This window comes from Euphorbia lathyris, chromosome 9, assembly GCF_963576675.1.
Source record: "Euphorbia lathyris chromosome 9, ddEupLath1.1, whole genome shotgun sequence".
In the NCBI taxonomy this organism is placed as follows: Eukaryota; Viridiplantae; Streptophyta; class Magnoliopsida; order Malpighiales; family Euphorbiaceae; genus Euphorbia; species Euphorbia lathyris.
This window is the reverse complement of record NC_088918.1, coordinates 37,365,198-37,437,286: the sequence shown is the minus strand read 5'-3', so window position 1 is coordinate 37,437,286 and position 72,089 is coordinate 37,365,198. Positions and strand designations below refer to the sequence as shown.

The window sequence follows — 72,089 nt, the reverse complement described above, 5'->3', positions numbered from 1 at the left end:
CCTAATTGGTGTGCATGTTCTTTTAGTATGTTTAGTACTTTGACATATAGAGCAATGTCTAATTTTTCCCTTTCTATCTCTCCATGATATTAGACGTTTTCCACTGCCTTTAGTCTTGACTTGAAATGAATCCAGATAACGATTTTCTTGCGAAGTTCCAGCTATGAAACCATCTCTAGAAGACCCCCCAATAGAAATATGTAATTCCTTAACTTGCTCCAATAGCCCATCAAGTGATTTTTTTACAAACTCAGTCCCTTCAATTGAAATAGCAGCCTCATCAATTAAGGTGGAAGCAATTTTAAACATATTATTGTGTCTTATTATTAATGAACTATCTCCACCATCTTGACCTTGACATGTTTCCTTATGAACTCTTGAAAACCTTGTTCATCTTCTCAAAATATAATCTTTTGGCAACTCCATAATCTGTTTCACTCGTAAATAAGCCAAAATATGTCTGCAAGGCATGCCTTCAAACTCAAACATTCTACAACTGCATGTCACTATGTTTGACACTTTATTGTGTGTGAACATTCTCGTTCTAAGGTTGTTAGCATATAATATTTTCGCCGTGTAAACACCACAAGCATCATCCTCCGAAAGAACATCAACAAAATAGCCATTCCCATCATGAAGTTGAACTTGAAAATACTGAAAATACTTCTTTGTATACAAGTGAGCCATTTGGATCTCCATTGGCATCCCCAGCTTTAAAACAGGTGTCTCATTCAAATCTTTATGGTCTTGAATCAATTCTTGATGCCTTTGATGAGCAAGTGCCCTATTAAAATGGGTGACAAAATCCATCAAGTTGTTTTCTTTACTGCAGTAACGCTTAAAGAATGCATGTTCAGATTCAACCCTTTGGCTGCTCGACATCCCTGCTAAAAAATACTTATTGACATATGGAGGAATCCACTTTTCACGCAACTCGTACATTTTTCTCAACCATTCATTATCTGTTTGTCCACTTCGTTCCAATTCTTTAAACCATCTCCCATCAAATTCTTCTTCGCACTCTGAATCCCATATGCAAGTCTTAAAAAACTCATAATAGTTTTTCATAAATGCTACATTAGTTTTCTCGGGAAATTTCTTTAGAATATGCCATATACAATACCTATGAAATGTACTTGGAAAAACTTGAGCAATTGCCTTTGCCATTGCTTGATCTTGGTCGGTAATAATAACACGTGAGGGTCCATTAGGCACTGCCGCAAGCCAAGTGTTCAGCAACCATACAAACGAATCAAAAGTTCATCACTCAAAAATTCACATCCGAAACCTATGGTCTGCCCATAGTGGTTCACGCCTACAAAAGGAGCAAAAATCATCTTGTAGCGATTGGTGTTGTAAATACAACCACATCACCAAAATTTGAATATGCTTTTTTTGCAATTGAATCGATCCAGAAACATCTAACAAGCCTTTGCTCTTCATCAGTGTCGAATTCAAAAAAGAAATCAGGATCCTTCTCTTGTTCAGTTTTGAAGTGCTCATACAAAATGTCTACATCATGTCCCTTAACTTTTTCCCTATCATCTCGAACAGCATTCCACAAATCTCTTTCAATGCAACCGACATTTTCATGCCCACCAGCTTGTGTTTCAAATAATGCAAATTGTTGGTACAATGGAATGTCCACCTTTTTTAGATCTTGTATAAGATTTTTTTTTTTGCTATTGACAATTTACAATGTGATGGTAATATGTGAACTCTGCTTGGTGTCGTAGGCGGATGATTGTGTTCTTCTATGAACGTCTTGACAACATAACAACTTCCATCATAGCTTACTGTCAATTTTGCATTACACCCTGTTCGTATATTCTTGCGGTCTCTTTCTTCAATTTCATTGTTGTTTCTCCATGTTTCACCAGTCTCCCCTTGTTTGAAACATACATATTTTTTCCAAGTTATTATTCCTTTCTTCTTTGTACCCTGGCTTTTCCTGACACTAAACCCAACCTCACGTGCATAGTCATTGTAGAACTTGTACACCGCATCTAATGAATTGAATTTTTGATCCACTTTTGGTTTCATATCATCTTCAACATCACAAATATATATCTTTTCAGTATTTTCTGGAATGAACATCAATTTATCTGGTATGATTTCCATGTCCTTGAAGCGGATTAGAGTCTCTCGAACCAATAACTAGTTTTAAAATCAACTTTTAGCATTAATAATTTAATTGAACAACGATAAGATATTAAGCAAACAAACAAAATAAATTGATTAAAAATCATCACTGTACTAATTTTCATAAACTAACTAAAGCCAAAATGTCAATTCTTCTTCTGATATAATTGCGGCTAACTGCATCAATTTCTTTGAGCTTGGAAAGCAAAAATGTTTTGTCCTTTTCATGGTAAATTTGAACTATCTATGTGACTGAAAAATCAGTAGAATTAACATACTACTATATACTTAAAAGTATGAATTTATGATCTTCTCTTTTTCAGATCTGTCTTCTCTCTCTCAGACCTGTTGTCATGGTGAAGAATTTTTATGAAGATGGAGAATTTTGAGATCTATATTTTAGATCTCTCTCTTAGATCTAAAAGATAGAGATCTCTCTCTTTTAGATCTATCTTCTCTTTTTCAGATCTGTCTTCTCTCTCTCAGATCTGTTGTCATGGTGAAAATTTTTTATGAAGATTGAGAGTTTTGAGATCTATCTCTTCTCTTTTAGATCTTTCTCTCTCTTTTAGATCTATCTTCTCTTTTTCAGATTTGTCTTCTCTCTCTCAGATCTGTTGTCATGGTGAAGAATTTTTATGAAGATGGAGAATTTTGAGATCTATCTTCTCTCTCTCAGATCTATTTCTCTCTTTTAGATCTTTTTTCTCTCTTTTAGATCTATCTTCTCTCTCTCAGATCTATTTCTCTCTTTTAGATCTTCTTCTCTCTTTTAGATCTTTTTCTCTCTTTTAGATCTATCTCCTCTCTCTCTCTCTTTCTCTCTCTTTCTCTCTCGGCTAGGGTTCATGGTAAAGCGTGTTAGGGATAGATCTAGGGAGAGGGGGGCTGTGGCCGGCGAGGGGGGGTCAGATCTGGAGGGGATTTGCGGCAAGGAAGGGGGCGGCGGCCTGGTGGTTTGGGGCGAGAAGGGTGAGGCAGGTTTTGTTGGCGGCGAGCGTGCGCCTGGTGTAGATCGGGGCGGGGCGCTTGGCGGGGTGGAGGCAGGGGAATCCAGGGTCGTCGGTAGGGATCTCGTGGGCATGGATGGTGCGTCGGCAGGGTTCTCACGGGCGCCGCCCGTGCGGCTGGGGACGGATCTTTACGATCCACATGCGACAGATTCGGCAAGGTTGTCGCGGCTGGGTGCGGATCAATGGGAGATACGAGCGGCTGGGTTTTCTGATGCCGGGGGTAAGGCTCCCCCAATCTTGGGGGAGAAGTGGGGCGGGGGGTGCCTGGCGTAAGGCTATGCGCCGATAGTGCTGGGCACTGCCCAGGCGCTGCCGGCTCCTCGGTCGGGCAGTGGGCTGGGGCTGTCGGCGCAGTGCCTTGCGTGGGATCCTCTCCTCCGGGCAGTGAGGGGCAGGCAGGGGCTACGATGGGGAGGCAGGCTGCCTTAGGTCTGGATGTTTCTAATAATTCGGGAAGGGTGGGTGTTGTAGGAGTAGCTCATGGGAAGACGGTCTCCCCCAGACCTAGGGTTCAGATGAGCGAGATTGGTAAAAACTCTTAGAAGGACACGGTCATGGGGGTGGCTGAGGATGAGCCAGTTTTAGAGGAAGTTTTAATGGTGGGAGATTCTGATGATATGTTCTCGGATTCTGATGAGGAAGATAATGGCCAGGAGGATCCTCTCTGTCCGGTCATTAGACTTTCCGCTGCAGAGAAGCGTGAGCTTAGAGAGAAGTGGAAGGTGTCTTTGATTGTTACTGTCCTGGGTAAGCGAATTAGTTTTAACTATTTTTCCCAAAGAATACAAGCGCAGTGGGCAAGGAAAGGTAAAGTCAGTATTACTGACCTGGAAAATGACTACTATGTCATTAAATTTACCAGGGTTGAGGATTATAATTCGGTTATCAAGGGAGGCCCATATATCATTTCCAATCATGTTTTGGCCTTAAGGCCTTGGGTTCCTAATTTTAATCCTCACGACTGTTCAGTTAACAGGATCTTGACTTGGGTAAGATTCCCGGGCCTTCCCATTGAGTACTACAGTGAAAACTTTCTGAGTAAAATAGGAGGTTTGGTTGGTAATGTCCACCATGTGGACAAAACTACAATTGGGGCCATTAGGGGTAAGTTTGCTAGAGTATGTATAGATGTTGATCTGGCTAAACCTTTACTTTCAAAGTTCTGTGTTCAGGATAAAGTGTTCTTTATTGAGTATGAAGGTTTACATAACATCTGTTATGATTGTGGCATGTATGGTCATTCTCAGGAGGGTTGCCCTAAAAGGGAGAGGGTTGTTATAGAGAGGGTTGAGAGTAGTGTGCGGATTACTGGAGGGAACCAGGGGTATGAAGGGAACTTTGGTCCCTGGATGGTGGCAAAGAGGCCCGCTAGACGTAGGAATCAACCTGCAGTGGTTCACAATCGTCCTCCTGATATCAACACAAATTCTAAGTCCCTTTCTCCTAAAGCTACCGTTATTCCAAATGTCAAGGAGAAGCCTGTCCTCAAAGCTAGAAAGGAGGCTGGGGTTTCTTCAGTAGCCTTGTCTGGGTCCAGATTTGGGGCCCTGATGATTGAGGAAGTTCAAGAGTCGGACCAAGATAAGAATCATATGGATCAGAGTATTCCAGGATTGGAGTCTGTAGATCCAGTCGAGAAGGTGGTTGAATCTGTGAACCCGCTTTTTGTCTCTAAGGATGAAGCCCATGGGGGGACCCTGACCCTTGCAGCTAGAAGGATGAAGAAATCAAATGAGGTTAGTATTCCTGTTCCTGGTATTGATCCTGGGATTGGGAAATCTATGGGAGTTAACAAAACTAATATGAAAAAGCTTAAAGGAAAACAAAAAAGTGGCCTTAACACTTTGGCGTTTCCAGATAAGAGGGGGCCTGGGGGTACCTCGGTAAGGCTCTCAGGAGCCCCTAGTAAATACCTGGCTTAGGGTAGGGGTGTGGTCAGTTGTCCTCCTTTCTATGGATTTGTTATTTTGGAATGTTAGGGGTGCGGCTAGCAAGGCTACCCGTATCCATATTAATGATCTTATTAAGCAGTTTAATCCATCTTGTTTTGCTCTTTTGGAAACTAAGATTAGTGGTGAGAAAGCAGATGAGGTGGTTAAGAAGTTTAAGAACTGGCACTGTGTTAGATCGGAGGCAATTGGCCGGGCTGGGGGGATTTGGCTTTTTTGGAGGCCAGATCGGATTCATTTTGATATTCTTAGCATGGATAAGCAGTTCATTCATTGTAAAGTGAGTATTTCCGGCAATACTCCCTTTTTTATTACCCTTGTGTATGCTGACCCTATCTTGTCTAATCGAAAACGGCTCTGGGAGGTTCTCTATTCTATGAGTGTCAGCATTTCGGAGCCCTGGTTTGTGGCGGGTGACTTTAATGATATCGCCTTTATGAGTGATCAGAGAGGGGGATCCAATCATTATGTTAATCGCTGTCTGCATCACAAGAATAGTATGGATTTATGTGGGCTTTTCGATCTGGGGGCTTCTGGTCATAAATTCACTTGGAAGCGTAATAATACTTTTGTTCGATTGGACAAAGTCTACGCTAATGTTTTAGCTCTAACTTCCTTCCCCGAGTGCTCTGTGTTGAACCTCCCGTTCCGTCATTCGGATCATTGTCCTATTTTGTTTAGACTTTTGAGAGGTAAGCATCCTAGGGGTAAGAGACCGTTCCGGTATCAGTTGGCTTAGGAGTCCCATCCTAAGTTTAAAGAGTTCGTTCATGAGAGTTGGAGACCTCATTCGTATGTACTGCAAGCTGCTGAAGGGTTCAGGAATAAGGTGCAGGGGTGGAATAGGAATGTGTTTGGGCATATTATCAGAAGGAAGAACAAGTTATTAAAGAGGATGGAGGGCATTCAACGCAGGTTGGAGGGGAGGTTTGATCATAGCCTTGAGGGCCTCCTCAGAACCCTTCAGAAGGAGCTGGAGGCTGTGCTTAGGCAGGAGGAGTTCCTTTGGTTCCAGAAGTCTCGAAAGTCCTGGATTAGAGATGGGGATCGTAATACCAAATACTTCCATCTCTCTACCCTGATCAGAAGGTAGAGAAATAGAATTGAGGCCATTAAGGATTCTAATGGTGATTGGGTTTATGAAGATGAGGTTATTCGGAACTTAGCCCTGGATTTCTACAGAGAGTTGTTCAAAGAGGAACCTGTTTTTTTGGAGAGGGCTCACTCTATTGCTACATTTCCTTTAATCAGTGAGGATTGTAGTCAGGAGGCCTTTCAACCTATTTCCCGAAAAGAGATTGACTAAGCTATCTTCAGCATTGGGGCTTCTAAAGCTCCTGGGATTGATGGTCTTCCGACGGGCTTTTACCATAAGCATTGGGATGTCGTGAAGGAAGGCATCTATAATTTTGTCTTGGGGGTGTTCAGTGGTTCGAAGGATATTGAGCTGGTTAATAGAACCCTCCTGGTTCTGATTCCTAAGATTGATAAGCCTTCTTCCTTTTTGCATATGAGACCTATCAGTCTTTGTAATGTTCTTTACAAAACTGTTACAAAGATTGTGGCTAATAGAATCCGTGGCATTCTTCCTGCGATCATTTGTCAGAATCAGGGTAGCTTTGTGCCTGGTAGACAAATGATGGATAATGTGGTGATCGCCCAAGAGATGGTCCACACGATGAAGATTAGGAAGGGGAGGAAAGGCATTATGGCTCTGAAGCTAGATTTAGAGAAGGCATATGATCGAATTAATTGGGATTTCTTAATGGAGAGCCTTGAGAGAGCTAGAATCCCGGACAGCTGGAGAAGTTTAATTAAGGTATGTATTTCTTCTCATGTGTTTCAAGTTATGGTCAATGGGGATATGTCGGAGGAATTTTCCCCGGGCAGAGGAATCCGTCAGGGGGATCCTATGAGCCCTTTCCTTTTTGTTATTGCTATGGAGAGGCTCTCTCACCTGATTCAGGATGCGATTGATAATGGGAGTTTCCACCCTGTGGCGATCAACAGCTTTTGTCCCCAGGTGACTCACTTATTCTTTGCAGATGATGTCCTTATCTTTCTTGAGGGTAATGAGGAGCAGTTGAGAGTCATTATGGATATTCTGGATTGTTTTTGTTCGGCCTCTGGGCAGAAGCTTAATATCCAGAAATCTAGGATGATGTGCTCTAAGAATATGAATCAGAGAGTCTGTAAGAGATTAAGTGATCTCTCAGGTATTCCTCTTACTGATTCTCTTGGGAAGTATCTGGGCGTTCCCCTCCACAGTGAGCGTGTGTCTAAAGGCTCCTTCAAAGAGACTTTGGATAAAGCTAATTCGAAGTGTGCCACTTGGAAAGCCAAGACTCTGTCTCTCGCTGGCCGCCTCATGTTAATTCAATCTGTTAATTGTGCTGCCCCCAATCACATCATGCAGGCTTGTAAGCTTCCGGATCCTGTGCTTAATGATCTTGACAAGATTAACCGTAGGTTCCTGTGGGGGGAAGCTGCGGAGGGCAGGCAGATCCATCTTGTGCCTTGGAGTGAGGTTTGCCAGCCTAAAGATTCCGGGGGTCTGGGTATTAGGAAAGCAAAGGACAATAATAAAGTTTTATTAATGAAACTCCTTTGGCGTATGTGGCAAAACCCCTCCTCTCTTTGGGTTCGCCTCCTTTGTGGTAAGTATCGGAAAGACAAAATCTTCGGGGGCCCGAAAGAGAGAGTTGCTAATTGTTCCTTCCTCTGGAAAGGACTTAGTGCTGTGTTTGATGAGTTCTGCTCGGGAGTTGGCCTGGAGGTGGGGAATGGTAAGTCCATTAGTTTCTGGTTTGATAACTGGATTGGGGATAAACCGTTAATTGAGGTGTGTTCTTCCCCCCCGCCTAGTGATATACGCAACTGGAGGATTGCCGATGTGGTTGACTCGGAAGGGGACTGGATCTGGTCAAAGTTTGATACTTTCTTTAGCCTTGAGACTCTCCTTAGAATGCGGGGAGTGAAGGTGAGTAATCAAGAGGAAGACTTGGATAGGCACTGCTGGGCGCTGACTAACAATGGAGTTTATTCTTGCAAATCGGCCTTTGAAGCTTTCTCTCTCTTTAGATCTGATCCTCCCTCGGATGTGTGGAAGTCGATTTGGACCCTTAAAGTTCCTTTCCGTATTAGGAGTTTCCTGTGGCTGGGCGTTAAGGACAGGCTTCTTACTAATTCGGATAGGCACAGAAGGCACTTGGCTGATTCTGGAGCTTGCAGTAGATGCAGAGGCCATGTTGAGACTTTGTGTCATGCTCTTAGAGATTGCTCTAATAGTAAAGAGGTTTGGAGGAAAATTCTCCCACGCCATATTTTCTCTTCCTTCATGGCACATTCTGAGGTCGATTGGTTCTCTGATGGTGTTAGAGGAAAGTTGCTTCCATACATGGAGCATGGTGACATTTTCTTTCCTATTATTTGTCACCAAGTTTGGAAATGGAGAAACGAGGAGATTTTTGGAGATAAAACTGTTTTTATGACAAACTTAGCTGATTTTTTCTCGAAAAAACTTTTCTCTATTATCGATAATTTCAAAGGAGAGTCCCTTGCCAGAGCCTCTCAGTGTTGTGATGTCCATCTCGTGGGATGGAGCAGGCCAAGAGAGGGGGTTGTGAAGCTGAATACTGATGGTTCCTGCCTCAGTAACAGTAAGATTGCGGCTGGAGGTGTGCTTAGAGATGCAGAGGGCGCCTGGCTTTCTGGGTTCTCCCAGAATTTAGGGTTGGGTTCTTCCTTTTCTGCGAAGCTCTGGGCTATTCTTACTGGAATCAATCTTGCTAAAAGGCTCGGTTTTAAGAGGCTCTCTGTGGAGTCTGATAATTTGGAAGCAATCAAAATGATTTCTGAGAATCATTCTATGGGTCTTAACAGTCGCAACCTCATCAAAGCTATTAAAAGGCTTTGCTCCTCCTTTGAGTTCGTAGAGTTCAGACACATTTTTAGAGAGCAGAATCGTGTTGCTGATCGCTTGGCGGCGGCGGGCCATGAAGGGACGTTAGGCGTTACTACCCTTCCTGTTTTCCCTAGTTTCATCTCTCCTCTTCTCTTAGAAGATAGGATTGGGGTTAGCTTCCCTAGGCTAATTCCTGGGTAGTTTGTTGTTGTTCGTTTTTCTTTTCCTTTTCTACCAAAAAAAAAGTATGAATCTATGAGTTTTAATATAAAATAATATCAGTTGCAATTCAAAGTTTTACCATAAATAATAATTAATTATAAATTGATAAACACACTTTAGAGATTTGGCATTAATATAAGGAGAAAGTTCAAATAAAACCCCTGTAGTTTCACTAATTTTCAGATAAAGGATTGTGGTTTACTTTTTGTCAAAACGATGACTGAGGTTTCACACTTTTAATAATGCTATTAAAACTATCTTTAACGACCTGAAAATGAAAATTTTCAAGAATTAAAGTTGTTCAATGTCATATTTTCTATGGAACTACATTTTCGATTTTAGAAAATCATCTTTTTTGGAACTTTCTCTCTCTAAACATTAACTTTCTCTCTCTTTACCAAACATCATCTAAATAATCTCGAAATGAAAAAGTTGAAGAATTAAAGTTGCTTAGAATATTAGTAGTTCTTAAAATATGTCATTTTTGAAGTTGTTAAGGTGATTTTAATAGTATCAATCGAAAAAGTCCTTATTTTACTAAAGTTGAAAACCTCAGTCTTCGTTTTGATAAAAAGTAAATCACAGTCTTTTATCTGAAAATTAGTGAAACCACTTGGATTTTATTTGAACTTTACCCTTAATATAATCATCAATCTTCGATAAATTGACAAACAACTAAGATTGCGAGTATTTTACCTTTTCTCCAGCGACAATCAATTGTAGGCGGCAGCAACCTTTAGTATGCAATATCCAGATAATTACAGAGAAAAGCATTAATGAAGATAATTAATTAATTAAAAAAAGAAAATTTACTTATTTATTTAAGTAAATGCGGCGGCGGCGAAATTGTAGAAGGTGACGCTTTACCTTTTGCTTTTCTCCGGTGACAATCAGCGTAGACGGTGGCGGCAGCAACGTTCAAATATCGAGATAATTGCATACAAAAAGACGTTAATGAGGATAATTACTGATTTAAAAAATAAAATAACTTTATTTAATTAAGTAAATTCTCTATCCTAGGATTATAACAAGATATGATCTGATGGCAATTCACCAAATAGAGTTTGGTCACCTACTTACTAGGTGAAAATTACAGCTCATGCATGCCACCATTAATCTACGCCAATAACAGAATTCATATGGCTAATATCCATTTTAGCTCAACATAAATAGACAACTTCATAATTGCTTCTGAATAATAAATTAACTTTAACACATTGGAATATATGTATATAAAAGCATAACTCCCTCAACATTTCAACATGTTGATACGCAAGTAATCATAATGTGGCAAGCCATAAATATTTTACTATTTTTTCCATCACTCTTCTCTTAAAATTTATTCAATCTATCTATTTATTGCATTTAATTTAATTTAATGTTCACAACTTATATATATATATATATTTTTGAAGATCCTATATATATTTCTTACTAGTTCTATAAAATGTTTTAATGATTATACTGGTTTTTTTATAGCAAAAATGATTATATTTATTCTAAATGTCAAGTTACATGAATATGTAAGTCTTATTTTGAACCAATGACAATCTTGGGTGGGTAGGGATCCTCTAGAGTTGAAAAGCCTCTAGAGTTGGTGGAGTTGTAATCTCAACCATTAATTACAATATTAATGGATGAGATTTAATTGATAAATTCTAATATTTAATTAGTCATTTATTGATCAATCAAATCTCATCCATTCATTTTGTAATTAATGGTCGAGATGCTTATAACTCCACCAACTCTAGAGGATTTCAACTCTAGAGAGATTTCAATAACCACAACTATCGATGCAGATATTGTGCTTGTTAATACATGGTAAATGATTGATTCGACTTAAAATCTTGAAGAAGTAGAATGTACTTTTTAGGAACATGATGATTTGGGTTATGTTCGTTCAACCTGAAACAGAGAAGTAATTTCTTTGCAAATTCCAGACGCACAGAATTCATTAACAGTAACGACAACTTTGAACAAAATGTCTAGAGTCTTGGATGCTTTGTCCAGGAAATATGATGTTACTCTGTTGCAAGTAACTCAAAAAATCGAAGCATTGGTGGAAACTAAGAAAGACCGAGCCGATTCAAGTATGACCATTTCTCCAGCAAAAGGAAAGGAAGATGTGGCTTTGTTAGAAGAAGCAAGAGGTCAGTTTGGAGAAAAATATCAAATCCCGCCACTAAGAGAGGATAATAGCCAAAAGGTCACCAATGTTGCAAGCCAAAACACAAATGGTAATAGGCCTAAACAGTCTTTCATACCAACTGTCTATTTGCAAGCTCACACCAATATGCAGGCTACTCCTCATAATTACATTCATAAGGAAGAGTTGATTCATGACTCGGGAGGCACGACTAAGTTTAGAAGAGGCGGAAGCAGTCCTTGTGGCGGTTCTTTTATTCCACCAATGAGTATTCATCAAACCAGATTGGGAATCCAATAATGAATATAGAATCGGTGAGAGATATTGTGCAGGAGTTATATGGTCCTAGAATTTGGTAGGTGGGTAGGCCAGAGTTTCATAAGCCTTATCCAGAAAATATCGACCGAGAGAATCCTTACCCAAGAGGTTATCGAATTCCTGATTTTAGCCTTTTTCTGTTGAAGAAAGGAAATCCACTATGGAGCATGTGGCAAGATTTACAATTTAATGCGGGGAACTAGCTAACCTTTTTAACTTTGATTTTTTTTCAAGTTACTGTTGTTTCCTAATTTGCTTATGGGCTTGGCTTTTACTTGGTTCTCATCTTTACCTTGTAATTCAGTCTTTACCTGGTAGGACATAGAAAGACAATTTCATACTCAGTTCTACCTGCTGAGCTAGAAGTTTGTGTAGCTGAGTTATCTCGGATGTTACAAAGGAATGGAGAAATGGTAGATATTTACATTGCACATTTTAAGCGTTTGATGAGCCGATTTAGAATCTTCCTCCCAGAGCAAGAGTTTGTCAAGATGGCTATGTGGGGTCTGGATATTGAACTCTGAAAGAAGTTCCATGGAATGGAATTTAGAGATTTCTATGAGCTGGCAGCTAAGGTATTTGAGTATGAAGATTTTTTAAGGGAATACAATTACAGGAAGAAAACATCAATAGGATCATATTTTCAGGATGTTAATAATCATGAAATTGCTGTTGCAGAACTATCAAGTAAATAAGCAAAATTGTGCCCCCATCTCATTTTAAGCATATCAAAGATGTTGATATAAAGAAGAACACAGTACAATATACCTTCGACGTGGTGAAGGAAAAATTCATGACTTTTCCACAAAATTACAGAATGCCTACTAGAGAAGAGTTGAAGGATAAGACATATTCCAAATACCATGATACTTGGACTCATTCTACAGGGTCTTATTGGGGTTTTAAAAACATTGTTCAAGATCAAATTGAGAAGGGAATCTTGAAATTTGTGGAAAAGAAAGAGGTTATGCTTGTAGACAAAGATCTATTCCCACATATGGCTTCTGTTAACATGACTTCTTTTGATCTTAGACATGTATTGGACAATCAGAGGAGTAACACAAACAAAAATCAAAGGATGATCCGAAAGGAACCAAAGATTTCTCTACGATAAAACCAAAGATAGGAGCCAAAAAGAACGAATCAGTGTCCATGAGAGGTTGCAATTCCTAAACAGTATCAATAGCACCAACAAAAAGAGAAAAAACCACAACCTAAGTTTACTAGAAATCAACCTAGGTTTGTGGTTCCTTCTTCGACAAGACCAAGAAATGAGTGGAATGTGGTAAAACACAAGAAGTTCCCTGCTCAGTTAATTGGACACAAAAACGAAGGTTGCAAAAGAAGAGATTGGCAGAGATATATAAAGCTGATGAGAAAGCGAAAGTTTGGAAAGGCAAGACCAAAGTTCATCACCCAGCTGCTTCAGGGCCGAAGGAGATTAAGATTGGAGATATTGCAATTCCCATTAATACAATATCTCTAACCTTACATGCAGATTTCTAGGGAAAAAGCAATGAAATAAATCATTCTTCACAAGACCTGAAAGTAGAAGAAGTGACTGTGGAGTTTGAAAATTGGGAGATCCCTAGTAGGGCTGTAATCGAGCCGAGTCGAGCCGAGCTTTGACCTGCTTAAGATTGTCTCGTTATAAAATTAATGAGCTCGATCCCGAGCCGAGCTTGCTATAAAATTAACGAACGTGAGCCCGAGTAGAGCTTTTTGGCTTGCTCAACAAGCTCGAGCCGAGCTTCAAGCTTATTTTGAGCCCAAAATCCTCTTTGGACTTGGTTCATTAAGAAAATTATCTAACCATGAATTGTTTATGAGTAAATCGTTAATTATATTTGTGAAGTTTGCTCGCAAATAACTCTTTAATTGTGTATATAAACAAGCTCACAAGCAAAGTTCGTGAATAACTAAACAAGATGCTTACAAATAGTTCGTCTATTACTCATTTATTATGTTTGTAAACGAACTCATTTAATAGCAAATGAAATAATATTAAGTATAGATATTTGTGAACTAACACAAAACTATATAGTTTTCTACAAAACTAAAATTTGTTCATAAATGTTCTAATCGAGCCTGCTCACGAGCTTTCACGCCGAGCTTTGGCCTGCTCAAGCTTGGCTCGTTTATGAACCGAGCCAGTAAATCGTGCTCACGATCGACTCGTTTACAAATCAAACCGAGCCGAGTCGAGCTTTTATCGAGCCGACCACCGAGCTGCTCATGAGCGGCTTGTCTCATTTACAACCCTATCCCCAAGGATGAACCCAAAGTTAACAATGGGATTACCATTCAGGGACCATCAGAAGAGGGTCCTAAAAGAGTTATTTATCTGCATAAATGACTCAACGCATTAAACCTTTGTATATTAAGGCCCACCTCAATAGAAGACCTACTTCCCGGGTATTAATAAACAATGGTTCTACTGTGAATATTATGCCATGGAAAATGGTTAAAGCATTGGGAAAGAATAAAAAAGATCATATTGATACCTAAGTTATGGTGTCTGCTCTCAATGGAGAAATCACCAAGTCTTTAGGGATTTTGCCTTTGGAGGTAAAAGTGGGAACCAACTCTGATCTATCTGCCTTTTTTGTAGTTGACTCCTTGGTATATTATCAAGTTTTGCTAGGCAGGGATTGGATACACTCAAATTGGTGTGTGTCATTGTCTATACATCAGTTTCTTCTGTTTTGGAAAGAAGATGAAGTAGAGGTGGTTTGGGCAGACGAGAAACCCTTTGTAACAACTTTGGATGTTGTGGATGCTAGACTCTATAGAGGAAATTTTGGGCCAATCAAATTCATTGGGCAAGAAAAATTTGGTTCACCTGAATAATGTTCGGTGATGCCCAAAGCGGAGAAGAAAACTCTTAACAAAGAAATATTCTTAGTTGTGCCAAGTTCTAGTAGGCAACTAAGCAAGGCTCTAATAATTGAAGAGATCGATGATGATTAAGTCATCTAAAGATACCTTCTACGTTCCCATCTATTGAGTAATGGGTTGCTCTAGGACTGGGTACCCTAATTTCAACAGGGACGAAAGCTTCAACTCCATACATTAAGAAAAAAGGTATTTCTCCTATAGCTGCTCTTGGGGTTGTTCTGTATGCCTATAAGATATGTTAAAGTTGGTCAAACCAAGAGCCTTTGGCTTTTCCTAATCTTTTTTCAAACCATGGACAATCGTTCGGTTTGTGACTTCAGTCATCTTGTTAGTTTGTGGATGAGCAACTGAAGTAAATCGAAGCTTGATATGTAGGTTCTCACAATACTATCGAAATGCATTATAATCAAACGGTTTACCATTGTCAGTGATAATCGTATGTGGAATCCCAAATCTGCATAAGATCATTTTGTTAACAAAAGAGATGATCTGGGACGAAGTGATAGTTGGAACTGCTTCGGCCTCTACCCATTTGGAGAAATGATCAACAACTGTAATCAGAAATTGTTTCTGACCCTTGGCCATTGGAAAAGCTCCCATAATATCAATTCCCCATGTTACAAATGGCCAAGCTGGTTGGATTACTCTTGTAGCTGCTGCCCATTATTAAACAACAGGGGAAAAATGCTGGCAAACTAAACATTTTTGTACAAACTCAGCTGCCTCTTTAGCCATTTTCGGCCAGTAGAAACCTTGTAGTTGCGCCTTTTTGGCCAACGCATCTCTGCCCTTATGAGCTCCACATAGACCCTCATGAATCTCCTGCAGAATGAACTTTCCTTCTTCAAATCCCACACATTTCAGCCATAGTCTATCAAATGATCTTCTGTATAAGAGGCTTCAATTACCGAATATCTTCATGCCTTTCTTAAAGATTTTATTTGCTCATTTTTATATTCGAGAAGAACACATGTGGTAAGATAAGAAAAAATAGGAAAACCATTATTTCTTCATCTCAATTACTAAGATTTCTTCATGATTAATATTGGCTGTGGGAATTCTTTCAATGCGATAGGAGCACAGACGAGACCCATTCAGGGCTTGAAGCTAGCTTCGCTAGATGATTAGCCTCATTATTTCCTTCCCCATGGATTCGTTGAATTTCCAGGCTTCGGCCTTCAGATTTCCCTTCTTGCAACAATGATTTAACCATGGTCAAATAATGTTTCATTGTGTCAGTACGAGCTTCATAATTTTCAGTGAGTTGACATACCGCAAGCTTGGAATCACTTTTGAAAATAGCCCTGCCTGGCTTTAATATATTGAGAATCCGAAGTCCCTACAACAAAGCTTCATATTCGGAAACATTGTTAGATACAATAAAGTCTAATGCAGCTGCATATCGAAGCTTTATCCCGTGAGGTCCTTGCACAAAAATCCCAATACATGCACCATCTTTATTCGAGTTGACATCAACAAAGATTTCCCAAACTTCTGAAAGCTTCGGGAGAAGGCTTCCTTCCTTTGGAATTTCTATTAAGAAATTAGGCAGCGCATGCACTTTAAAGGCTTTTCGAGGCTCAAATCATATGTCAAATTCTGTTAGCTTTAAGGCCTACTCATCAATTCTTCTTGATGTTTCGGACCTTTGCAAGATCTTCTGAAAAGGAAAATCAGTTCTTACTATAAGGGAATGACTTTGAAAATAATGTTTTAACTTTTGCACGGTGATGACCACTCCAAAAGCAAGTGTTTCGAGCTTTGAATATCTAATCTCTGCATCTTGTAAGACTCTATTGACATAATACACATGAAATTTCTCCATGCTTTCCTCCTGAATTAATACCATACCAATTGAATCCTCTGCAACACTTATATATAGATACAATGTTTCACTAGGCAAAGGCCTGCTAAGTAGTGGAGGTGAAGCAAGAAAGCTTTTTAATTGTTTAAAGGACGTTTGTCATTCTTCTGTCCAGTCAAAGTTCTTAACTCCCTTAAGGCTCTTGTAGAAGGGCATGCAACACTTGGCCGAACAAGAAATGAAATGCCCTAAAGCATTAATCTTTCCATTCAGCTTTTGAACATCATTAAACTTCTTCAGAGGCTCCATGTTGATAATAGCTTGTATTTGATCAAGATTTGCTTTAATACCCCTGATAACATTAGGATATTATCATGAGGACCAAAAGAGATAATTACCTTAAGATATGCCACGTAGCAAAGGAAGCCGTCTGGCGGATCACCCTAGATCAGCTCTAAGAGATCCGCTGGCGGATCTCTTAGGCGAATCTCTCCATTTACCTAGATAACGGCTGGCCGCCGTCTCGACCATAAATGATTATTAAATGAATCATTAATAGTCTCAAACCGCCAAATTAAGAGTAACTTGTAACCGCCATTAAATGAGCATTAATGGAGGCTTCCTAGTTACCTAGGGGTTACGAATTCCTCAACTATATATAGCCTACCTTTCTAGGCTATCAAGGTACACTTACTTTTACATTCACTAAGCTTTGTCAATACGATTTACTCTCTATATATTCTACTGACTTTGGCATCGGAGTGTCCCCGGCCGATCCCAACGGCGCCTCACAGGGACGGGATCCGATCAAGAAGTTTCTCCAGTGTTATCAATTGGTGCGGTGAACGTGGAATCCTTGACCAAATAAAGGATTTTTCGTTCACATTGAAACATCATGAATGATGAAATACAAAATCCCTCCTCAGGGATCGAATCGCCAATAATTACACCATCTAGTGTTGGATGCACAAGCACAATCGCCCCTACGATGAATATTGATGGTAATATGCCCACAGCATCCTTCCTTGATATGTGTGCTCAGGATATCGAGGCGTGATATGGGCTTGAAATTGGAAACCGCCTTCGGGCGTTCATGACTATTCCTCCTCATAGTAGTACGGTACCTACATCAGTTGTCTCATCTCTACCTCCGTTAAACTTCGGTCTGGGACCTGGGGCTCGTAGCTCTTCATTCCTTCAAGCTCACAACGTTGACTCTACGGTAACTACCACAGCGCCGGGTGGAGAGCGACCAGTTATCAGGGAGTTGTTTCCTGGTGAAGGAAGCCACGGGAACAATACGGTCCCTCCTGGCGGATCAGAAGTTCCAAGGTTTAATCATGATGGGCCGAATGTACCCAGGCGCCCGCGGACGAATTCGTCCCATGGCGGATTTAAAGAGCCCATTCGTAAAAAGCGTAAAAAGAACAAGGATAAGCAGGCAAGATCTCCTTCGCCAAGGCGAACAAAATCTCCACGCCGTGGCAGATCTGCTCCATCTACTGGTCGTAGAAGGAGCAAGAGACCGGAAAAAACGTCTCATATAGGTGGACCACCACCCCATCCATCTTCGGGAACTATTGGACACACTCTGCCAGAAGGCCAGCAAGGAGGAAACGGTCCAATTCCTCCAAATAGAGGAAGTGGAGGGGGAGGCGACGGAGGAAGAAGGGGAGGCGGACGAGGCAGACATTCGCCATCGGATTCATCGTCAGAATCAAGTTCTTCTTCCTCTCCAAGCAGATCGCCACGAAGAGATCATCCCAGGGCGGATCCGGAGAATTTTGATGATAGAGTAAGGGCCCTAGTGCTCCAAATGAATGAGGAAAATGCTAGGCATAATCCATTCGCTAATAGAGATTCGCCTTTTGCGGCCTGGATCGAAGCAGAGGAAACTGAAAGGGCGTTTAAAATCCCTAATCTTGCAATTTACACAGGCAAAGACAATCCGGAGGCTCATGTTCGAAAATATAGAATCTTGGCCAGACTCAATCGAGCCACCGAACCTGTACTTTGCAAGATGTTTGTCACCACTTTGGGAGGTCCAGCCAATTTATGGTTCCAATCTCTACCTCCAGGCTCTATAAATAGCTTCGATCAATTAAGCAGGGAATTTTGTGCAAAATTTGCTGGCTGCATCCCTGCAGTGGTGAAATCTGGAAAGCTTTTTGAGCTAAAACAGAAGGCGAATGAACCACTTCGAGATTATGTGGACACTTTCAACCAGTTGTGTATACAAATCGTTGATGTAGATATCTCCGTAGCTGTGGAGTGCTTTGTAAGAAACACTACTTGTAAAAGTTTGCAAGAAGACCTCATTCGTAAAAAGCCCACCAGCATGGCAGAGTTGATGGAGCGCTGTAAAGACTTTATAGAGGTTGATGATATTCACCGAGGTACACCATCATCGCCAAAGAAGGATAGAGGCGAGTCCCGCCCTCGGGATCGGGATAGAGACAAACGTCAAGATTCTTCTTCTCGAAACAAACGAAGGGATTCTAGGAACAAATCAACGTTTGTCACCTCCTTCACACCTCTCAATGCTTCTAAAAGTGAAGTTCTTATGTGGATCGAGAACAGCCAGCACAAACGGAGCATTTCATATCCCGAGCCAAAAGGGGGGGAGTACACCAACAAAGGAAAGAATCCTAAAAATTATTGCAAGTATCACAGGAAGAATGGTCATGATACGGATGCTTGCTGGGAATTGGCTCGAGAAATTGAGCGGCTCATTGAGAGAGGAAAATTGGATCGGTTCATCCAAACAGAAGGAAAGAAAGATGACAAATCCAAAGAGGACCCAAAGAAGAAAGGAAAGGGTACCATCAACGTCATAGCAGGTGGGCCTGGCTATCAGCCAACGTTGAAAAAGGCGAAGACAACCACCCTTGATAGGACATCACTAAACCGCCCTTTCTCAGATGCAGGTCCTGAAATTCCACCCCATGCGGACGCATTGGTCGTCACTATGATGGTTGAGGGTTGGGAGATGAAGAGGGTAATGATCGATACAGGAAGTTCATGTAATGTCATTACCCGAGGAGCATTCGCCAAACTCAAGATTGATCCTGTCCAGGTAGAACCAACTGTGGTGGACATTTTGGGAGTGACGGGTCATACCATCCAGACGAAAGGCCAAGTTACTTTGAATTGCGAGCTTACTGATGATGATCAAGTTTGGAGAGGAGATTTGGAGTTTTCGGTCTTGGACGGACAATTAGCCTACAATATTATCCTCGGGCGTCCTTTCATCTCCGAAGCTGCAGCTCTTATCTCTATTCACCATTTAACGCTTTACATCCCCACGGTCAAGGGGGGCGTGATGGTTAGAGGTTGTCAAAAAGTAGCCCAAGAGACATATTCGGCTTCCTTAATGATTCGCCCTCAATCTAAGGAGGAAGATGAAGAAGAGCGTGTACAATGGCCTTAGGCGAAACCGAAATGTACCTGATGGCAGAAGAAAAGCAGGTACGGATAGCTAAAGGACTACAGGGCAATATCAGAGATGCAATCTCCAAGGTACTCTGTGAGGCCGAAGATGTCTTCGCATGGAAGGATGAAATTCTACCTGGAATCAGTCCGGACGTAATCACCCATAAACTCAACATTGATAAAGATGCAGTTCCTGTGGCCCAGAAGCGGAGGAATCATGGTCCAGAAAGACAAAAAGTGATAGAGGAGGAAATTGCCAAGCTCCAGAAGGCGGATGCCATTGAGGAAGTACTTTACACTCAGTGGTTGGCGAACGTCATGCTAGTCAAGAAAGCTGGCGGATCCTACCGCATGTGCATTGACTTCACAGATCTTAATAAAGCTTGCTCCAAGGATAACTATCCTTTGCCATGCATAGACCTCATTCGTGACACATCAAGCTACTTATTGTTTTAAAGTTATGCCCTTCGGGCTCAAGAACGCAGGTGCTACCTATCAGAGGATGATGAACAAGATATTCTCGAACAGTAAGAATGATAATTATTCTGTCTATGTAGATGATATGATCATTAAAAGCGCAACTGCGGAAAAGCATGCAGAGGATGTAAAGGAAGTACTGGACATACTTCGCCATCACAACATCAAGTTAAATCCAGAGAAATGTACTTTCGGGGCAACATATGGCAAATTTCTAGGATTCATGATTAGCGAAAGAGGAATTAGCCCAAATCCTGACAAAGTCAAAGCAGTCCTAGAAATGCAACCTCCTCGGAATATCAGAGAAGTACAACACCTCAATGGGCATATCATAGCCTTGGGCAGGTTTATCTCTTGCTCAGCTCGTAGATGTCAGCCTTTTTTCGAAGTTATCAAAGGACAAAAGGCGTTTGAGTGGAATGAAGATTGCCAAAATGCATTCGAAGGAATCAAGCGGTTCCTTACAGAGCCACCCATGATGAGTCGACCTATGAGGGGGGAGGATCTATACATGTATGTGTCAGTTACGGATAAAGCCGTATGCACAGTCATGGTGCGAGAAGAAGATGGCCAACAATTCCCCATTTATTACGTGAGCAAAGTTTTGAAAGATGCTGAAACCAGATATTCGAAGTTGGACAAAATGGCACTGGCTGTCGTGACCACGGCAATCCGCCTTAGGCCATACTTTCAGGCGCATACCGTGATAGTTCGAACCCATATACCGATGAGAAAGGTATTGCAGAAGCCGAACACTTCGGGAAGGTTGATGGAATGGGCGATTCGCTTGGGTGAATTTGATGTAAGATACGAGAGCAGGTCATCTTTAAAAAGTCAGGTCCTGGCGGACTTCGTGAATGAATTCACTGACGAGGGGATATCTCATCCCAAGCCTCCGTTAGAAGAATGGTCAATGTATACAGATGGAGCTTCCTCCGTAGATGGAGCTGGTGTGGGAGTTGTGATCAAAGGTCCCCACTACATAAGACTGCGATACGCAGCAAAGTTAAATTTCCATGCTACTAATAATGCTGCTGAGTACGAAGCTCTGATATTGGGCTTACGTCTACTTCAAGAAATCACCCCGGAGCAGATCGTGATCTACAGCGATTCTAAACTAATGGTCAACCAAGTAATCAAGAATTACGAGGTGAAGGACGAGGTTCTGGCCAAGTATGTAGCAGAAGTCAAAAAGATTCTGGATAACCTTGAAGCTAAAGAAACTAAGTGGGAATTGGTTCACATACCAAGGGAATCCAATACAGAGGCTGATCAATTGGCCAAAATGGCTTCTAGTGAAGTAAACTAGGCGGATCCAGATTGTCCCTTCGAAGTAAAAATGGCTCCAGCATTTGCTGCTGAAGAAGTGTCCGTACTCACAACAATGGAGGATGATTGGAGGACAGTCATTCGCCAGTACCTACTGAATGGAACATTACCTGAAGACAAGGAAGAGGCGAGGAAGATTGTCAGGAGATCGGCTTACTTCTCCTTGATCAATAATGGTCTTTATAGAAGGTCTTTTAGTCATCCTTGGATGAAATGCATTCTACCAGAAGAAGGGCAACAGATCCTCAAAGAGCTACATGAGGGGTCTTGCGGGTCACATGAGGCATCCACCGCGATCTTGAAGAAATCAAGGATAGCAGGTTTCTACTGGCCCACAGCCGAGTTAGATGCCCAGAGTTTGGTAGAATCTTGTCACAGTTGCCAGATTCACGCAAATGAGTCACACACTACCAAGCACATTCAAAGGCCAATCATTGAAGGCCGTCCGTTCGCCCTTTGGGGAATAGACATCGTTGGACCATTTCCTCCAACTCGCCGGCAAAAGAAGTATGTAATAGTAGCGGTGGACCATTTCACCAAATGGGTAGAAGCCGAGGCTGTTTCCTCCATTACAGTAGAGCAGATAGTAGAGTTTGTCAAAGACAACATCGTGGGAAGATATGGCATTCCACACACCATCATCACTGACAACGGGACACAGTTTAACTGTGGCAAATTCAAGGCTTCTTGTGAGGGATTGGGCATCATGAACAGATTCGCCTCCGTTTATTATCCTCAGTCCAATAGAATGACCGAAGTGACCAATCGGACGATTGTAAAGGGGATAAAAAAGAGGTTGAAAGAACATGACAAAAGATGGGCGGATCAACTTACAAGTGTTTTATGGGCTTATCGCACAACCCCAAGAACCGCTACGGGAGAAACGCCGTTCGCCCTTTCTCATGGAGTGGAGGCCGTAATCCCCGTGGAAATATGAGTCTCCAGTGATCGAGTGGCCTTTTATTGTGAAGAAGACAACGATAAACGACTGAGGGAACGTCTGGATCAGGTCGAGGATCGCAGGGATCAATCCTATGTACGCATGGCAGCATATAAACAGCGGATTGTATCCTATCATGATAAAAATGCCAAGATTGTGGATCTAAAGATGGGAGATCTTGTGCTTCGCAAGGCTGATAAAGTCCAATCTCGAGAAGGCAAAGGCAAGTTGGGGATCAATTGGATAGGTCCATACCAGATAGTGGAGAAGGTGGGACCAGCCACATTCAAAATACAAGATACGGAGGGCAACACGCTGCCACGCACGTGGAATCTCCAAAATCTCCGCAAATACTTTGTTAGAAAATAAAGTATGGTCTTGAGTACTCTTTTTCCTTTAACAAGCTTTTTCCCATGGGGTTTTTCTTGTTAAAGGTTTTGATGAGGCTCATCTATAAAGACCTGTCCGCTGTAATAAGGTGTTCATCCCATTAATAAATATCGTTGGTTTTATTATTCATGTTCTTTTTATAGTTTACTGCTGCAATATCAATATTCCAGTCTTAAAAAGAAGGGGAGGCACCCAATGCTCTCCACATTCACAATATATCGCTATCCTAAAGCACATAAGAGGATCAATCTTATGGGCGGATCCGTCTCCGGGCGGATCCCAATCTCCAATAAGAGTTAAAACGATCATTGGACGCAAGGTCTTTACACTCTCTTATCCTTTTCAAAAAGGAATTCACAAGTCCTACGGGCGGGTCATTTCACCTCAAAGATAGGTAGCAAATTGAACCCCTGGGCAGCTTTACTTCCTCTAAAGAAGGAATAGAACAGCTTCAAACCTTCACAAAGGTTCATACAATGAAGTATGGCTGGCCACCTACTTCAAACGAAAATCCTAAACATACTCACATTGAAAACACTGTCCTGCGCAAGTGTAAAAGTAAAATAATGTTTATACATAGCAATGTTTGGAATTATACTTGAAAGGTTTTTACAAAAATTGCTAACTAAATGATAATAGGAGCATCTTCTTTTGTGCTTCCTTCGCCCCCGACGCTCGCTTGAGGGTCCTTCTTCTTCGCAGTCATGGATCCGCCTTCAAGAGATACTTCCTTATCCCCTTTTTGTTCAGAATCAGCTTTGGACGGCATCTCCTGGAGGTCATCCACCACAACTGTGGTAGAAGGTTTGACATTCGGCAAGGTTCCCTTCATCCATTTTCGCACATAGTTGCGAAGGTACTCCTTGGCATCGGGCATCTTCTTGAACCTTGCCACATCTTCCGGTTCGGGGACAGCGAACTCAGGATCTGTGAAATCAATTTCAGGATGGGCTAAAGAGAAGTACGCCATAAGCATCTCTCCATAAAAGAATGCCTGTTCGCCCGCCGTGTATTCCGCTTCCCCGAGAGCATCTTCATGGCTTTTAGCATCAGAAGCTATCTTTGCCTTCAGATTTTGTATCTCCCCGTCTCGGAGAACTAAAGCAGCTGTGGCGGAAGCTAGGTTCGCATTGGCAGTGGCAATAGTGGAATTGGCATTCGCTATCTCTTTCTCTAACTTTTCAATAGTCGCCCTATCCGCCACATTCTGAAGGACTCCATTCTCCAAAGTGCGCAAGCGGGCATACAGCTGAGGAAAACAAAAGGATTTAGTCCAAGAACGAAACAAATCATCATATTCTTTTAATACTCACCGAAAGAAGCTCCGACTTTCCCTTATGGACGTGGATCGATCCGGGGATTTGGTCGTAATCCTTTTGTACTTCTCCCACCTGTCCTAAAGCTTCGTCCAGGTCATTCAAGAGAGATTCACTCTCAAAAGTTCCTTGAACCCCAAACTTGGCGGACCAATATCCACCGATATCAGGCTTCGCCATCTGCGCAAACAGGAAAAACCATACGCCGCTTTAAAATCAGATGAGCATGAAACAAAATCAAGAGACGAATTACCTGAACCACTTTCTCAGTAGGTTTGGCGGATTTAATCGCGTCCGCCATTATCTTGGTACTCCCAATAGTATTGGGCCGCCTCTTCTTCAGCGGCGGATCGACAGCCATCTCCATAGGGCGTTTGCCCGTATCAGGTTGAGGGTTAGCCGCCTGACTCTTCTTGCGGGCTTCCTCTTCTTGAAACATCCTGCGCGTCTCTGCAAGAGCACGATTTGCCTTAGATACACCCCTGCCAAAGAAGATATCAGAATAATTAAAGCTCTTGAAATATGCAAGGTGCCTTGATCAAACTGAGTAATTTTTGAATAAATGAATTGATCCTCCACTTGGCGGATCAGAGGAATGTCACTCATCATGAAGGCTAAGGCATCCGCATACGTCCATGCATCCGCCTTAATCCGCTTCATGAGATCCGCCACCTCTTCATCACTGTGTGTTAGGATTCGCATGTCACCCGCCATATGTAGCGGACGAGAGTTCCAGACGGAAGGAAAACCTAACGGTTCATCCTCCTTTATCTTCACGTAGAAGAAACTCTCATCCCAGCTATGAACGTTGGACATTTTGTCGTAAAAGGGCGAATAGACACCGAATTTGGCGAATGTAAGATAAGACTCCGACTTCCTCTTGGAGGGTTTGTGAAAAGCTCTAAAGATTCGGCCATTATACGCTACGCCTAAATTTGACGCAAGATAACAATCTAAAGCCATGTCAAGCCAGCCGTTAGGGTGTAGCTGGCTGACGGTGATGTCAAAATACGAGAGGATATCCGCCAACATCTGGGGAAGAGGAAGGCGATACCCTCTCTCAATATGACTACAAAATACAGTAAAGAAGCCCATCGGCGGATTGGAGGGGCGTTGATGAGAAGCTGGGAGTTGGGTTTCATAGTTTTTGATCCACGGAAAGCGATCCGATAGACTCGCCAAATCCGCGGCACTCATACGAGACGAAGTAGACTCCGCTCAAGGATTCTTTTTTCTAACAGGAACAGAAGAAGAAGCCATTAAACCCAGAAACCGGTTACGGGCACCGGCCGGAGTAAAACCGGAAAAGAAAGAAGGATTTCCGGTGGAACGAGTCTGGTAAGGGTTACGCGCCGAGTTATTGAACTCAGTTGAACCAGAATTAATCTCGCCAACGGAAGATTGGGAGTTTTTCGACGAGGATGTGGTCCAACTAAAATCTACTTCAATCTTAGGAGAAGACGTCGAATTAAAGAGTTCGGAAGTTGACCCAGAGGATGAAGATGAACTTCTAAACATTCAGAGTAAAATAAAAAGCACTTACATGGAAATGCAGAAGCCTGAGTAGGATCTTTGAAGTTTCTGAGGAAAGGCTTCGAAAACGGGAGGAGATGGAAAATGAGAAAAAAAGAGAAACTCCGAAAGATGAAGATGGTTTTTGAACGTTTCTAGGGCAGTGTGCTATTACACGTGTCGGCCATCAAAGGACGTTGAACAGAGTGCACATTAAATGCGGAAGCATAAGACGGCGCGCAGAAGTCCAAAAGCCCTAAAGGACTTTAAAGGCATTTTGGGGGGGCTTCTGATAACATTAGGATATTATCATGAGGACCAAAAGAGATAATTACCTTAAGATATGCCACGTAGCAAAGGAAGTCGTCTGGCGGATCACCCTAGATCAGCTCTAAGAGATCCGCTGGCGGATCTCTTAGGCGAATCTCTCCATTTACCTAGATAACGGCTGGCCACCGTCTCGACCATAAATGATTATTAAATGAATCATTAATAGTCTCAAACCGCCAAATTAAGAGTAACTTGTAACCGCCATTAAATGAGCATTAATGGAGGCTTTCTAGTTACCTAGGGGTTACGAATTCCTCAACTATATATAGCCTACCTTTCTAGGCTATCAAGGTACACTTACTTTTACATTCACTAAGCTTTGTCAATACGATTTACTCTACATATATTCTACTGACTTTGGCATCGGAGTGTCCCCGGCCGATCCCAACGGCGCCTCACAGGGACGGGATCCGATCAAGAAGTTTCTCCAGTGTTATCAACCCCTTTGGGATATCATAAAACCCAAAAACTTTCCTGAAGAAACTCCAAATGTAGATTTCTGCGGATTCAACTTGAGGTTATGCTCCTGAAATGTAGCAAAAATTGTAGCCAAATCTGTCGTATGCTATGCTCTTCTACAAATCTACTCTTGACAATCATATCATCAACATAAATTTCAACTTTATCTTCAATGAGATCCCCAAAGATTTTATTTACCAGTTGTTGGCAAGTTGCTCCCGTATTTTTCAGCTTAAAAGGCATAACATTATATCCATACGTACCTTTGTCTATTCGGAAACACGTGTTCAAGAGATCTTCAGGATTTATTGGGATTTGATGATACCCAACTGCTGCATCCATAAGTGAGTAGATGGTGAAGCCCTCTGTAAAGTCGATAAGCATGTCTATGCATGGTAGTGGATAGGAATCCTTAGGGCATGCCTTGTTAAGATCAATAAAGTCTACACGTATACGTCACTTACCATTAGCCTTCTTTACCAAGACTACATTGGCAATCCACTTTGCATAAATGACCTCGTCGATGTGATGATAATCTAATCATTTCTTCACTTCGGCCTTAATAATTTTCTTCTTTTCCACACCATGATTTCTTAACTTTTGCTTAAAAGGAGGAGCGTCCTTCTAAATGTTTAATGAGTGCATGGGAGACCAGGCGAAGGCCTGAACATTTATCTTCAAGGTCGAAATGCTATCAGATTTCGGTTGCTTTGGGATCTCAGAAGCAATCTTGACAGATTTGCCTTCGGCCAACCAAACAATCTCTAACGCCCCAACTAGCTCATTTCGCTCCCTTTCTTCTTCCACAGGGTCTTACATAGGCTTCATATTTAAAGATGTAAGATAAGTTTCTTGTGCGATAATTTGATTCGCTTGAGCTACTTCCATGCCCTCCTTTGTTAGAATCTGCCATGCCAAGTGATGTATAGATAGAGCACCTGCAAATTCAGCCAGAAGGACGCCCTAATATGACATTATAAGGCAACACATAATCAATTACCAAGAATTCAGCTTCAAAATGCCATTTGACCGGACCGTCACCAATAGAAACAACCATTTGTGTGCTACCAAGGAGGTGAAGAAAAATAAGGCTAAGGTATAGCAGCGGAAATATAAAATTTTAGCCTACTTCCTTTTAACCATAGGATCCGTTAATCGTTATTTTATATAAAGAGGGATAAGAAGAAATACCTTTTGAAGAACAATCTACCGTTGTTAAAGAAGCGCCCACAACTCTTCTCCGAGTTCCCAAGCACGAAGTATAACACGGTGAGGTTAAGTTAGAATCAACCGTATGAGATGCAACCAAAATAGATTGCCTCTAATTAACCAACATAAGATCAAAGAAAAAGGAGATAGATGAAATTAATCGATCGATAGAAGCCGTATGAATTCTTATCCACGAACTAGGGGAGTCGAATTCTCTTTCTCTCTCTTACTTGTAATTTCGAAAATCACAAAGGGGGAATTAGGGAGCTTAGTCGAAATTCATGTATAGAGGGTATATAATCGCTTGTATCTAAACCCTAGTTAGATAGGAATAGGTTACTTAATAGAAATTCAATTCGGAATAGAATTCCCAATTATTATCTCATTATATATCTAATATATCTAGGATAATAATAAATAACCTAATTGGATAATAATAGGAGTATATTAATCTAATTAAAACTCCTAACTTAATTATCTCTTAATTAATTTAATTCACAAACCTAATCAAATTAGGATTAATGGAATTAAAATAATTCCTTATTTATTACATATAAATTTCGGCCCCCTCTATTTAAATGGGCCTTACTGGGCTCAATTGGGCTTCCATCTATTAATGACATCCATCTCTCTTTTGGTTCCAAGTCTTATGTGTGATCCATTAGGTTCTTACTACTTCTGACCGTATGCAACTATTAAATTAATTTCTTCAAGAATTATATTTAATCTTTGCATAACGGAATGATGTACTGAGTATGTTATTGGCAAGTCTGTAATCATTCCCCCAGAGTCCGTTAAGAAGACAGGTTAATTCTGTCGTTAACCCTTCCGTATTAGTTACAGTATAATTCGATCCTTTATCAACTACATCCTTGAACTGAATCTTATGACTATGGGTGATGTCAAGTCACATATAGCGAGACGTTCGTTTTACTTGTATAGGCCGAGTCAACTCAAAATAGATAGGTTAAGTGAAATCTGTATTTCTTACTCTTAAGCTATCACCTTGCAAGGATTTAGAGTCGAGTCTTCCACAAGCGATCCTTGGATGTATCTCCCATTAATCGGGAGTGATAAATGCTCAATCCAATGTATAACTACCCTGACATTACCTCCTGTGACACCCAACCTTTGCCGTTCACACCCCAGAGTCATCTCTATTAAGGATCGTGGGACAGCAGGATCAAAGTCTCACATTCAGTAATTCAGGATGACCAATTAACATTCCTTTGAGTCTGAGGATTAGTTATACCTATTAATACCAATGAGATGAACAGGTGACAAGGATGAATCTACCCATCCTGTTATCTCAAATCGGATCCCCAATCCTAATGAACGACGTTTCATCGGATCTATGTAACTGTCCAGATATCTATATATATGAAGCTTGTGAGATCAGCTTTCTGTCGGACAGAAGACATTGTTACATACAAGTCTCAACAGTGATATATCAATCCTAAACATATCACTTGACTTGGGGTGGTTTTAAGTTTATTAGTTTATTATAAAGTTTTGTCTCACTTCATGCTTGTATGAACACTTTATAATCACTTTAAACAAACTTACGGATTTCCTTTTATTAGACTTTATTTAGTGCTTAAAAGGGATTGCCTTTATATAGTTATAAAACATATATCTCATTAAAACAAATGATATAAAGAACAATTCATTTACATTAAGTTTGTATCCTAGAACAATTGTCTATAGGACACTAAACCCCAACAGGAGGGGTACCGAATGCCCTGATATCCCCACCAATGACGACAGAGTTGGAATGAGCCTTTCTTGATCGAGACATAATGCTTCATAAGCCTTAAGAGTGATAATATTGATGGAGCTTCTGGTATCAATGAATACCCGACGAACCTTATATTCCTCCAGCAAAATCTTAATAACCAAAGGATCGTTATGTGCCTATTATGTGAAGTTGTTGAAAGAAAGCTCAGATCTTGATTTGGATATTCTTTCCCGATCCTTATGAATTTTCCGCCGTTTGGCTGAACTATCTTCCTTTGGTCCTCCGGCAATGACATTGATGACTCCCCTAGGAGCCCTTTGCCCATGTTGCTTGCCTTTGGAATCTCTAGGCTTTATTGCATTCTTCAAGAATTTGTCCAGTTTACCCACCTCGGCCATTTTATTCAGCTCTGCTGCTAGTTGTCTACAATTTTCTGTATCATGACCCCCACTTTTGTGAAACTCAAAATACATGTCGTTATGTCTTCGACCAGAAGTCTTTAGCTTTGGGGGATATTGAATATGTTGCCTATTAGTTTCCATCCAATAAAGGATTTCCTTCCGAAGAGCATTCAAAGGAGTATAATTTTGATCCATGTGTTCTTTGGATCGTTTATGATCATCCATACTCCTGTCACCTTTGGACCCTTTTGGCTGATGAATCGAACTCAATCTTTCTTTAAGAAAAGGGTTCAACTTATGACTATCCCATTTGATGAAGTCTTTGGCTCTTCGCATCAGATCTAGGAAGTTCTTCGGTCTTTAGGTAGTTAACTTTTTGGACAAATCTTTACTTTGGCAATTGTTTGCGATAACTTGCACTGCCCCCATCCACATTTAAATGCTTAATCTAAATGGCTACTCTTTGAAAATGCTCAACCCACTCTTTCAGGGATTCACTGGGTTCTTGCACCAAGTAGTTGAGATTTTGCATCGTCTTACTTTCAAGGATGTAAGTAATGAAATGATCCACAAACTCCTCAGGCATCTATTTAAAAGACCTTATGGAGACTGGCAAAAGTTGATCGTACCAGTAAGCAGACGAATCCCTCAGTATTGTGTACTTCATTTTTTTCTCAAACCATTTTATTTTTGTTAAAAAAATTAGAGTTATATGTTGAAAATGAAATTAAAATGTATTATTTTATTATTTATTAATTAACAAATCTGCATATAATGCGAGTCTATAATGGATTGCAATATTAGATAATTTTTTTATTTATTCATCCATTATTTTTTAATCCAACAAATTTCAGAAAACCAATCAAATTTAACTAATAGAATATCCTTTGTGTTTTGTTTAACTTTAAATATGATAATATAAAAGTTAGAAACAATTAATTTAAATGTTGATTTATGTCTTTTCATGCTCAATTTTCAATTATAGTCAATTGCATTTGATAGTCTATAAGATTAAGAGTAAGACGATGTTGAAAATTCTTATTCAAAGTAACGTTTTTTTTCAAGCATTTTAAAAAATAAAATAATTATATCATTAGATTTATTTATATTTCATTAATTTAGTTTGTAAATAGTATACAACTATTGAATTGAATTCTATTTACATACAAATTTTTTATACTAATAAAATAACTAAAAAATTATAACACATCTTGTGCATCGTACGAGGTTTCATATTAGTGTTATGTTAGAAATTCATACCAAAGAAGTTGTGAATTCCTTCTACTCCAAGAGAGAAGATTTAATTGAGTTTGAGAGTTTGATCCTAGATTATAAAAGGCTAATCGATAATCATTCTGATTTGGTGGTGTCTCTTTATAGAAGATTAGTGAAGGTAACAACTCATACTTTAACTAGAAGTATTATTTCCAATACTAATCATTTTCATTTGTTTTCTATTTCAAGTTATTTGAAGTCTGTTTTACTTTTCATTTGTTTAAAAAAAAAGAAAAGAAAAAAAAGGGAGAATTGAGTTATAAGATAGACAAGTTGAGGTATATAATAGATTTATCCAAAAGTTTAGGGTGCTAAACGTAAAAAGTAATAAATTGAGGGGTGAAATTATATATTAGGTGATTTTGCCTTTGTTTCTTTCCTGAACAGTATCGGTTAAACAAAGGGCATAATGGATAATCCGCGAAACTCCCGTTTCATTTTATTCTGTCACCTCTCTTTCCGGTCACTTCCTCACTCCTCAGCCCATACTCCGCCGGAACTGCCCCGTTTCCAGTTATCTTCTTCCTTCTCTTCTTTTTCCTCTCTTCTTTTTCCTCCACTTGCAGTGTCATCACAGTTACCTAACACGATCAGATCATTCAACATGACCTAAGAAATGGATTGAGAAGGATAAAGTCGTAATGATTGTTTGATTTGATGAAAATAATTTCACCTTGATTTAGAGCTGAATCAGGTAAACAATCAAATGTCACAGCAGCAGATAATAGGCGAGAATGCTAATAATAATAGCAGCAGCACTACTAATATTCCAGTGAGTGAAGTGTATTGGTCTCTGGTGGAGAAGGCCGATAAGAAGTTCTCTAAGATCAGAGAGTTGCCGTATTATGAACGCAACAGGTTTTCTTTCTCTTCTTGTTCTTTTTATTTGTTATAGTTGATGTTTGACTGCCAAGAAAAGAAAAAAAAAGGAAATTCGTGATGTTTGCTTCATTTTTTTTTTTCCCGATTTGGAGTTCTTTGTCTTCTTTTTCTTAGGTGCCTTGGTTGAGACTTACTATAGATAAGATTTTATTCAGGACTAGCAAACGTGGTGAAATTTAGGAAGTACTATTAGGAACCTGTGTTCAAGCAGTGTATATCAGAATGAGAAATAATTTAATCGCACAAATAATTCATTTCCTTTTCGAATGAAAATTTACATATAAATATGTCACTGAATAGATGCATATGGATTTTTATGCTTGCTAAATTTAGGGTAATGAATTACAAAAGTTTTAGTTAAAAGGGACAGAGAGCTCCAATTAAATGTAATTTCCATCAAAACTCGTGGAACTTATTTATAAATAAAAGTGTGGATGAAAATGATTCATTTAGTTCTAATGTGAAGAAGTTATAACTATGTCTGTATTAACTTGGATGGAGATTGATAAAGTTTAATTTAAGTTAATATATTGAAAAGGAATAATCTCTGGTTTTATCAATTTGATTTTCAGTGGTCTGTGGTAATTATTTGAGCTTTCTCTTCTTCACTAGATGAGTAGAATTTTCCATTTATTCTGGACTTTAAGTAGCATGATTTTAAAATTAACAATGGATAATCTCTGTTCAGTGCTCATTACTTTTTTCTTTCCAAGCTCTTCTCTTAATTCATCAATACCAATAGACAATGAGATTTCCTTCAGTTTGAAATATATGCAATTTTTGCGTTATTTAGTGTAAGCAATCTTAGATTAACATCAGATAGCATTTGCTATAAGTTTTGGTTACCGATACATTGAGGCAGTACTATAGTGGGTCACTCTGCTGAGGCAATAAATTGTTGCATTTTGGTCCTGTCTCAGGTCTGATACATACTTTTACAAAGTATTCAAAGTGTATACACAATTATGGAAGTTTCAACAAGAAAATCGGCATAAGCTTGTGGAAGCTGGACTGAAGAGATGGGAGATTGGGGAAATTGCATCTCGAATTGCTCAGCTGTATTACGGTCAATACATGCGGACAAGTGATTTTGGTTATTTGTCAGAATCATATATATTCTATGAAGCGATTTTGAGCCGTGAGTATTTCAAGGATGGACTGTTTCAAGATCTTAATCTAGCAAACAAACAGCTGAGGTTTTTTGCTAGATTTTTAATGGTGTGCTTGGTTTTGAACCGACGAGACATGGTGCATCAATTGGTTAATCAGCTCAAAATGTTGCTTGATGAATGCCGGAGAGCATTTCAGGTTGTTTTTTTTAGTTTTGTCAATCTTTCTTGCTTTCAATGTAATTTTTTCATTGCTTCGTCTTGAATCCTGGACTATTTACTCTATAAATGTTCTTTTGTTACAATATTCGTTTCCTAAAATTGAAAGCCAAGACTAAGAAATATGAAGGAAATTACTAGCCACTTAGAGAATTTTTATTTGCGATTGTATTTCCATTGGACATCAAGTTTTATATATTTTCTTGGAACATCAAGATTTACGTCACCGAATTTTCCATTGAGGTGATAATCTCTTACTCATAAAAATTGTTTAAGCACCGAGTGCCATATTATCTAAACTCTATAACTCATGATATACTATGACCTACTTGGAACCACATCTATTCTAGCCAAAAAAAAAAAAAAGCACATCTGTTAAAATCTTGAGGAAATTTTGTTGTGAGATTTGAAATGCTTTGATCATGACTTATAAGCTGCTGTTATTGGTTCTGCATCTCTTCATTCTATTTTGGTGGTGGTCTTATCCTAGATGATGGATGTTTAATTTCCAATAATATTTGTTTGCTTTTAGGCAGATTGACTGATCAGTATGGCCTTGGAATAATCTTTTCTCCAGGAGACTGACTTTAAAGAATGGAAGCTGGTGGTTCAGGAAATAATTAGATTTTTGAAAGCTGACACAGCTTTTATGAATATCAGGCCTCTAAGGTATAGTTTTGTATTGGATCCCCATCCAGATTCTCTGACACGTGTTGCAACAAGGAGAAACTTAAGACTACGAGATGCAATACTGAGTAGCTACCATCATAATGAGGTTAGGTATTCAGGTTCATCTTTCCTCTTTTTCTGCTTATCAACTGGAGAATCTATCACATAGTTTTTTCAAATAGAATATGTAACTCTTCGTGGTAATTTCCTTTGGTTTATATCCGTATCAGGTTAAGTTTTCAGAGCTCACCCTAGACACATTCAGGATGCTTCAGTGCCTGGAGTGGGAACCTTCTGGTTCATTTTACCAGTCAAATAACTCCAAAGTTAGTCAGAATGGGGGTCCAGGGCCTAGTCGAATAAACTATAACCAAGATATAACTGATCCTACTATGCCTCCAAATGCAAGGAAAGCTGTCTTGTATCGTCCATCTGTAACACATTTTTTGGCAGTGAGTATCATGTGATATAAAATTTTCTGCTCTTAGTTCTCCTAATTGCCTTGTGTTCGTGTGTGTACAGAAAACACATATATGAAATTATATTATTATCGAACATTTATCATCCAACTAATGTTTATGAAAGCATATCATGTCCTTGATTACGATAGAACTTGGAACCTGAGGATGGGATGCTTTGATAACTTTCATGTTGGATTCTTGTGGAGTAGTGATACCTTCAAAGTGGTACAATGATGATAAAATCTAAAAAGATGAAATTCCTGCTGATTGATTTTAGGCCACACAACAATATCAAGGAGAAAGGAAACACGGTTCTTTCAGATTATTGAATGTGGTGGCAGTCATATTCTTCTTGTTCTGTTTGGATTTAGGAGGATTCCAGTCCTCTCACAGTAGGTTGAGCTCTGGGAAGATAATTTTCTTTTGCCGCGTGACATGGAGACACCTAAACAATTTGCATTTCAATTTAGGATTGTGATTTATAGCCTTATCTTGATCAGGAGGGAGGGGTAGTCAGGGTGGGAATCTAGTCGCGGAGACAAGCAATCGTGAAATACTTTCTGTCTGCTTATTTAACACTGTTGATTTATCTGACATGTCTTCAAAGTGGGACAATTACAAGCACTATACTATTAACATTTATGTAGAGAATATGACAGTGAAACCTCGTTCACATGGTTTTTTTCAGGTGCTGGGTATGATTTGTGAGGAGCTACCTGCTGATGGAGTTCTGTTAATATATTTGTCAGCTTCAGGTTGCATATTTTGCTTTGCTATATACAAGTTGCATATTTCCTTGGTTAAATATGAGATTGTCATGTCTCTAATGCCGTTTAAGTTCCCTCAGGAAGAGTTGGACAAACCATTTCATCGCCTTCGGTTGCTGGAAATTCGATCAGTACTACAGAAATTGTTATGAGGAACTTTCAGTCTCATGCAATGTACGTGGATGCAGCCTCCACATCTCCATTTAGTTCATCTAGTAATTGCCTGAATCCTTCTTCCAGGCGATGTAAAGGAGACTGTTTATATTTTGGTGCCCGTGCAAATGGAGGTACCTATTTAGCATGTCATGCAACTTTTTTTTTCATGGATTTGTTTTGACACAAATCTCAACATATTTATTGATAGTTTATTCAGTTATTTCTGCATATTTAATGAAATTACACAAAAAATTCTGCATTTCTTTTTACGATTAGGTCTTTATATTTCCTCCTTTTCTTATCTTTTCTGTATCCTATTATGTGTTTTCACGATACTCTTCCTCCTAGAAACATCAGGTTCCATGTATCTTAGTGAAATTTGATCTGCTAAAGCTAGAACCTTTTCTCTGTGACTAATAAATTTTTAAAAGGAAATATATGGTCATTATGAAAGGCCCTATGTTGCACGGAAACGGATACGGAAACTGAAACGAAAACGATACTGGGAAATGTGATTTCTAAAAAACATAGGAAACGAAAACGTGGGGGAAACATGTAAATATTAAAAATATAGGGGCATATTTATAAATATTAAAAATATAATAATACATTAAATAAAAACAAGATTGAAGAACAAGATGAAGAAAGTCCAACCTCAATCAAGATTCAAGGGACAAGGATTATAGGAGAAAGAAATATGGATAAGTTCTTTAAATTGAAGGATACAAGGAAGTAATTATCTCTCAAATAGAAAGTTTCAATTTTCATAATCATAGATTGAATAGGAACTGGAAAATAGAAAGTTTGAATTTCTAGAATTTTAATCCAAATAGGTAGGGAAAACCGTTTAAAAACTGAGAGCCGCGTTTCATATTTTTGGTAATTACGGAAACGTGCCCGGAAACGTTTCGTATCAGTTTCCGAGAGTTTCCGTTTCCCACATCTACCGGAAACGAGGAAACGCTTGTCATGGAGAGTTTCCGTGCATTATAGGAAAGGCCTAATTAAGTTATTACCAGTTAATGAGAGAAAAAACCAAGGTGCAGTTTCTTTTAATGAACAGCTGCTGAGCACCTTGATTGCTTTCCGCTGTTAAATTAAAATAGTTTACTACTAAACACTTCCACCTGGGTTCAGAAATTTATGAGTTGACTAGAACTTAAAACCCGCCTCATATTCACAGTAAGAATACTATAATACAGAAGACAACTGCTGAAGATTTTTTCTTTTTTATAAAGTCCTTACTTTATAAAGGGAAATGAAGAGAACTAAAGAAATAATCTGAGAAAACATTGGATATAAAAGTTGTTAAGGGCACTGGAAAATGAGCTCTGATGAAGCTGAAAACCAAGAGAAAAAAAGATTCCTCCATCAAAATCTTAGATTTTGTTTCTGATGTTTCCAGGTTCTTTGATTTCACTCCACAAACTTTACCTCTCTAGACACAAGCAGGACTGTTCTCTGTAACCTCCTTATTCCTCTCCAATATATTAGCAGCTCAAGCACTGGGCAAAATTATTTCTTAAGCATTTTATGTGCAATTGTAAGTGATAGAAACTCAAAAACACAGAAACAGTAAAGTCTAGGAATAGAGTTTCTATTGATAGTTCTTCTCTGATAACCATAAATAAACAAGCTTACAGTGAAGGAACTAACAGAAATAGGGAAGGACAACAAAAGGTAAAATGAATTGAGAGACTCAATCCCAAAGGAAGATGAATCTTCTCTCTCTACAAATGTAGGGCCTCTGCTAGAAAGCAAACCAAACAACAATCAAGATATTGCCTATCACTCTTCCTCCACCATCTCCCCATTTAGCAAAGGCTATTCATCTAGCTATCGAGTCACCTTTAGTAAGTGAGAAAGATCACAGAAGAAAGTTTCATTAGCCAAAGCAGCTTCCGAAATGAAAGACAGTCGCTCAAAAGCTGCTATTTGTCCCTATCAAAGAAATTTAATTCATTTTGTATCGTACAAATACAAATCTGATTTATTTGTGTGATTTATTTGTGTTGTGTATGGGCTACCGGAAAAGATAAAGAAAAAAACGAATAGCTTATACCAGAAATACCCTTTGCCAACATATCATAATTGATCTCCCTTGCAGCTCAGCCCTTCTAGAACATCCTGTCAATGGGCTATGCCGTTCTAACAGTAAATATAACTGAAAATGTTTAAGTTTGTCATGGTTACCAACTTTATGTATTCCTTTTTTTCTAAAATTGTTTTTATGTTGCTTTTCATCTATAGTATTAGGTTTGGAAGGCAAATATTTTTAGAAAAATCTGATTATTTGTCGATGTTTTGTGTGACATTTGTATGAGTCAAAGTGTTCATTTATGGCATCGAAAACTATTGTTTTTGAGTCGTGTCACTGGCTGGACATCCTGGTATTTTGCATACAGGTATTGGAGAATTGTCATGTGTTGTGATGTTAATTTTTTTTTTTATCTTTTCCAGGATTAAACAACATTTACCCTACTGATTTAGTTCCATTTACAAGAAGGCCGCTCTTCTTAGTTATTGACAGTGATGTTAGTGAAGCATTTAAGGCAAGTATATCACCTCTTAATCTTTGTTATTTAGTAGTTCTACATGTGTAAGTTTTTGTATGATTCTAGTAAACGATGTGGATTTGAATGGTGCATTCATTGGGACCAAATTAATTTTTTTTTTGTAATCCTTTGAATACCAAGGATATTAGAGCAACTGAGATGCTGCAGACCTTGGCAAGCTGATCCTCCTCTTTTTTTTTTTTTTTTTTTTTCTCTCTCTCTCTCTCTCTCCTGGTCTTTGTGAAACTTTTGTATCACCCAAAAGAAAGAAAATAGACTTCATTTTTATGTATTCAAATAAAATAAGTTTCTGGATTTCTGGCTGAAAAATCTCAAGCCTGTACTTAACCATTTGGGGACTCTAAGAAAGATATTTTAACACATCTCTACATTTTCAATAGAAATAGTAGTGAAAATTTAATTGTGTCCTGTATCATTTTCTGTAGATAATCATATAAAATAGCACGGCATACATTGTTATGGTGTCCAACTAAACCAATTTTCCTTAGCATATAATTAGCTCGAGGAACCTTTTTAGACCAGAGAAACCTACTTGACAAAGGAGTGCTTGTTATTGTACAACTCTAAATTTATAAACTGGTTAAGTTAAATTAGTCAACTGCTAAATACCACAACCAAATTCCTTATTACCGCCTCTTTTGGACTTTTTTGCCCTTTTCATAATTTTGATCAAAAACTGAAAATTCTGTCTCCAAAATCATAAACCCAAACAACAATAATTGAAATTATGAAAATAATTGAAATTATGAAAATAATTGATTTGTGACAATCCGAACCCCGAAAATGGATGATTACGAGTCGGAAACATTAAGATTTACATCTTTTTATCAAAGAACCCATGAAAATAATACATATTTTTCATGACGATTTTACATTTTTCGTCACAAAAAATTGGAAATTTTTTCATTTTTCGTCATAAAAAATTGAATGATTTAGTATTTTTCGTCACTAAATTTTTTACGATTTTGCATATTTCAAAATTTGGCCTAAATGGATGCGGCATACTGTTCGACCTATGGCGGGAACGGATGCGGCATACCGCTCGACCCATGGCGGGATCGTTCCCGCCATGGGTCGAGCGGTATGCCGCATTTGAATTTTCTCTCAAAAAAAATTTTCCCCAATTTCGAAATTTTTTTTATACCAAGGGAAAAATTGTCCAATGGGTGCGGTGATAAGGAATTTGGTTGCCGTATTTAGCAATACCCTTAAATTATTGTGTTATTCAAACACTTGGAAATTACTCATAGCAGACTTTTTTTTTTGTATGTTCAGCATTGAGCTTCGATATTGTAGATGAAAAAGTGAATATTATCCTCCAAAACATTTCTGATTTGCTTGAAAATTCTTGAGTAAAACATTTATCTATGTAAGAATCTGAAACTAATAGGGATTACTACATTTGTTAGAATGGAGATGATTATGAAGCGTGGAAAGAGAAAACAAAAACCAACCACAATGGAATTTATTGATCTCAAGCTTATAACAGGAAAGGTTAAGATAATCTATAATTAATGGCTGGAAAAGGGCCGAATCCTTGATAGAAGACTTCTTTCATTAGTAGAGAAGCTTTTTGAAGGAGAAAGTTCATCTGGAAGAGATATTGGGATCAGAGATATGCTACATGTCAGAAATGATTAATAATGCCTGGAAAACTAATCTTTGGATATATTCATACTAACTGGACTACTACCCTGGGCAGATAATAGATAAAGAGAAAATCTGAGCAAAAAATGAAACAGTATACAAAATTGGATTTGCATATTTCATGTCAATAATGTAAATTATGTTGAGAATTGAAATCACATTCTTTAGTTTTTGACACAAACTCTATGTGGATAGGTGCAAAATTGTTTTTTTCTCTTATTGAAGGATTTTTTTTTTATTTTGCACCTTCTAAGTCTGCAGGTCGTTATTCCTGAAGCCTGAATTGCTATGCTCAAGAGAATATTTTACAGTGCTAAACTTTCTCTACTATTTAATAATTTTGAGTATGTACAGGCTGTAAGTGGAGCTGAGAAAGGAGAGCCAGCAGCAATCCTCCTATCTCCAAGCTGTTCGATTCCCCTCAATGCTGTCGAATCCTCCCGATACCAGAGTGGTAGTCTATTCACTCTTTTTCTGACAGCTCCACTGCAAGCATTTTGTCTGTTGATTGGCTTGTCAGGCTCTGATATTGAAATGGTGAGAGTTAACTCTTACGTTGCTTCACAGTTGGTAGGTTAACTTGTACCATATAGTAATGGATGAATGCAATGGTTTTCAGGATACATTCAACCGGGCAGAGGAATTGCTTTCTTCATCCATGAATGACTGGGGATCATCTTTGGCATCTTCAGACACCCTGGATCCTGTTTGGGCACAAGTTTTAGGTGATCCATTCCTTAGGCGACTTCTTTTGAGGTACCTTTTTTTTTTTTGCTGCGTATAAATATTTTACAAATATGTTGTCTGACATTTTCATCAAATTTTACCTGGAAAGTTATGCATAATCATATTATCGAATGAAAGAGGCTATTTACAGACTTCCCCAATCTGAGCAGTTTTAACTGTGAGATCCTGCATAATGTGAAATTGTATCCCATCTTAGTCTGCTCCTCTACGACAGTGCTAGGAATGATTCTTTTACATTTGTGGGATTCTAAAACTAGATTCACCCTAAAGCCTATCTGCAAAATCATCTCAATACTGAGAACTCAAGGATGTCAGTGCTAATGGTTCAAATTCCGTAGAATTTTCAAATATCTTATGTTGATGAATATCATATTTGGCATGTATATGATAATGGAGTTTATCTATATCTCCTAGAGGAAATTTTTTCTTCATTTGAGATTGTTTTGGTACATATGAATTTATAGAATTGGTAACATTAATTGAGTAGTCCCAAATAGCAGCATGGCTGGCAATATTAACTAGGTAGAGATTTGAAAAACCTTATTGTTGTTGGACGAAAGCTCCTGACTTCTCTCAATTTTCGCAGATTTTTATTCTGTCGGGCGGTTCTAACACTATATGGACCATGCTTTGGCAAGAAGGAATACCATCCTGAGTGCATCCCTTCGCTTCCAGCATTTCTCGCGCCCTCTGCTGCTTCATCACAAACTGTGATTCTACAAATGGCCAACATTTTCAGTGCAACAAAGAAATTTATATTCTCAGAAGGAACTATTTTACCAGAGTTTAAACACAGAGATCTCGAGATGGCCTCAGCATCATAATATCACATATTAAGGAGAAGTGGGATTTGGAAAATGTAAAGTTTGTGAATTGCATTCTTGTTTGATTAAACTGTCATGTTTTTGAACATTGCTGAATCCCTGCAAAAATTCCTCAAAAAACCAGCACAAAATTTAGGTAGTTATTGATTTTGTTAATTTTGCAGCTGGAAAATCTTTGGTTTCTTGCTACATAGCATAAAATGTTGTATCACTAAACTATGCCATTTTTCATTTTTCTTTTCTAGAAGGAAATGGGATTGTTTTGTTTTAGCAAATACTTTCAAGTGATTTGAAAACTTACCATTATGAAAGCTAAGATAAGAACAGGGAGAGAAGAAGAGTATAGAAGAACACATATTTTTCTTATTGATTCATATACTGCAATGCGGTGTATTAATACATGTTACAAGCTGATATAGCATAACAAACTAACCAACCATCTAACTAATTCTTAACTTCCTAACTAACTCTTCTCGCTAATATTCTTTATATCTTTCCTAACAGCTAACAACTCTAACAATGGATAATAACATTGTGATGAGCTGTCTAACTTCTTTTCCTTCTCTTTTTGATACGCTCCTTTTAAGATGAAACACATTTATTTTCATCTTGACATTCAATGTTGAAACATCTTTACAATACCTCCGACTTTAACTCTTTATTGTGGCATAGGATGCAATTACATTTTATTCAAAGAACTTCCATTCGTATACCAACCAAAGACTCATTTAACAAATTTGCAACATGATTAGTAGAGCAGACATAAGGTGTGTGGATATATCTTGTTTTCAAATGTTCACGCATCACATGACAATCTATCTATACGTGTTTCATTTTCTCATAGAAAACTGGATTTGCAACAATATATATTACCGCATGGCTGTCACAATATAAAGGTATAGGCTACTGTGGCTTAATATGTATGAACTTCTCCTTGTAAGTAAGACAACCATTTAACTCACAAGATGTGTAGCCATTGCTTTATATTCTGTCTCAGCAAAACTCTTACTTACTGTGCCTTGCTTCTTTGATTTTCAAGATATCAAGCAAGTGCTAATGAAAACACAATACACTGTAACTGATTTCCTAATCACCTTGCATCTTCTCCAATCTGAATCACAAATCCTTCCATTTGTATTAAATCTGAATGTGCACTATCAAATAATCCCACATTTGAGTTCCTTTGAGACACTTAACTACATGTAAATGTGATTCCATTTATACCTGTATTGGCTTACTCATATACGGGACCAAGTTGTTGTGTAACAAAAGCTATATATCTGGCCTTGTAGAGCCCAGTAGAGCAATCTACCAACCGGCCTTCTAAATCTCTTTGGTTCATCACATTCCTTTGATAATTTTGAATAATACTTTCAGGATGATTCCGAAATTTAAACTAAACTCTCTTATAAATCATTTCAAGAAATTTCTTCTAAATGCGTAAGCGTATGTGGATTTAAATCCGGATTGGGTCATAAAACATGGTATGCCCACAGATGGCGGCCCGTTAATATAAAAGACGCACTAAATTCGATTTCTCTCCGGACTCGGAAACTTTAAACTGACACAACTGTAACTCGCGAAGGACAACGAATAAGGATCGGTCTGAATCTGATCGATTAGTTGATGGCTAATCTTATTCATAATTATTTACTCTTAATTTCGATCCTTTTCTTGTTATGTATCACTCCTCCTGCTCTCTCTAAGTCTCGCCGTCCAATATCTGTAATCCTTTCATACTCCCAATTTTTGTTTCACTAATCCTGTCAATTTTTACTTTGATTCCCAAATTTAATGCCTGTTCTTTGTTCAAATTTTAGGACTCAGACATCCGCCAAAAGAAGAACGAGTGTTATGCTGATATAGAGAGGTTTGCAGTTCTACCTTTTGAAACAATTTTCCGATCTTCTAATTTATCTTTTTCTTAATTTGATTTCCTACTATATATCTTAAGAAAATCTTGGTTTGTGTTACTTGTGATGGGAATAGTGGACTTTGGGGCCAGCAATGCAAAACCTCAATGACGGCGAAGGAAAATTGTGCCTTGCGGTGTCTTTCCCCAACTTGTTATGGGCTTATTTACGAGAGCGATCCGGTATACATTGATTCTCTAGATGAGTCTTTTCTAAGTTTCGGTGTATTTTTGTTAAATATTTTGTTCAAGAATCGATTATTATTATTATTACTTTTTATTTACTTGTAGCTTGAAGAGGGTGAGAAAGATCATGTTAGAAGCCAAGAATACAAGTATTGTCTCTATAAGTAAGTTTATCAAACCCTTAATCTAATAATTGAACTTATAAGGCTTTTTTGCCGTTTTCTACACATTTATTTTTATGTATTTATGCATGAACTTGTTCAACTTGGTTGGTAATGAACATGTTTGCTCCTATTGGAAGTACTTGGTAGTGGTATAATAAGAGTATGAATTTGATTGATGGGTTGCTTCTGGCTCTAATGAAGTCCATAGTGTGTACTAGAAGTGATTGTTAACTGATAAGAATTACTTTTTAGAGATGTTAGATAATATTTAGACTAATGTCAGTATTAGTTAATTGTGTTTTGATCATAGGCAAGATGAATTTAGCCAAGACAAGTAAATGAGTTCAATAAGCTAGTGGAGGAAGAGACTTGGATGTCATGTCTCTCTTATGTTTCACGCAGTAGGTTTTAAGATTATGAATTTATACCATTAATACCTTGATCCCTGCTGGAAAATCATTTTTTGTTGTTATAATTAGATTGGATCACTTGTATATTTGTGTTCGAAACATAAAATCAGGCTACTGTTATTCCTGGAGGGAAGTGTCAGCATGATATTGATTGCTACTATTTTGTTTATGTTTGTGTCGAGGTTTTAGAATTTTTCCTTGTCTAGTATAAAGAATGATACTAAATGCTTTGCATTTAACTAAATAAGCATTTGTTGACAACCAAAAGCTAACCCAATATTAACTGAAGTTTTCAATGAGTTCTGGCATGAACAGTCAATTGAATTCAGACTCCAGAGATTGCATTTACTTCTCCAATGAATCTAGCAATGCAAAATTTCAAGGTGTAGTTATAAGATAGAGGTTGATGCTCTACCATAAACTGATATGTGAGAGCGACATAGTTAAATGGTTAAATTTTTGGCTAAGTTGATTCAGAGGTAATGAGATCCTGCAATGTCATATAACAAGTGATTGAGCTGTAGCAGCCATGGTTTGCTTTGACAATGGACTATTGTATGTTGATGGTTGTTTCGGTGAGTTGCCTTTGTGAATTTAGAACTGAGATATGAATAACAATGAGAGTATTGACTGGATGCAGCATTAACATATTGACACCTGAGTGAGAGTTATAACTTGGGGTTAACATACACATGTTTGGTCTTCTGGTGTTAGGAATGTGATTTAGAACCACTATTTCCAAGTGGGATGAAGTGAAATTACCAAAGGAACCAGTGGCAAATACAGCATTGGTCCACTGGGGGGCCAATTTTACAAGTGCGTGCTTAAAATTTTTTTCTTTTGCTAAATCGAACTCGCTCAATTTTTTTTCTTTTGCGTACCACTTTAAAACATTTCAAAATTAAGCTAGATTTAGACTACAAAGGTAAAATTGAGTCGTTCTGAACAAACTTAAAGAATCACATATTAATCAAGTGGGATTTTGTAATTAAGTACAAACTCAATGAGTTAATTAAGCACCCCGAAGACCCGCAACCATCCATAGTAGGGATAGTTCCAACAGCCGGGGGACCCGAAACCATCCATGGTAGGGGTGGTTCTGGCGGCTGGGGGGCCAGGCCCCTCCAGGCTCCCCTCTGTCTCCGCCCCTGAAAGGAACGATTTCTGATCTTGCTCGCAAATAGGTTGAATCCTGATGTAGTTTGTGCTGTCTAAGTTTTAATCCTAGTCTGTCTTGAAAAAAAAAAGACTTAATAATTTTATAGTTTTTTTTTAGTAGCAGTAGGTTTAAAATGTAATTTAGTTGCTTCTGATACATCACATTGACAATTTTGTTTTAAATGGCTGCCTTTGTGTTCCCATTAGTTTTGGGGGGAAGAAAAACTTTCACAACATGCTGCAAAAAATGTTTGATGTTGCTGGAATGGAAAAAAAGGAAAGAAAAGAAAAGAAAAAGGTCCATTCCATAGTAGTGAAGAACGATAACTTTTTGTAAGTCCAACATCAAGTTACTGAATTAATTTACTAGCAAGGAGAACCGAATCGAAACTTCAAATGGTTGATCCAGTGATATTAACTGTTTTCTACATTTTGAAACAATTTGATTACAGAAGTAGTAATAACAAATCCCTGTACTGGTTTTAGTTCATCTAGGTGTAATAAAAACCCAAACACAAAGAGACAGACAAATAGAGAAAGAGTCTTACTGATAATTCTTTCTCCATTAATGAGAAAGCAAGTAAGGTTTAGCGTAAAAGAAAGTAAAAATACGCTGAACTAAGTAAGACTCTACTACTACAGGAACCCACAAACTGCATCTCCACTCTATGTAGCAGAGTGTTTTGCGCTAATGCACCCTTAATTGTGTGACCCACACAGCTCACTATCTGCATAGCTAACTTACTTTTAAGTTTTACCTCATACTGATCTTCACACCATTCATTCCTTTATTTCTTCTAAAATATAATTGCCGAATCCATGAAAATAGTCTTTAGCTCATGCTCTATAATATTTGTACCAAGTAAGAAGCTGGATGTTCAAACTTCACCACCTCCTGCTGTGTTTCATACATAATTAGTTCGTAAGTTCGTATTGCCGATGTGGATGCTCATTTCATCCCCTGATTGTACATTATAATCTCTCTGCTTTAATGTGACGGGGTAATGATCCTCAAAATTTTCATATTGAGATAACGTAGATAGTGTTTTTGAGTGTTTCGGTACACGGAATGAGAAGAAAGTAAGTCTACTTGTTTGAATGGTGTGAATGAACCTAGTGGTATAGTTTTGCTCAACCCTGTGTTTGCAAACATTTCCCAGTTACTGATTGGGCGTCTTAGTTCTTAATTGTTTTCATAATTAGGCACATGACACGTTTTTTTATTTCAAGTAATTCTTTAACGACTAAATGCATATGGAAGCTTATTTTGCTGCATTTGCAACAGTGGAACGCATGGAATTAAGCTAGTTTGTAGATGATAATTTGACTTCCTGGTTCTTTTGTGCTTTTCAGTTTGCTTTACAAGCTAATTGTCTACTTGTGGGCCTCATTCTGTATAATCAAAATTCACTTTCTCCCTGTTACAATATGATTAATCTTAAACAAATCATTAGTGCCTGATTATGCTGGTGATGATGGGAGCTTGATGTCCCATGTGATTAAAGCATGTCACATTCTAGTTGTTTCAAAGAAAAAACATCCCGAGGCCAGTGATCATTCTGATTTTGATGGATTGTCCCTGATCTTTCATTCCAACACATTAAACTCATGATCTTTTATTTTTTGTCACATTAAGTGGAATTTTAGAAAATACAATTTCACACAAATGTTATGTCTATTTTGGGGTTTAACGATCAGAATAGAACTTGGGGGTATAAACTTGATGGAACTTGTTAAAGTACTCACCTGATAATATATATATTTTTTAATATTTTGAAAGTTTCACTGGGATATTTTATTTACTGCTTGTAATACAAATTTTATTGGCTTCTCTGCAGGGATTCACTGGGGGAACCCCTTGAGGGTATTAGGGGAGCTTTTGAGTATTAAATTGATGTCATATGTTAACCTATACTGCAGAGTTTTGAGGTTGAGGTCGTTTCTAAAAATCAAGTAAAATTTTGTAATACTTCCAAAGCATCTGCTCCTTTAAATATACATGAGTCAATTTTATGATTTTTAAAATGAGGTATCTTTGTTCTTGATATATGTTCGTTACACGCAAACAAGGCGGGTGTTTGCTACTTTAGCTCGAATGTGGGATGTGGGACGACTGTAATTAAGAGTACGTAACATGCCGATCCAATTTAGTATGGGGAGCTTGTTCTTGGCCTTGGATTTGACTATGATGGATGGACATGCTATCTATCTAGGCACTAAACTGGTTCGAGAGCCATCTCGCATCCAACATTCAGGCTCAACCAGTAAGCATCCACTTTGTTTGTGTGTCATAATCTCTGTAAAAAAATTTCTTTTTATTTTTATGGCTTAATTTGGATTATATGTATATGGAAAATTTGAGAAAATATCGTTGGTAATATAAAAATGAACAAATTGAAAGAAGCTAGTTGCTTTCCCTTTTCCTCCAAACTCTTCTTAAACTTGTTCTAAACCCTAAATTCTTTACCCTCGGTGTGCACGACCACAAACCCTACTATAACGATATATAATAAAAACTGGAGCGAGCACATAAGAATTACTAAACATTAAAATTTTGTACAAAACTAATAAAAATTGGAGCAAGTACAAAACTAGTAAAGATTACAAAGGATAAGCGATAGACAATTGAAGTAATTTCTGATTGTTGCTCCTTCAACAACATGTTTAGTTACAACAAATGTTGCTCCTCTCATTAAATATCCACTTTTAAGTAATTAAATCCATTTGGAGGAGGAAGAAGAAAGTTTATATTCATTCGTCCTCCTCATCTATGTGTCCATCCCTACATTTCTGATGTCATTAATTAGTGGTTTCATTGCTCATTCATCAAATATTCACTTTTAGGTAACTAGATCTAGTTGGAGGAGGGAAAATGAAGTTTATATTCGTTCTCCTCTCATCTATGTGTATTCTACACTTCTAGTGTCTTTTTCTTAATTAATGATTTTATTTTGGTTGAAATCGATATATTTCATAAGATTTCTTTTCCATCTCATCTGTATATGTCAACTATAATACTTTCATTTATACTTTTTATGGGTTTAGTAAGAGGAGATACGTTTTATTTTATCCGTAAATCACTAGATCTATATGGTTGCAGTAGAAATGACTGAGATACGATTATCCGAAAGGACCTAAATGATAAAAATTGGATTGTAGCTGCTTTTCTACGGATTTTGATTTATGAAAAGTATGTGATGCAGATCGATAGTGAAATAATATTTAATAGTAAATTAAGAAAGAATCAAACTCTTTTCGAGCTAAACTTGAAGGAAATAATCCCAAATAATGAAAATCCAAATCTTTCAAATGACTGTTTTTTTTATTTAATCCATAATAGATGCATTCAATACAAAAAGAAAGGTTTATATACCTTCCAAACCGAATGCTAGGAAATACATAAAAGCTCATAAGGCACAACTAAGATAACCTAAGCCACTAGAGGTAACATGGTTACAAGATAAATTAAGGGTATTGCTATATACGGCACCAAATTCCTTATCACCGCATCCATTGGACCATTTTGCCATTGGCATAAATTTTTTGTCAAAATTGGGAATTTTTTTTTGAGAGAAAATTTAAAATTTAGCCTAAACGGATGCGGAATACCATTCCCACCATGGTGGGAACGGATGCGGCATCCGTTCCTGCCATGGTGGGAATGGTATGCCGCATCCGTTCCTGCCATGGTGAGAACAGATGCGGCATACCATTCCCACCATGGCGTTTAGGCTAAATTTTAAAATATGCAAAATCGTAAAAATTTTAGTGACGAAAAATACTAAATCATTCAATTTTTTGTGACGAAAAATTAAAAATTCTCCTATTTTTTGTGACGAAAAATGCAATATCGTCATGAAAAATATGTATTATTTTCATGAGTTCTTTGATAAAAAGATGTAAATCTTAATGTTTCCGACTCGTAATTATCCATTTTCGGGGTTCGGATTGTAACACATCAATTATTTTCATAATTTCAATTATTGTTGTTCGGGTTTATGATTTTGGAGAGAGAATTTTTAGTTTTTGATCAAAATTATGAGAAGGGCAAAAAAGTCCAAAAGTGGCGGTGAAAAGGAATTTGATGGCAGTATTTAGCAGCTCACTAAATTAATGGTAGAATAGTAAATATGCCAATGACAGAAATTGTAAATAGGTAGTGACAGATTCGTAATTAGAACACTGTTGAATTGAAGAACTTGATGATTAAATTAGGCCACACGTCATGTGGGAAAGGTGACATGTTGTGTGACTGAAAATGCAAAAATCCGCAGGCCATGTGGGAAGAGTCACACATCGTGTGAATTAAACCAAAGAAGTGTGTGAATTAAACCAAAGAAGTAGAAACTCCATTTTCTCGCAACACGTCGTGTTGCTATCTCATACGCCGTATGAGCTCTTTGCCTTCGTCTTTGTGGCTGCTTTTCGAACTACACGAGGAGTAATGAACCACATGAGGATGTTTGTGCCTTCGCCTTTATAGTCACCCTTAAATGAGAATAAATATATTTAAATGATAATTAGTAGCCATTAAGAGGAGTAATGACATGACTGTTCGAACATCATTAATACTAAAAGGTTACAAAAATCTAAATAAATATTCCAAACTTCGAAGTATTTAAGGTATGCTCACAAAACTCTTGTCAATTATCCTTATTATCACTAAATATTATACTAACTTTGGCACCAGAGTGTCCCCCGCCGATCCCAACGGCACCTCACAGGGAAGAGATTTCGGCCAAGGAAGTTTACACAATTATCATTATGTTAGAAATCCATAATAGCTAGTAGACCGACTTAATGAACCCTACAACCTTTTGTTTTTCCATTTCTACATTGATGGCCTCTTGTTTGTCACGGGCCTGTAGTCGCTTCTTTTGTTGGATTGCTTCCATATTGGGGTATGTACTAAGGGAGTGGCGGCGTGATCGGGAAAGATGCCTGTGATATCAGTCGTTGTCCAAGCAAAGATGTCAGTATGCTCAAGTAGTGGGCTTTTGACATGGTTGGCCAGTTCTGTGGTCATTAGGGTGCTCAGTTTAAGCGTTTGGTGTTATCCCATGTCAAAATCCTCCAGTGGCTCCAGGGGTTAAGGAGTGTCGATGACGAGCACTGTCCGTGGAGGTTCAGTGGAATTCTTTGGCCAACTGCTTGTTGCCTTTGATGGTTAGGTTTCCCAAAGCGCTAGGGAGAGTGAATGCGAGATCGTGGTTGCTAATGGTGGAGTTGATGTTGGAGAGAAGAGGTCTACCCATGATGGAATTGTAAGCCATGGGGTACATCGACCACCACCTGGCTGGTTTGGGTTTCCACCAGCTTTTCCTTGACCTCGAAGACAACTATGAGTGAGATGATACCCAAGAATGAGACATTTATGTCTGATAGAGTCATTAGGGGGGCAGTTCCCTCACACAACCTCTTCTTGTTGAGCCCCATGGCATCGAGTGCTCACTAAAAAAGGAGGTTCACCGAGTTTCTAGTATCGACAATGATGCGATGAACCATAAAGTTGTTGATTGGAAGGGAGACGATGAAAGCCTCACTATAGGATATGAGGAGAAAAGGGTTGACTGAGAGGGATTCCCCTATAAGCCCATTTAGCTTTTTTTCTTGCTTGTGAACTTTCCCTATATGTGGGGGTGGCCTCCCGTATCACTTATATCGCGCCCTGATACCTTGGTTGTTTGGGATCATCCCTGCGTGGAGGGGAGTCTTTTAAATGTTGGAGTCCTTCCTTAGGTTGCCCACCTTTAGGGCTTGGCCACTGGAGCAGCAGCTTCTCGCACTCCCTAGAGTATTCCTTGCATTCATCGGTGTTATGGCTGCTGCGTTTATGGAATTTGCAAAATTTATCCCTCCCTTAGGCGGGATTTGGGGGAGGGTTCCGAAGAGTTTGGGGGGGGGGTAGGTTTGTTCCTACTCGATCTGGTGATCGTTCCTGAGAGGAGGGCATTGTTTGTCCAAGTAGTGGAACTCTCGACCTATGCTTCTGTCTTCTCGCGGCTCCCTTGCGGGTTCTTCCCTTCTAGGGTGGTACAGGATTGGCCCATCATCTTATCGACTTTGGGTTTCTCTTTTCTCGGTTGCCGCCTCTATTTATCTTCCTTCTTCTTGTCTTTCTTTTTTTTTTGTCTTCCTCACGCTCTTCGTAGTCTGTCGGTCTCATATTGTCGATATAACAGACGAAGCTCTTTCCCACAACCATCAACTTTTGGAAGGTTATGGGTGGGTTGGTGTTACATCTGTGTCGGAGTGGCTGACATGTTGTCCCATTGGACATAGCATTGATAAGATAATAAATTTAAGGGTTAATTTCAAATAAATACCCTATGGTTTCATGTTTTTGCAGATCGATAACTATGAGTTTTTTTTTTGTTACAAATCGAACCATGTGGTTTGCAAAATTTTCATTTTTTATTAACTTCGCCAAATTTGACCGATAATGACATTAAAATGAAAATTTTCAAGAATTAAAGTTGGTTAGTATCATATTTATTGTGGAAACATATTTTTAATTTTTCAAAATTATCATTTTTGGAGTTTTTTCTTTGTAAACATTAACTTTCTCACTTATAAAAACAACAACACCTAAATGATCTGACACCTAACAAGTTGAAGAATTAAAGTTGATTAAAATATGATTTAGGCCCCGTTTGTTTGGGGAAAATATTGTGTTCTGGAAAATTTTATGCAGGGAAAAATTGTGCAGGAAAATAAAATATTTTTCTGTGTTTGGCAACAACACTAGAAAATATTTTTCGGTGTTTGGCTACAACACTGGAAAATATTTTCCAACCACTAAAAACGTGAAAAAACACAAAAAAAACGTGAAAATTTGTTAAAAACACGAAAAGTGGAAAAATGCGAAAATCACAAAAAGTAAAAAAATATTAAAAACATGGAAAAAAGTGGGAAAACACGAAAATGTGAAAAAAAAAATTGATGTTAAAAACACGAAAAACGTTTTTTCATATTTTTGGCATTTTTGTACGTTTTCTCGTGTTATTAACGTTGTTGTGTTTTTTTTGCATTTTCTCTTCATTTTTTCGTGTTTTCACGTTTAGTTTTTCGGTTTTTCCCATTTTCACGTTTTCTTTTTTTTTTCGCGTTTTTTATTTTTCTCACTTTGTTACTTTTCGTGTTATTCACGTTTCATGTTTTTCGTATTTTCATGTTTTTGTGTTTTTTACGTTTTCGTGTTTTATTTGCATTTTTCGTCTTTTCATGTTTGTCGTGTTTTCACTTATTGTCAAGTTTTTGTGTTTTAGCATTTTCCGCGTTTTTGTGTTTTTGTATTTTTTCACGTTTTCGTGTTGTTCATGTTTTGTGCTTTTTCAAGTGTTTGCTCTTTTTTTGTGTTTTTCACGTTTGTTCACATTTTCATGTTTTTGCGGGTTTTTTCATATTCTCGTGTTTTGTAACGTTTTCACGTTATTCGTGTTTTTTCGTGTTTCATATTTTTGTATTTTTACATTTTTTAACGTTTTCCCCATTTTTCTCTAAACGCATATGTTTTGGGGAAAATGTTTTACCCATTTTCCCTTATTTCTTCTTTCATTTTCCATTGACTTGCCACTTATTTTCCTTTGATTTATTTTCCTGCCCAAACAAACACTGAAAAATTGGAAAAATATTTTCCTGCAGAATATTTTTCCCCAAACAAACAGAGCCTTAATTCTTGAATTTTTTTATTTCGAAGTCTTCATCGGTCAAACTTGGCAAAATCAACAAAAAAAAAATGAAAATTTTGCAAACTACATGATTTGGTTTGTAACAAAAAAAAACTCATAGATATCGATTTGTAAAAACGTGAAACCATATGATATTTGTTTGAAATTAATTCTAATTTTAAATATTCCTTTCGAGTTAGCGTGTCAACCCTAACTTAACCTAACCCAAAAATTTATAAATCAATTCCGTGTCAATTAAAAAACAACGATGTATTACTTGCTAAGTTAAATTCAATCATTAAATTGTGTATAATTTCATGTGGTATGTAACTTTTTCATCTTTTAACGGCTGGATTGATTCATAAATAAGGCATTTTTCATGTGCTTTTTTATTTTATTATTTTTTTCATTCTTCTTTACCTAATGAAGAAAACATATTTTACAGTAGTAGCTGTGAGACTTTTAACCACAAACCCACTAACAAAGTGGGATTAAGCTGTAGATAAACCTTTAATTGACTATCATAACGAAAATGTTATCAAGTGCACATCCACTTAACTTAAAGCAAAGTAGTAATATTTTAATTTCAAAAGCAATGTTAATTAATATCACTCAAACTTAATTACTCCTCACTATCATAACTTGATATAGCAGATTTAGGATGTAAAATCTACCAATGTATAAGGGCGTAATTGAGGGGGAAACAGGGTCAAGGCTCTCTCTCAAATTGGAAATGTCAATTTTAGAATTTTTTTTCTTCTCTTTTAAGAAATGCAAATACATTAAGAGAATTTGAATATAAAGCTTGAGCTACACCATTCAAACAAAATAGACTCTAACGTTGTCAGTGAATATAAGATTTATGATTGGACCTTAACTATAAAAGTTTGAGTTTTTAGTTCAATTGGTTCCATGACATGATATCCGAGTCTTTTGAACCAAATGATCGAAGGTTCGAATCATGATAACCTCATTAATTTGTAAAATTAAAAACAGATAGCGAGATGGACCTGCACATCTGTATCTGACTTCACTTTACATCCATTAAAATTTTAATTTTTTGAAATCCAAACATCAATCAGCATGTGTATTTTTATCTTTTATTATCTTTAGAAAATCTTTTTATGCAATTATCATTGTTATATAAATATTTCACTATCAATTTAGAGAGGGTTTGTTTCTCCCTATTTCTACCTCCTATTTGCTGTTTCTCCTCTAGTGGCACCTAAATTAGTATTTGGTTAAAAATGTATAACAGCTACAATTTGTAGTTTTAACAACTAAGAGACTGCTGTTTGCAACAACAGCAATTTGCTGCTGATTCTTATTGCCTATGCGGTTTATATTTTATAACCCTATATAACCTTTTAACTTTTACTTAAAACTCAGGTACATATCAGGTTTTTTTTCTCTCCAAGAACTCTAATTCATCCCTTTTACACCTACAACAAGATATTATAAATAAACAATTATACCTTTGCAATATTTTTTTTCTCTTTATGGTTTTAGAATTTTTTTATCAACTCTTAAAAAGTTATAAAAATAGTAAATTTATAACCAACCACAGAATTTACATTAATTAATTACTTTTATTAATTAATTTTTTTTTTGAATTTGGTGAAATTTAATCTTAACTTTTCAATAGGGTCAAATTTAATTCTAACGTTTCAAACGGAGTGCAGATTTAGCCCTAACATATGAAATAGTGCAAATTTAACCTTAATGTTTCCAAACACGATCAATTTTAACTTTGTGTAATAGAAAATTTGAAAAAACCGTTTGACTGTTATTAATTTAACTGTCATATTGAACATTTCAAACAAGTTTGTCGATAAATTGTAGTTGTTCCGTACTATTTTTGTTGGGTTTTTTTATAACTATACTAATAACACACAGTAAATAGTTTAGACAGTTTGATAAAAAAAATTGTAATTAACTTATATGTAACATATTTAGTTTTTAGTATTTTTAACATAATTTTTATAATTTTGATAGTAATACACTAAATATGTTAGACATAATTGATATTTGAAAGGTCTGAAGTGATAGTTAAATAACATTTAAAAAAATCTTTTCAAATTTGCAATAATGCAAGGCTAAAATTGATTTTACTTGGAAACGATAGGGTTAAATTTGCCGAATTTCATATGTTAGGGCTAACTCTGCACTTCGCTTGAAACGTTAAGAGTTAAATTTGGTCATTATCCTTGAAAATTATAAAGTTAAATTTCATACGTTAGGGCTAACTCTGCACTTCGCTTGATACGTTAGGTCTGTATTTCTTCTCCGGTTTTTCAAGTCATGGTTAATGGGGATATGTCTGAGGAGTTTTCTCCAGGCCGGGGTATCCGTCAAGGTGACCCTATGAGTCCTTTCCTTTTCATTATTGCTATGGAAAGGCTTTCTCACCTAATTCAAGATGCTATTGATATTGGGAGTTTCCACCCGGTAGCTATTAATAGATTCTGCCCCCAGATGACTCACTTATTCTTTGCTGACGATGTCCTTATCTTTCTGGAAGGTAATGAAGAGCAATTGAGTGTTATTATGGATATCCTTGATTGTTTTTGTGAGGCTTCCGGTCAAAAGCTTAATATCCAAAAATCAAGGATGATGTGCTCTAAGAATATGAATCCCAGAGTTTGCAAAAGATTAAGTGACTTGTCTGGTATTCCTCTTACTGACTCTCTTGGTAAGTACCTGGGTATTCCTCTGCACAGTGAAAGAGTTTCTAAAGTTACCTTTCAGGATACTTTGGACAGAGCCAATTCTAAATGTGCCTCTTGGAAAGCCAGTACTCTTTCTCTGGCAGGCCGTACGACGTTAGTGCAATCGGTTAATTGTGCAACCCCTAATCATATCATGCAGGCTTGTCTACTTCCGGCCCCTGTGCTTAATAATCTGGATAAGATCAACCGTAGATTCCTGTGGGGAAAAGCTGAGGCGGGGAGAAAAATCCATCTTGTGCCCTGGAATGAAGTGTGCCTACCCAAAGCGTCTGGTGGTTTGGGTATTAGGAAAGCAAAGGACAACAATAAAGTTTTATTAATGAAGCTCCTTTGGCGGATGTGGCAGTGCCCTTCTTCTCTTTGGGCTCGCCTTCTTTGTGGTAAGTATCGGAAAGATAAAATCTTTGGGGGCCCCAAGGAAAGAGTTGCCCAGTGTTCCTTTCTTTGGAAAGGGATTAGCACCATTTTTGCGGAATTTTGTACTGGGGTTGGTCTTGATGTGGGTAATGGTAAATCCATTAGTTTCTGGTTTGATACCTGGTTAGGGGACAAACCTTTGGTAGATGTGTGTATTTCTCCCCTGCCTAATGACATCAGGAACTGGAGGATTGCTGACGTGGTGGACTCTGAAGGGGATTGGATCTAGGCCAAGTTTGAGCCTTTTTTAGGTCTCGATACCCTCCTTAAAATGCGGGGCTTCAAGGTGAGTACTCATGAGGAGGATTTGGATAGACACTGTTGGGCTCTGACTAATAATGGAGCATACTCTTGCAAGTCTGCCTTTGAAGCGTTTTCCTCCCCCCCTTTGTCGGTTCCTTCCTCTGAGGTTTGGAAGTCCATTTGGGCCCTTAAGTTCCTTATCGTGTTAGGAGTTTCTTGTGGCTGGGCGTCAAGAACAGGTTATTGACTAACTTGGATAGGCACAGGAGGCATTTATCGGAGTCTGGAACTTGTAGTAGATGCAGGGACCATACTGAGTCCTTATGCCATGCCCTGAGGGATTGTTCAAAGAGTAAAGAGGTTTGGAGGAAGATTCTTCCTTCTAATTCTTTTTCTTCCTTCCTGGCCCATCCTGAAGAGGTCTGGTTCTCTGATGGTGTTAAAGGCAAGCTCCTCTCGTTTATGGAGCATGGTGACATCTTCTTTGCCATTATCTGTCACCAAATCTGGAAGTGGAGAAATGAGAAAATTTTTGGTAGTAAAACTATTTTCGTGCCAAACTTAGTCGATTTTTTCTCCAATAAGTTCTTCTCCATTTTGGACAGTTTTAAAGGTGATTCTCTGGCCGTTTCCTCCCTGAGTAAGAATGTCCATCTGGTTAGCTGGGTTAGACCCAGAGAAGGGGTTGTAAAGCTGAACACTGATGGCTCTTGCCTCAGCAATGGGAAAATTGCTGCAGGAGGTGTTCTCAGAGATGCTGGAGGAGCTTGGCTTTCTAGTTTTTACCAGAATTTGGGTTTAGGGTCTTCCTTTGCTGCTGAGCTCTGGGGCATCCTAACTGAGATCAAGCTGGCTGGTAGGCTTGGTATTAAGAGTCTGACTATTGAATCAGATAATCTGGAGGCCATTAATATGATTAAAGACAGTCATGCCCCGAGTTTGAAGTATAGCAACCTTATAAAAGCTATTAGAAGGTTTTGCTCATCCTTTGAGAGTTTTGAGTTCTGTCACGTTTTCAGAGAGCAAAATCGGGTTGCTGATCGTTTGGCAGCAGCTGCTCATGACGGTCTTCTTGGAGTCTCTACCCTTCCTGTTTCCCCTGGGTTTCTCTTCCCTTTCCTGTTAGATGATAGGATTGGGGTTAGCTTTCCTAGGATGATCCCGTGATTGGGTTTTTTGTTGTTGTGTTTCCTTTCCTTTTCTACCAAAAAAAAATAAAGTTAAAATTAATTTTATATATTTATTTAAAACATGTCCATATTAGTCATTTTACATAGTAACAGCAATAGGCAATTTTAGTTTCACCAAACACTAATGATCAAACAACAAACAGTAAACAGCAAATATCAGGTAATTTAAACAGACCTTAGACATATTTTCAGTATATTTTACACCAGTAGATAGAAGACACGCACACCAAAAAAAAATTTATTACTGATAAGTTTTTTTTAACAAACTATATTTTTTTTAATAAGTTTTGACCAAACTATCTAAATGTCTTTCTAAGGATTTTTTTAATTTAAAAGTACCCCTTATTTTCTAAGTTATTTGATAATTACTGGAGCTAATTAATTGGAAAGTAGAATGGATAAGCCTATTTAAAAAAAAAACTTGGAAAAATAAGGGAGCATAATATAGCTTTTGCCTATTAAAAACGATTTAGGAGCTTTTCTAATCTAAACTCCAATTCCCACATTCTCACTGCTTCAGTGAGTGTGCTTCTGTGGAGGTCAAGAACTGAGTTTTCTAATCTATCCATTTTCTCAACCTAATTTTCTTAGTGAAATCTCTCTATTGTTTACTAGATAGCTTAATTTCATGGATGTTCAAATAAACCAAGAAAACCAGATACCTAACACAGATCAACTGGTCGAACCCACAATCGTCTGATTAGAAGTCAGACGCCTTATCCATTAGGCCACGAGCGCTACTGTTCAGAGCAAAAGACCAAGCTTTTTAAATTTAGTGACAATTACTAAGGCAATGCTTGATATAAAAAAAGGTTTTGGCTTTCGATCGTAGAGATGATTGGCAAGTTTTCGTCCAATGTTAAAAACGATTGCTTCAATCATGGAATATATTTCAGACTCTTAAGCAAATCTATCTTCTAACGTGTGTATTGCCAAAAGTGCAAATCTATCTTCTAATGTGTGTATTCTCAAAAATAAATAAATTATAATAGTAATAATAATAATTTATGTGTTCTACATCCAAGATCCCTTATCTTTCAATTTTTTTTATATATATTAAGTTTCTGATTTTTTATTTGGACACATTGAGCGTTTAATCTTTTATTTTCTGTTACACTTGTTAAATTTGTTACTTGTGAATATTTATTACAGTTAAAAAATGCTATTAATTTCATATGTGTTTGAAATTATTATTTTTACAGCTCGAAATTAGGTTTTTACAGTTTTCCTATAGTCATACTACACATATTAAAAACTGTTTTGAACTGTTAAAAATATAAATTTCTAACGCATGTGAAATGAATAACACTTTGTTAATCAAGGGGGTGTTTGTTTACCTACTTTTCACCTCCTGTTTGCCTTTTCAGTTTAAAAGGCAGAGTTTTATGTGTTCGGTTAGACTTCTCATGTTTGCATTTTACAGTTGAAAAGCAGCATTAAGTGTTTGGTTAGTGACCTCCTGTTTGCTTTTTACACCTGCAGCCTTTTACAAAAGCAGAAAATATCTGCTTTTTGAAAAAACAGCTTTTTCCAACAGCAATCAGCAAACAGCAACAGCAAACAGCAAACCGTAACAGCAAACAGCAAACAGTAGGTAAAACAAACGGGCCCCAAGTTTTATATTCAAAACTAACTTTTATAGTCATCAATGACTTAATATGACAAAAAAAATTAAGAAAATCAAGGCCTTTTGCCTTATATATATATACCAAAGCGCAAATGTAATTAATGAACAGTTAACATCCTGCAAGAGTACATCAGAACAGTTGCGTTCACATGGACCCTAATGACCACGTAAATTTGGTCATTCACCGTTAGATCTAGGCGGATTAAATATAAGCCTTAGGATGTTTTGAATCTCCATCTTAGGATTTTAATCCGCCTAGATCTAACGGTGAATGACCAAATTTACGTGGTCATCAGGGTCCATGTGAACGCAACTGGTACATCAGAAAGCCATGTTGGCGACACAAAAGAAATGAAATCACTAGCATAGGGACGAGCATGTTGAGCCATAATGTGAGCTGCTGCATTCACTAGCCGAGGGACTAACGATACAGTAAAACATGTACTAACTAAAAGAATTTCCTTACAATCTTGTATGAGGCCGCCAAAGTCCGATAACTCTATTTTTTCTGACTTAAAACTATATACGTGTTATCATTTGAGTGGTCCAGAATCAATTTTTACGTACCAATGTAAAACTTCTCAAAATTAAACTAGATTTGGACTTCAAAAGTAAAATTGAATCGTTTTTTTCAACAATCTTTGAGAAATTTATCACCTATGGTTGAATTTTGTAATTACAAACTCAATGAGTTCATTAACCACTCCGAACCTTAATTAAATATAATCTCAATGAGTTAATTTTATATTAATCATATAACAATCCTCAATTTATATAAATCCCAATTTATCAAATTCCCAAACAAAGTTTTAGGTTAAATCTCCAATCAAAGTTTAATCAAATCACTAATTTAGCACCCTACAACCTTAAATTTTGTGTAGATGGAAGGGACAGAACTACCTCTAGTCATGGTGGTTCCAACGGCCAAAAGAGCCCAGACCCCTTGTATCCATGCTAATAACTTTAGGATCATTTTGACCCTTTATTCATTGTTTCTCGGTTTCACCTTTCTTTTTACTGAATAACTGTACTAATAATTGAATTTATAAATTACTATTGAATTAAGGACTTGATTAATTTTACTGGTAGATGTTTATTTATTTTCCTTTTAAAATAACTGATTACTTATTTTCTTTTAAAAGAAGTATAATTGCTGTTTTTTAAATTTGTTCGAAACAAGGGAAGAATGAAATGCAAAAACGAGACATGGTATTTTTCCATATAAGCAATTCTGTAGGTCCATTAGATTACACGAATATGAAGAAACAAGTAGCAGGCAGCCTGCCCTTTAGAGCAAGTAGAAATATATTGAATGTAAATGGCTAGTCATAGTCCTGGACAGAAGTTTGGAACCACACAATAGCAAGAGTGACAAGGGATGCATATATTGAATTTGGTACTTTCTGCAGAACTTTTCCTACACCTGGGACTCCCTCTGTTGCCTTTTTTGTTGCCATTGCAACCGTTGGGGCTACAATCAATGTCACTAGCAGTCCCTGACTAACCAGTACGAACGTATCCGATGTTAGCTTCAGGATAAATTTCACAAATTCTTCGTTATCAATCTCCCCATCGAAGTTTACGTCGCATTCCTGTGAGTGCAACAAGAACCAAGTAAATGGCAATTTTAAGGCAATATGTATGCACGAACGAGCATAAAGCACCCACGACTTCCTTTACATTGATATTCCGGGTCTCATACAACTTAACAAATATTGAGCTCTGCTTGAGGAAATTCCCCTTAAAAAATAGCCAGGGATAGAGTATGTCTGGAAGCAGTTTAACCCCTATCATTCAAAATGGTGCAATGTTCACTCCTAGTAGAATCCCAACGAGATTTATTGAAAAAGAAGAAGTTTGACCTAGGATTTCTACCATTGGTAAAATTGCAAATACTAAAACCCTTAGGAGCAAAAACGGGCCTTATCCCTAAAATCACCAGCAGGCCAGCTATTGAACAAGCATCACTAGTAAATGTGTTCTACGGTCTACGTTTTTGTTACATTTTCCCCTTTCAACTAGTTTTCACATAAACATAAATTATACATTTCTTGTCATCAAACGACTCCGGTTAAATAACAAAGCTAAAACACTAAAATCAAGTAATCCTGAATGCTCATACTGTTTTATGCTTCAGAATATCTAAAATACTAAGACAGAGTGAACAACAAATGTACGGCCCAGCAATTCAAGAATCACTTGTTTTCTGTTTATTTCAAATAGTTAGGATACCTGCATCATGGTTCTAACTTGATCTTTGGAGGGTGGATCAAAATGAGGACCTGGCAATCGCTTATTGATATCACTACAACATGACAAACAATTTACAATTATAATATAATAAGATTAGTAGGCTGCAAGCCGAAAACTTGAAACATTATATTGATTTAAATGAAATTCAGAGGAAATGAAAAGGCTTTGTACTTGTAGACAAGTAGGACAGCAATGTATAGATCTTCAAATGACAGAGTATCCTTTCCTGACTGATTTTTCACGCGTTTAAAAACCCTGTCTGTTATCACTTTTATGTGCCTTTCCCTCCGCTGCCTACCTGCACAATTTATAGGCTATTGAGCATATATGAGAAAAGGAAAATTCTACAGTATCACAAGTTGCTTAAATGTCTATGCTTCATCAATTATTTCATATTTTGTTAAACCAATAAACACAGTTATTAATAATTATGCTATGAAAACAAGCATATTTGCACTTACTGCAAGCAAGAACCTAAAAGACTAATTTCTGTTTCATGTATTTACCTAATCAAAACAAAATCAGTCTGTTGTTCCCCTTCATAATTTACCCTTGGATTAATATTCCACTCTATCTCTAAGCACGTTTACGTTCCTAAAATATAATCATTTGACCACTATGAATTAAAATCCTGTACCTTCAAAAACTAAAAAAATAAAGGGAGAAATAGATTCCACAGGAAATTCAAAACTAGTGTTCTAAATTACAAACATATGTCAATTTGTTGCTCAGATGTTCACAAAAATAATTGCATATAATCTAATATCCAAGAAATTTCAGCCAAACGTTCTGAGTTTCTTCGTTTAAGATTCTAACGGGTAGGTCATCAATTGAACAACGAACAAAATCTAATTAAGCGATAAGAATGGCAATTAAAAACATGGAAACAACCGATAAGGAAGTAGAAAACAAGAAGAAACAAAAACCTAAAAATCGGAAAACAAAGTTGAAAGAGAAGGAAAGAGTGTAAATAATATAAGAAAGAAACGTACCCTGAAATATGCCGAGAGACTGCCCCATGGTGACAGATGAACCAAACCAAGGAGGAGAAGATTTGATCGGAGAAAAGCGTAGGTTCGTTTTGTTGTGTAAGATACAAATGAAATTAATTTAGCAGTGAAGTTGGATCTTTCTAATTCAAATCAACAGACAGAGTATGCGACACCAGGAGAGGAGGGGATACACAGGGCTGCAGTCTATATTAGTTAAATACACTAGACCATTCAAGACTAGCCACGTGATCCAAATGCTGTGGTGCTGGCGGTTTTATCCTCCAATTTTTAGTTAGAGGAGATTAAAAAAGGAAATATAACGTAAGATCTATCATTGAATCATGAGGACCAGATTCATTCTTGGAGATATAACACATGTCATTATTTGGTTTAGTCAAAAGAAAATACAGATTTTATTATTTCAATAACAAATAAGTAGGTCCCACTTGAATATTTAAGGGAGTTGCTAAATGTCCATCTTTTTTTTTTTTAGAAGAAGGTAGAACTTGTATTAAATAGATGAAGAATTAGACTGAAATTAAATTAAATTAAATTAAATTAAATTAAATTAATTTAATTGAATGCTACTGAACTAAACTGAACTAAATTTAACTTAATTTAACTACACTAAATAATTAGTTGAACTTAACTGAACTGAACTGAATCCTGCTGAACTGAACTGAACTGAACTTACTTATGTAAAATTAAGTCAAAAAGAACAGGGCCTTACACTTGATACAAGCTGAAATGCATAAGGAAAAGGATTCCATTAAAACTACAGGAGAGCTAAAATTGGAGCCCCATTTGGCCAAAAGATGTGCTGCTTTATTTTGCTCCCTAAACTCATGCATGAATTGGACAGAGGTCATGGTAGCAGAGACTTCTTGAATAGCTTGGGCTATAGTATCAATGTATGCAACATCTCTTTGTTGCAAAATAGCCTCAACAGCAACCTTACTGTCTGCTGCAACTATCAGTGACTTGAAGCCACATTCCTTAGCACAAGATAATCCATTTAAAATGGCAAGGATTTCCGCATGAACTGTGGACCAGCAGTGCCCCAAGGGAGACGTACCACACATTGCAACAACTCCGGTTTCCATCCGTACGATGAATCACACTGAACTAGATTGAGTTTAGGGATTGAAGGATGCATCACAATGAAGTTTTAGAAAGCCTGGAGGGGGAGGAAGCCATTGGTCAGTCCTTTTGATTGTTGTGGATATGGAGCTCTGAATGGGTTTACACTATTCCTGCGCCCGTGTAATACCGAGAAGAAAAGCTTCATTTGAGAGTGGGGGCTGTCATTTCGCACTTTATTAAAATCAAACCAGGTCATCCAGAGAAAGGAGCAGAAACATCAGAATTCATGAGCTGGAAGATGGAGATGAGCCTGTCGAAGCCATTCACCGCAGGAGCTACCAATAAGTTTGTAAACCTTAAGAGAGAGTCCTAGGAGCTTCCAACGAGGTTTTGTCCGCGGACACGCTTTGAAGAGATGGAGCAGTGATGCATTCGTTGATCCACAAAAAATGACCCAGACTCAACTATATGTCTCCGTGCTAAGTTGTCCATGGAGGGTAAGGAGTTGGGGCAAGCTCCCCAAAGGAAATGATTGATTTTTGGAACCAGTTTGCACTTCCATAGAGGTGACCAGAAATCATCAGGACCTCCGGACGAGCCCCGGATATCTGCCAGCACCCCGTTACTTGATTGAGTAGTTTTATACCCAATTTTGACTGTATATTCTCCAGTTTTTTATTCTGACCAGAAAAGGCTATCAGTGTGATGAGATCTTTGTAATGGGATTTTTTGAATCCAGGCTGCCTCTTCGTGGTTGAAGCAGTGGTGAAGTAACTCGCTGTTCCAAGATGGGGGATTCCAATTTATTAGTGAGGAGACAAATTCTGTAGGGGCTTGATTTACCATATGGAAAGGGCGATGTCCAGGGAGGCCGGGAACCCATCGAGATGAGAGGATTTTAACTTCATCCCCGGTGCCAATTCGCCACACACCCCCTTCGAGTAAAATGTGTCGGACCGAAAGCAGGCAGCGCAACACATAGCTATCATTACTGGTCCCCGTAGCTTTAAAAATCGAAATTCCTCTCAAGTATTTGTGGGAGAAGATTTTGGAACAGAGAGAGCTTGGTCTGTTGAAAATTCTTCAGAATTGTTTTGCTAAGAGAGCTTGATTGAAGGAAAACATGTGTCTAAACCCGAGTTCGCCCTCTTTTTTAGGAGCGCATAATTTACCCCATCGCATCCAGTGAATCCGTTTTTTTCCTTTTTCCGAACCCCACCAAAAATCCGCCATTAGAGATTGGAGTTCATCACAAAACGTTTTGGGAAGGAGAAAACAGCTCATTAGGTATTGTAGAATAGCTTGGGCTACCGCCTTAATCATGACTTCCTTCCCGGCCCGTGACAAACATTTTTCACTCCATCCGCCTACTTTCTTTAGTAAGCGCTCCTTTAGAAAGGTGAAGACTATCTTTTTTTATCTCCCAATCATGGTAGGCATCCCGAGATACTTGGGGAAGGCTTGAGTTTCTTTGACCCCCAAGATATTGCAAATACTGTTCTTTGTACTCTCTTTCACCCTAGAGCTGAAGCTTACTTCAGATTTTTCATAATTGACGCATTGGCCGGAGGCACGTTCATATGTGTGGAGTATGTGCTTTATCGCCTCACATTCTGGTCCGTTAGCTTTGAAGAACACCATTGAATCATCTGCAAAAAGTAAATGTGAAACCATAGGAGCTGTAGGACTAACCGTAATACCATGGAGAGTGTCGTCGTCTTTAGATTTCTTAATCAATGCTGATAACCCTTCCACACATAAGAGAAACAAATAGGGGGATAACGGGTCTCCCTGCTGGAGTCCGCGACTTGGTTTTAAGAAACCTTTAGGCACCCCATTTATAAGGAAAGAGAAAGAAACTGAAGACATACATCTAACAATGGTATTCATAAATTGTTCCGGAAATCCCATATTTGTCATGACTTGCTCCACGAATGCCCATTCAACTCTGTCATAGGCTTTACTTATATGTAGTTTTAGTGCACACATCCCGTCTTTTCCTCGACATCTGTATTTCATAGAGTGGAACATTTCAAAAGCGATAAGGGCATTGTCTATGATTAGTCTCCCAGGGATGAAAGCACTCTGAGTTGGGCTTATTATTGAGTCAAGAATGGGTTTGATGCGGGTTGCAAGTACTTTGGTGATGAGTTTGTAGAGCACATTGCAGAAGCTGTCTTTCATGGTGGTAGGAGAAGTGGTCTTGGGTATTAGGGTGATGAAGGTGTGGTTAAGATCAGGGGGAATTCATTACCTTGTAATATGCCGAGAATAAGCGAACATACTTGTTGAAACACCTTTCCACATGATTTTGATTTGACAAAATTATTTAAGTATATGATTTAAATATATTCTAAACACACTAAGTTTAAATGCTTTGATTTATTATACTAATGTGTTTGTTCAATGTTAAGTTACTTGTTTATAAGACACAAATATTAAAAGGCTAAAGGCCCAAAAGAAAGTCAAAGGCCCAAGTCAAAACAGATCAAGACCACTCGGCCCGTGTAAGCAAAACGCTGTCGTTGTTGATAAAACGCAGCTCAGCATGAGAAGGATCGAGAAGACCTTCCTTGACTACTTCGAAACGAAGCTGCTGAGTTGAACGACAAAGAGTACAAGACAGCAGCTGAGCAAGAGCAACTTCCAGACAAAGTATTTCCACTTCGGGTAAAGTTTAGAAGACACAGAAAGCTGTCTAGTTGACTTTGCCGTAAAAGGAGAGACATTCTGCTAGACTGACCAAAAGCTGCTCAGCACTGACCGAAGACAGAAGATGCAAGAATCTGATTGGCCAACGACACTGAGCAGACTGAGTGATAACGACATAAATCCGTTTCCCTCCAACGGTTATTTTGAAATTCGAAATCACCGAATGCCTCAAGTGTCACTATAAATAGGCCTTTCAGTTGCTTCATTCGATGCAGATCTTCAACTAGCCATTACGCTGACCAAATTCACACTTGAAGTTCTGTGAGAAAAAGCAAAGCAAATACTTACACCAATTTCCAGATTATTGTGTAAAAGTCTAGAGTGATTTCCAATCATCTAAAGTGTCTTAGCAATTGTTGTTTAGGACAATCTTATTATCAATTCTAGAAATAGAAAGGAGAGGCTGAGTACTCGGTTATAGTACTCAGCGGTAGAATAGGAGTGAGTAGAGGTATAGAGGAAGGTACTCTTGTTATACTCAGCTTCTAGTTGTAAAAGGTTTGGTGCTCTACCTTTAAAGAGCTCAGTAGAGAATTCGAAAGCTCGGAACGTGTTCCGGGGACAGGACGTAGGCGTAGAGGCCGAACCTGGATAAATCTGCTGAGTAACATCTTTCTAACCTTAAACTCCTTTGATATATATATTGCTTGCTTAAAAACTGACTAAGTAAAGAGGTCACGCTGAGTTGTGTGCATTGAGTATCTGAGTTGAGGAATAGACTCAAGTGCTATCTCCTGACTCAAGGAAAGAAGCTGACTTAGTCACCAGTTGACTAAGCTAGTGTCTTAAGTTCACTCAGCGCGCTGTGTAAACCTTTTTCAAAGAAAAAGAAGTGAGCCTCAACGTACAAAATTTTAAATAGTTCCTATCCCCCCCCCCTTGGAACTAACTTGTTACGTTATAAGGGACCAACAAGTGGTATCAGAGCCTAAAAGCTCACTGTGCAAGGTTTAACTACCTTGAGCTGATCCCCACTATGGCTGAAAATAGCACTCGGTTTCTCCCAGGAAATCTGACAACTCAGATTCTACCTGAGGGTCTGTCCATAACTCGGCCTCCCCTATTCTTCGGGTCTAACTATACCTTCTGGAAGAATGGGATGAAAAATTTCATTCAGGCTACAAATATGAGTGCATGGCTATCTATAGTCCAAGGCCCATTCGTTCCTGTTGAAATTATTGATGGCCAAACGGTTGTCAAATCTGAGACCAGATGGACAGAGGATGATCTCAAGAAGCTACAAAATCATGCTTCGGCTATAAACATGCTTCACTGTGCGCTAGATGCTGCAGAATACAACAAGATTTCAGGTTGTGAGTCAGCGCAGGAGATCTGGAAGAAGCTGGAGGTCACCTACGAAGGAACCAACAAGGTGAAAGAATCCAAGGTGAACCAGCATATGAGATTGTACGAGCTGTTCGAAATGAACGATGATGAAGGGATCTCAGACATGAATGCAAGATTCACAAACATCATCAACGAGCTCAAGAGACTTGGTAAGATCTTCACTAAGGAAGAACAAGACAAGAAGATTCTTAGGAGTCTTCCTAAAAGCTGGCAAGCAAAGAAGACCGCTGTTGAGGAAGCTCAAGACTTAACCACCTATAAGTATGATGAACTTATTGGCTCACTGCTGACCTATGAGATCTCGATGAAGAATTTCGAGGTGAAGGAAAAGTCTGAAGACAAGAAGCAAAAGTCTCTTGTCATGAAAGCTAAAGCTGACTCCACTTATGGGAGCTCAACAGACGATGAAGAGATGGCTATGTTTACCAGAAAGATGAAAAGGCCGTTCAAAAAGAATGAAAAATATTCTAAGAAGCCTTATAAGAAGTTTGATAAGTACAAAGCTGACTCCAGCGACAGCAAGTACAAGAAGGACAGCTCAAAGCCCATTACATGCTTTGAATGTCATCAAACTGGCCATATCAAGTGAAGCTGTCCCTCGCTGAGAAAAGAAAGGAAGAACGGTAAGAAAGCAATGGTGGAAACCTAGAGTGATAGTGATGATTCATCATCATCTGAAGCTGATGCCACTGAGTCAGCAAAGATTTGTTTCATGGCTGACGAACTTGCTGAGCCATGTGTTTCTGAGCATGCTGACCCCTCCATTGCATCTGACGATGAGGAACATTCAACTGAGGTAATATCACTACCCTTGCTCAGAAATGAAATGGTTAATGCCCTGAGTGACCTCTACACACTTGTCAAAAAGTGTAATAAAAAGGTTAGAGCACTCAGCAGGCGATGTGACGAGGTTGAGGAGGTCAAACTGAGTGACCTTCGATATCTTCTTTAGGACAACTCAGATTTGCATAGTAACATAGGAATTATGCAAAAGTTTGTCTCTGAGGTCCAATCAGATTCTAAGAAACTGAGGAAGGACGTCACATCAATTCAGAACCAACTTAAGGTTCTGAATAAAAGAAATAATCCTCTGAACACTGAGTACCGAAGTACTAGTCAACAGAGATGGAATCCTCAGCGGAATGTCCAGTGTGACTTCTGTGGGAAGAAAGGACACACCACAAAGGTGTGCTGGCACGCTCATCACTAGGGTGCTGACCAGTCAGTGAGACATCCTAAACGGAAGGTCAGCTGTGACTTCTGTGGAAAGAATGGCCATACTATCCAAGTATGTCGCCATAAAATAAAATATGATGCTTTACCTGTTGAACCTAACAAGCCAGGACCCAAAAAGAATCGGGTACCTAAAAGTAACTAGTTACATTGCAGGTAAGCCTGAGGTGTGCTGAGAAGTCAAAAATGTGGTATATTGACAGCGCATGCTCGAGGCATATGACTGGTGATGAAACTCAGTTCATCACATTTGAGCGTAAACGAGGAGGAAGCGTAAGTTTTGGAGACAACAAGAAGGGTAAGATAGTAGGGTCAGAAATCGTTGGAGGTAATCCTACTATTGAGTCTGTCTCCCTAGTCAGCGGACTCAAATATAACTTACTCAACGTAGCTCAGCTATATGACAATGGGAGAAAAGTTATATTTGATGACACTGGATGTAAAATATTCGAGGGTAAAACAAATGAGTTAATATTAACTGCCCCTCGTATTGATAATGTCTTCATGCTGAACTTAAAGAAAAAGTTTTCAAAAACTGTATGCTTAGTATCAAAGGAAGAAAATTCCTGGCTATGGCACATGAGACTTGGTCATGTAAGCATGGACCTCCTGGCCAAATTAGCAAGAAAGCAATTGGTTGAGGGACTGCCAGAACTTAAATTTGAAAAAGATCAATTATGCCATGCTTGCCAAGCTGGAAAACAAACCAAACAATCTTTTCATAGTAAAAACATTGTCTCAACTAAGCGTCCATTAGAGTTACTACACTTGGATCTCTTCGGTCCAGTCCAGCCGCTGAGCTTGGGTGGAAGAAGATTTTCCTTGGTCATTGTAGATGACTTTTCTCGGTACACTTGGATCATCTTGCTGAGTAGCAAGGATGAGACCTTTGAGATACTTTCAAATTTGGTAAGAAAACTTGAAAATGACAAAGACCTAAAATTGGCTCACATCCAAAGTGATAATGGTGGAGAATTCAAGAACCAACAGTTTGTTGAATTCTGTGAAACCAACAACATTGACCATAATTTTTCTGCTCCTAGAACGCTTCAACAAAATGGGGTTGTTGAAAGGAAGAACAGAACCTTGGTTGAAATAGCCAGGACAATGCTGAGTGAGCATAGGCTTCCAAAGTACTTTTGGGGAGAAGCTGTCAACACAGCATGCTATATTCTTAATAGGGCTCTTGTTAGACCTATACTAAAGAAAACTCCCTACGAACTTTGGAAAGGACGAAAGCCCAATATTGGATACTTTCGTGCCTTTGGCTGTAAATGTTTTATTTTGAATACCAAAGATAGCTTAGCTAAGTTTGACTCAAAAGCTGATGAAGCTATCTTTTTAGGCTACTCAACAAACAGCAAAGCATACAGAGTTTTCAATAAATGAACTCAAGTTTTAGAAGAGTCAGTACATGTTGAGTTCGACGAAACTAACCCTGCAGGAAGATATCAGCCGCTGACTGAGGATGATCCCCACTCAGTACCCGCTGATCAAGATACAGCCGCTGAGTCATTCCCTCAAGGGCTGACCAAAGGTAAAAGTGAACCTAAAATTGTTTTCACTGACCAGTCTACACCTGCAGAGATTATTGAAACACCGACAGCACAAGACATCAATCTACCAAAGGAGACAAGGATACCAAGAGGACACTCAGAGAGTGCTATTCTTGATGCCGCTGAGAATACCCTGATGACAAGAAATCAAATCAGGAGATACCTCAGCAACGTAGCCTTCATCTCAATTCAGGAACCAAAGAATTTCGCTGAAGCTGAGCACGATGAATTCTGGATGAGCGCCATGCAAGAAGAACTTGATCAATTCAGAAGAAATGATGTATGGGAGCTAGTGCCACATCCAAGGAGTCAGAAGACCATTGGAACAAGATGGGTCTTCTGCAACAAGCTGGATGAACAAGGGAACGTAGTCAGGAACAAAGCGCGACTTGTAGCTCAGGGCTACAGTCGGCAAGAAGGTATTGACTATGGTGAGACCTTTGCCCTAGTGGCAAGGTTAGAGGCTATTAGAATCTTATGTGCATATGCATCTTATATGAACTTTAAGTTATTTCAAATGGATGTTAAGAGTGCATTTCTTAATGGAGTTATAAACGAGGAAGTTTATGTTAACCAACCTCCAGGGTTTGAGGACCCTAAGTTCCCAAACCACGTTTATAAACTCAAAAAGGCTCTGTACGGCCTCAAGCAAGCACCACGTGCTTGGTATGAAAGGTTGACCAGTTTTCTGCTGACTAGAAATTATGTCAGAGGCAAAGCTGATACAACCTTATTCATTAAGAGAAAGGGGAAAGATACCCTGCTGGCTCAAATTTATGTTGATGATATTATTTTTGGTGCAACTAACGAGTCAATGTGCAAGGAATTTAGCAAACAAATGTAGACTGAGTTTGAAATGTCAATGATGAGAGAACTCAACTTCTTCCTTGGACTTCAAATTAAACAAGGAAAAAATGGCATCTTCATCAGTCAAGCTAAATATGCCAAGGAGATATTGAAGAAATATGATCTTGAAAATTGCAAGCCAATATCTACTCCTATGGGCACTGACACTGTCCTATGTGCTGACGAGAATGGTAAGTCAGTAGACAGCAAATTGTACCGAGGTATGATTGGCTCTCTACTTTACTTAACAGCGAGTAGACCGGACATTCAGTTCTCAGTATGCTACTGTGCTAGATATCAATCTAACCCTAAGGAATCTCATTACATAGCTGTAAAAAGAATCCTTAGATATTTGCAAAGCTCAGTGAACGCAGGTTTATGGTATCCCAACACGCATGATTTCACACTCGTTGGATACACTGGCGCTGACTATGGACGAGACAAACTTGAACGAAAAAGCACCTCTGGAGGATGCCACTTCCTAGGGAGCTGTCTTGTATCCTGGTTCAGCAAGAAGCAGGCGTCAGTAGCCTTGTCTACCACTAAAGCTGAGTACATTGTTGCTGGAAGCTGTGTTGCTCAAGTCCTATGGATTAAGCAACAGCTTGAAGACTATGGTGTTTAAACAAAGACAATTGAGGTCAAATGTGACAACAAAAGTGCAATTGATCTATCAAAGAACCCAATTCAGCACAGCAGGATGAAGCATGTCAGCATCAGACATCACTTCATTAGAGACCATGTACTCAAGGATGAGATCAAGCTGACCTATGTCCCAACGGATGAGCAGCTTGCGGATATCTTCACGAAGCCACTGGCTCGTGAGCAGTTCAGCATACTAAGAGAAGCCATTGGTATGTTTAATCCTCTTCAGTAAATTCCAGTTCTAAATATATATTCATGCTGAGTGAATTACCATGCTGAATGATTTATGCTATTACTTGCTGAGTGAATAGATGTATGCTGAGTGTTTAATGCTAAATGAATGAATATCACATGCTGAGCAAATATGCGCACTGAGTAGTTATCTCAAACTGAGCAACCAATTACTTAAACCATCCGTTTGTATAAAACTGACTACTCAGAATATAGAACGATTA

The 72,089-nt window shown here is 38.2% G+C and overlaps 3 protein-coding genes across 4 annotated transcripts; 2 read left to right on the top strand and 1 right to left on the bottom strand.

The window, feature by feature from the left end:
• Positions 1-31,629: 31,629 nt before the first annotated feature.
• Positions 31,630-41,536, top strand: LOC136205542 (uncharacterized). Its single transcript, XM_065996184.1, has 10 exons — positions 31,630-32,062; positions 33,007-33,394; positions 33,992-34,189; positions 34,314-34,535; positions 35,233-35,299; positions 35,392-35,598; positions 37,928-38,019; positions 40,045-40,227; positions 40,310-40,446; positions 41,024-41,536. The coding sequence occupies exons 1-10, from the start codon at positions 31,911-31,913 to the stop codon at positions 41,259-41,261; spliced, it is 1,884 nt and encodes a 627-aa protein (XP_065852256.1). The 5' UTR covers positions 31,630-31,910; the 3' UTR covers positions 41,262-41,536.
• Positions 41,537-42,761: 1,225 nt separating this feature from the next.
• Positions 42,762-47,124, top strand: LOC136205543 (uncharacterized). Of its 2 annotated transcripts, none has more exons than XM_065996186.1 (5): positions 42,762-42,986; positions 43,082-43,131; positions 43,251-43,356; positions 43,465-43,523; positions 46,445-46,769. In XM_065996186.1, the coding sequence occupies exons 1-5, from the start codon at positions 42,888-42,890 to the stop codon at positions 46,521-46,523; spliced, it is 393 nt and encodes a 130-aa protein (XP_065852258.1). In that variant the 5' UTR covers positions 42,762-42,887; the 3' UTR covers positions 46,524-46,769. The 2 variants fall into 2 exon arrangements, with proteins under 2 accessions (XP_065852258.1, XP_065852259.1); XM_065996187.1 differs by lacking the exon at positions 46,445-46,769 and adding an exon at positions 46,930-47,124 and having other exon boundaries at positions 42,780-42,986.
• A 13,035-nt stretch (positions 47,125-60,159) lies between these two features.
• On the bottom strand, positions 60,160-62,420 carry LOC136205277 (uncharacterized). Its single transcript, XM_065995802.1, has 4 exons — positions 62,213-62,420; positions 61,392-61,518; positions 61,200-61,272; positions 60,160-60,559 (listed from the first exon to the last, which is right to left on the bottom strand). The coding sequence occupies exons 1-4, from the start codon at positions 62,238-62,240 to the stop codon at positions 60,290-60,292; spliced, it is 498 nt and encodes a 165-aa protein (XP_065851874.1). The 5' UTR covers positions 62,241-62,420; the 3' UTR covers positions 60,160-60,289.
• Between the last annotated feature and the right edge of the window lie 9,669 nt (positions 62,421-72,089).

What these genes read in the sequence shown, in the direction of transcription:
- LOC136205542 (XM_065996184.1), top strand. Translation starts at nt 31,911, where the DNA reads ATGTCACAGCAGCAGATAATAGGCGAGAATGCTAATAATAATAGCAGC. An exon ending in TGGTGCCCGTGCAAATGGAG is followed by an intron (nt 35,599 to 37,927) that starts GTACCTATTTAG and finishes TATCTTTTCCAG; the next exon opens with GATTAAACAACATTTACCCT. An exon ending in ATGTTAGTGAAGCATTTAAG is followed by an intron (nt 38,020 to 40,044) that starts GCAAGTATATCA and finishes GAGTATGTACAG; the next exon opens with GCTGTAAGTGGAGCTGAGAA.
- LOC136205543 (XM_065996186.1), top strand. Translation starts at nt 42,888, where the DNA reads ATGGCTAATCTTATTCATAATTATTTACTCTTAATTTCGATCCTTTTC. An exon ending in AGTCTCGCCGTCCAATATCT is followed by an intron (nt 42,987 to 43,081) that starts GTAATCCTTTCA and finishes TTCAAATTTTAG; the next exon opens with GACTCAGACATCCGCCAAAA. An exon ending in TGTTATGCTGATATAGAGAG is followed by an intron (nt 43,132 to 43,250) that starts GTTTGCAGTTCT and finishes TGATGGGAATAG; the next exon opens with TGGACTTTGGGGCCAGCAAT.
- LOC136205277 (XM_065995802.1), bottom strand. Translation starts at nt 62,240, where the DNA reads ATGGGGCAGTCTCTCGGCATATTTCAGG. An exon ending in GTCTCTCGGCATATTTCAGG is followed by an intron (nt 61,519 to 62,212) that starts GTACGTTTCTTT and finishes TAAATTGTGCAG; the next exon opens with GTAGGCAGCGGAGGGAAAGG. An exon ending in AAGTTAGAACCATGATGCAG is followed by an intron (nt 60,560 to 61,199) that starts GTATCCTAACTA and finishes TTGCACTCACAG; the next exon opens with GAATGCGACGTAAACTTCGA.